This window comes from Helianthus annuus, chromosome 8 (assembly GCF_002127325.2).
Source record: "Helianthus annuus cultivar XRQ/B chromosome 8, HanXRQr2.0-SUNRISE, whole genome shotgun sequence".
Lineage (NCBI taxonomy): Eukaryota > Viridiplantae > Streptophyta > Magnoliopsida > Asterales > Asteraceae > Helianthus > Helianthus annuus.
The window spans coordinates 52033548-52105636 of NC_035440.2; the positions used below are offsets into that span (position 1 = coordinate 52033548).

The 72089-nt window shown below is 37.5% G+C and overlaps 1 protein-coding gene across 1 annotated transcript; it reads left to right on the top strand.

Annotated features, from left to right (window-relative positions):
- Positions 1 to 40513: 40513 nt before the first annotated feature.
- Positions 40514 to 42087, top strand: LOC110870035 (putative clathrin assembly protein At1g03050). The gene has a single exon (XM_022119233.2). The coding sequence runs from the start codon at positions 40561 to 40563 to the stop codon at positions 41869 to 41871; it is 1311 nt and encodes a 436-aa protein (XP_021974925.1). The 5' UTR covers positions 40514 to 40560; the 3' UTR covers positions 41872 to 42087.
- The last annotated feature ends 30002 nt before the right edge of the window (positions 42088 to 72089 follow it).

The window sequence follows — 72089 nt, forward strand, 5'->3', positions numbered from 1 at the left end:
TCCCTCATCTGCAAAATCAAAGTAAATATATCACTAGTATTGGGAATAGAAGAAGTTAGAGCAGAAGATGATGGTTTAGAGGAGATAGGAGTTGGTCTCTTCTCAGCATTTTTCTGAGATCCAGCTGGTGGTGGAGGCAAAGGTGGAATGCCATTAGATGAATTGACTGCCGACATCGCTATGGAAGTATTCTTCAATGATGAAGCCATGCAACACTTCCGGAATGATCACCAACAGAAAAACTTTCTTGTGAATGAAGCACCAATTGCCCCACGGTGGGCGCCAAACTGTTTTGGTCAAAAATCACACAAGGATAATGCAACCAAACTCTATGTAAACGGGGAATGATGCTTGGTTTGATGAATAAAGTAAAGGATCACTTTAATGTAAAATGTGCAAGTGACACAAGGATTTATACGAGGAAAAAGCCCTTGATCAATGAATGATCTCCGGCATAAAATACCTCGGGTGATGGCAACTACCGATCACCAAACTTCAATATAACAAACAATATTTTTACAACTTCGGATGGTAACGAGCTAAGTACAAGGATCACTATAGTATCGTGTGTCAAAGCGTGTGAGAAGTGTGTTGTGTGTCTTTTCCGAATGTTGAAGAGTGCTACTTATACAAGTGTGTGTGGTCGTATTTTAGGTAAATAACCTAACTATTAGCTCGTTACCCCTTTAGGAATAGAAGTAAATCTAGCCTAAATTATCGCCCTTAAATTGTGCTGAGTTTCCATATCGTCTACAACGTCCATCTTTGATTATGCATATGCCAAAGTTGCTGTGACGAGTTCCTTGTTTATGTTGCTAAGAGCGGATCCTACTCGAAATTCCTGCAAGATAACATTAAATCCAAAGAGAACAACCGTTAGTATGAGGATCCCTAGAATGGTCCGTGATCCTGATCCTGGAACTCTTCTGAGGATCACTATCTGCCAAAGAAACAAGGATCACTGGTTAGGATCACATGTAAGGATCATAAGTCATAAAAATCCAGCCCTAACAGTTACCATATATCCTAAGAATTTACCTGCTTTAACACCAAAGTGACATTTTGAGGGATTAAGCTTCATGTTATAATTATCAAGGATATCAAATGCTTCCTCCAAGTCCCTTAGGTGATCCTCAGCTTTTTTGGATTTCACCACCATATCGTCTATGTACACTTCCATAGTTTGTCCAATTTGATCTTTGAACATCATATTCACCAGCCTTTGATATGTTGCACCTGCATTTCTTAATCCAAATGGCATAGCAATATAACAATATAAACCGGTTGGGGTCATAAAAGCCGTATCCTCTTGGTCAGATGGTTCCATCTGAATTTGTTGGAATCCAGATGATGCATCCATAAAGGTTAACAGTTCATGACCCGCCGTTGCATCCACCATGGAGTCAATGTGGGGTAATGGGAAAGGATCCTTGGGACATGCCTTATTCAAATCAGTGAAATCGACACATACCCTCCACTTTCCATTTTTCTTTTGAACAACAACCACATTGGCCAGCCATTTCGGATACTTCACTTCTCTAATCATACCTGCTCGTAGTAATCTTTCTACCTCTTCCTGGATAATGGCGTTTCTTTCTGGTGCAAACTTCCTCCTTTTTTGATGGATTGGTTTAACTGACCTGTCAATGCCAAGTTTATGAGTGATAATATCCTTAGATATACCTGTCATATCCTCATGTTTCCATGCAAAGGTAGATTTTCTTCTTTTGAGGAAGGATACAATGTCTTCTTTCATTTGTCCAAGGATCCCTGATCCGATATAGATTTTGGATTCAGGATCATCAGGATCCAGGAGGATTTCATCCACATCCTGCTCTCTTGCCTCCAAGACACCCCTTGGAGGATACTTTAATTGCTATTGCTCCCTTGATCTCGAGGCTGGTTTCATTGATGAGGTGTAACAATCCTTAGCCTCCTGTTGATCACTATCGATCTTGATTATTCCCCAAGGGCTAGGGAGCTTCACACATTGATGGTAGGTGGATGGGACTGCCTTCATATCGTGTATCCAGGGCCTGCCAAGGATAACATTACAACAAGACAAACAGTCAATAACACAAAATTTCTGATAATTATGTAATCCTTCCACGTAAATTGGGAGTTTGATGTCCCCCAGGGTTTTCTTAGTTTCACCACTAAATCCCACAAGCACGGAGGATCTTGGTGTGATGTCTGATTCAGGAATACCCATTTTCTTCAGAACATCAAGTTGGATAATGTTTACCGAACTTCCTCCGTCTATAAGGATCCTACGGACAAAATGGTTAGAAATAAAGAGAGTAATAACTAAACTATCATGATGAGGATCCTGGATGTTAATTCTATCATCCTCATCAAAGGTTATGATTTTTCCTTCCGAGACACTTGATGTTCGAATAGGTCTTTCTCCGTTATCCATTTTAGCTTCCTTTGCATGCCTCTTAGCTGCTGAAAAGGATGTACCACAAATGTCTGATCCTCCGGAAATAAAGTTTATCACTTGTGCATCTGCTGGAGGGGCTGGAGCTTTTTTAGGGATCCTTTCAGGATCCTGAGTCCTTTGCTTTTTTCTTCCCAACAATTCTTTCAGATGCCCCTTGCTCAGCAGATATCCAATTTCCTTTCTTAATGCGATGCATTCCTCTGTCAAATGCCCAAAATCCTCATGGTATGCACACCACTTTGATTTATCTTTAGCTACTGCTGGTTTGTCATTTTTTCTGGGCCATCTGGCTTTTTCTCCTAGATTCTGCATTGCAAGGATTAGTTCATGGTTATCAACGGAAAAACAGTATTCAGAAATCGGAGGATAATCCTCATCATCCTCTTCTTGGTCAACAGCATGCACATTCTGGTTGTCAGCTCTGTTATAGGATTTGAATTTGTTGCTTTTGAAAGAGGATCCTTGTCTCTCTTGTTTTGAGGATCCTACTTGTCTCTCCTGGATCCTCTTGTCATCCTCTAGCCGGATGAACCTGAGTGCCCGAGTCCTTACTTCGTCTAGGTTCCTGCATGGTGTCATAACAAGATCATCATAGAACAATGAATCCTTAAGCAATCCCATCTTGAAGGCCTCAACAGCTGTGGCCACATCCAGGTTGGGAATGTCCAAGGATTCTTTACTAAATTTGGTTATATAATCCCTTAATGATTCATTATGACCCTGAGTTATCCTATATAAATCACTAGTCAATCGTTCAAATTTTCTGCTAAAAGAAAATTGATTATTGAATAAGTTAACTAAATTAGCAAACGAAGTAATAGAGTAAGGGGGGAGACTTAGCAGCCATTTAAGAGCTGATCCAGTAAGAGTGGATCCAAATCCCTTGCATAGGCATGCTTCCTTTAACCTTTCCGGAATTGGATTGATCTCCATCCTCTCCCTGTATTGTGCTATGTGTTCCTCAGGATCCGTTATACCATCATACAGCTTCATAGTAGGGATATGGAATCTTTTGGGTATCTCAGCATCACAAATTGGTGGTGCAAAACGAGATACCTTATGGCTTCCATCTGCAATCTCCGGGATAGGTTTGACTACCCCTGGAACACTTGATATCATATCCTTCAGTTTCTGTAGTTCTCTGGCCATAGCATGGTTGATACCATGGTTAGTGGTAAGAGAATTATTAAAAGTGTTACCTCCCATCGGGTTCAAGTTAGGAACATTGGATGTGAATCCATATTGCTGGGATTCTGGGATGATGGAGGGACCAGTGGAAGCAATGGTCTGCATTGGAATAAAATCTCCTTGATGGACATCTGGACTTCCTATTTGCAAATTCTTCAAGGATCCTGGTATCTGAAGGGATCCCTGAACATGGGATGATCCTGGAACGAAGGAGGATCCTTGAACCTGGGATGATCCTGGAACGAAGGAGGATCCTTGAACCTGGGATGATCCTGGAACGAAGGAGGATCCTGAGTTCATAAAGGATCCCATATGCTGAGTATAGGATCCTGCCGGTTGGAAATATGATCCTGATGCCTGAGTCACTATTGCTGGGCTGAAATGCACTCCTCTTGATCCACCCATATGTTGAATGTCTGGGACCTCTGATGGCTGAGAAGTAATTATCGGAGTATCAAAATTCAAAGATTTGGGCATCAGTGGGGAATGATCCTCTGTCGTTTTCTTTTGCCTTTTGAGATCTCCGATTTCTTTGAGGATCCTGTCATTAGTTTCATCCTGCTGCTGCATACGATCCCTCATCTGCAAAATCAAAGTAAATATATCACTAGTACTGGGAGCAGAAGAAGTTAGAGCAGAAGATGAAGGTTTAGAGAAGATAGGAGTTGGTCTCTTCTCAGCATTTTTCTGAGATCCAGCTGGTGGTGGAGGCAAAGGTGGAATACCATTAGATGAATTGACTGCCGACATCGCTGTGGAGGTATTCTTCAACGATGAAGCCATGCAACACTCCGGGATGATCACCAACAGAAAAACTTTCTTATGAATGAAGCACCAATTGCCCCACGGTGGGCGCCAAACTGTTTTGGTCAAAAATCACACAAGGATTATGCAACCAAACTCTTTGTAAACGGGGAATGATGCTTGGTTTGATGAACAAAGATAAGGATCACTTAAATGAAAATTGCACAAGTGACACAAGGATTTATACGAGGAAAAAGCCCTTGATCAATGAATGATCTCCGGCATAAAAAACCTCGGGTGATGGAAACTACCGATCACCAAACTTCAATATAACAAACAATGTTTACAACTTTGGATGGTAACGAGCTAGGTACAAGGATCACTATTGTATCGTATGCTAGAGCATGTGAGAAATGTGTTGTGTCTTCCAAATGCTGAAGAATGCCCTTTATATAAGTGTGTGTGGTCGTATTTTAGGCAAATCACCTAACTACTAGCTCGTTACCCCTTTAGGAATATAAATAAATTTTGCCTAACTAATTGCCCGTAATTTATGCTAAGTTTCCATATTCTCCATAACGTCCATTTTTGGTTATGCATGTGCAAAATTAGCGTGACAGATTCCTTGATAACGTTGCTAAGACCAGGTCCAACTCGTAATTCCTGCAAAACAACATTAAATTCAAAGAGAACAATCTTTAGTATGAGGATCCTTAGGATGATCCATGATCCTGATCCTGAAGCTCTTCTGAGGATCACTATCTGCCAAAGAAACAAGGATCACTCGTTAGGATATCATGTAAGGATCACAGGTCATTAAAATCCTGCCCTAACACCTATGATCTAGTATATGAACCTAGAAATGCCATAAAGTCTCAGGCTCTAGCTGACTTTGTGGCTGATTTCAGTAGTGATATTCAAAATGTAGTAGACTTAGAAATTCAACAACTAGGAGAAATCTCGGAATCCTGGACATTATATACTGATGGTGCATCTAATGTTAGAGGTGTAGGATTGGGTATACTACTAAAATCGCCACAGGGGGACATAATACCCCAGGCTATTTGATGTGAATTTTCTGCTACCAATAATGAAGCTGAGTATGAAGCTCTGATAGCAGGATTAGAATTGGCTAAAAACATGAATATTAGATGTTTACAAGTATATGTTGATTACTAACCATTTCAATGGATCTTATGCAGTAAAAGGTAGTAAGTTAGCTAAATATCTTGAAATTGTTAAAAAATTAGCAGGATATTTCGAAATTTTTACACTTGAACAGGTACCAAGGGAGGATAATGCTGAAGCAGATGCCTTAGCAAACCTGGGATCATCGATCAGGATACCAGACGGGACCCAAATACCAATATTACATATCTTGTATCCCGCAACGAATCCTCAGGATAAAGAAGTAGCAGGTATTCAGGATCCTGGAGCAGAGTATCATGAAAAGGATCCTAAATCCTGGATGACTCCAATCATGAGATATCTTAAGGAAGGACATATCCCTGGAGACGAAAATCCTAAGGCATTTAGGATGAAGGTATCACGATTCACTATTATAAACAATGTTTTATACAAGAAATCTCTTGCAGGACCGTATTTGAGGTGCTTGGAGGGTCCTGAAGCCAAAGAAGTACTTCAGGATATACATGAAGGGGATTGTGGTAACCACACTGGGGGCAGGTCATTGTTCTCCAAAGTGTCAAGGACAGGATATTATTGGCCAACGATGAGGAAAGATGCTGCAGAATATGCTCGAAGGTGTGATGCATGTCAAAGGCATAGTAACATACTACATCAACCAGCTGAACCACTATATCCTGTAGCGTCCCCTTGGCCGTTCATGAAATGGGGGATGGATATAGTAGGGAAGTTACCAAAAGCTCCGGGAGGAAAAGTCTTTATGCTAGCAATAACGGATTATTTCTCTAAGTGGGTTGAAGCTGAAGCATTTGTCCAAGTTAGAGACCAAGAAGTAGTATCCTTCATAAAAAGGAATATCCTGACCAGGTTTGGGGTACCAGCTGAAATCTAGTTTATAAGCAAGAGGACTACTGACTTTTGCAAGAGTTGGGGAATCAAAATGATCACGTCTACTCCGGTGCATCCTCAAGCGAATGGACAAGCAGAATCCTCAAACAAGATAATTGTCAATAACTTAAAGAAGAGACTTGGAGCCAAAAAAGGAAGATGGGCAGAAGAATTACCCTTTGTTTTGTGGGCTGATAGGACAACGGTAAAGAATGCGACAGGCCAGACCCTATTTTCCTTGGTGTTTGGAGCAGAAGCAATGATTCCAACGGAAATGACGATACCTACTGCAAGATCTATCCTCCAGGATCCTGTACGGAATCCTGAGGCCTTATGTCAAGATTTGGATACCATAGATGAAACAAGGGACGCAACAAAGCTAAGGATGGCAGCATATCAACAGAGGATTCCGGAGCATACAACAAGAATATAAGGACTAGGAGGTTTCAAGTCGGAGATTGGGTGTTAAGAAAAGCTTTTCAGAATACTACGAATCCTGTTGATGTAAAATTGGCTCCAAAGTGGGAAGGACCCTATGAGATTGAATCCGAATCAGGAAAAGGAGCATACCGACTCAAGAATATGGAGGGGGATATGCTACCAAAATCCTGGAATGCTATACATCTAAAGCTCTATTTCATGTGAGTTTGGAATTTAATTTCTAACTCAGGATGGTATGAATTCTATCTCTTTTAATATGTTTAATATTATTTACTCTTTTGAACTGATTACTGACTTAAGCATCGGAGGGGTGTTAGCCAAGCTAACACCCACCTTAGTTTAAGGATGTTTTGCAGGATATGCTTCAGGATATACCTCCAGGATATACACTCGGGATAATTTGGAAGATTAGAGGATTGGCCCCCTCTCTCACGTTTAAGGGATCCTGATCCCTTCACAGGTTTAAAGGTATTCACCTTTCTCACGAATTGGGTTTAAACACCCCGCCTGGAGCGCAAGTTATCCAGGGATAGTTCAAGGTGGCGGGACCAGTTCATGTAAAAGTGGCTGACAATTTCGTTACTGTTGGCTATACCCTGGATCCTTAAGGTATATGAGGATTGATCACCCTCTCTCGCGAAAGGGTATTTTCATACTCTCTAAGGTTTAAAGGTTTTCACCTTTCTAAGTCTTGGAGTTTATACACTCCCGCCTGCAGTTCTAAGGTATAAAGGTTTTCACCTTTCTAAGTCTTGGAGTTTATACACTCCCGCCTGTAGCGCACGAAAACAAGAGTGTTTTCACACTCTTCTAAGGTATAAAGGTTTTCACCTTTCTAAGTTTCGGGGTTTCCACACCCTCGCCTGTAGCGCACGAAACGTGGGTAAAATCCCTGGTAAAACTCAAAGACTTAAAGGTTTTCACCTTTTCAAGTCTTGAGGTTCTTATACTCCGGCTTAAATGCCTGGAAACTGGGTTTAGTCCCAATAAAATACAAATTTTTTGGATAATCCCAAAGTATATTTTCAAAAAACATAATCATTTACAAGTCTACATAAATTTTTGAAAAAAGATTGCTAAGTTTAAACAACTGGTTGAAGAATTACTAAAGGATCATATCCCGGTACAACATACTGGTCCTGCACAGACAGGGGACATCCGTGATGGAACATGACGTATGCTGATACTATATCCGACTGGGTACATTTATGCTGGAGCAAGAAGGAAACCTATGCCAACATTATATCCCACTGGGGACATTGCGAATGATTTAAAGGTTTAAGAATGGAGATTATTGCCTAGGTGTTTCTGGTATGGATTCTTACTTTTCCTAAGTGTGAAGGCCTTATCTGAGTAAGTTAAGTTTTTATGAAAATTTGTATTTAACTAAGTTTTTGTCAAACATTCTGAACAAAGGTGACAAAGCAATTAAGTATCATACCAGTATCCTGATCAGGATATTCAGAACAAATTTTTCAAAATAACATATAACACGGAGATGAGGTCGAAAAGGTTAGTTTATTATTGTTGGTCCAAAAAATTATATTCTTGGTTTCATCTCAAAAAGAGACCCATTCACCAAGAACACAATTAAGTTTTTAAAGCATATTTACATAAACAGTTGAAGGCTTCATCCTGAAAACACAGGATCCCTCCACCTTCAACTGTCAAACTATTCTACTTGCAGGAAATTAAAATTGTTCTAAGTGCAGGACGACCAGATGATTTAGACCTTACAAAATACAGGTATCACTAAAGATAAACTAACCAGGATACAGGTTCAGTATATGTGTACGAGATACAGGATATGGATACTTACCTTATTAGGGAAGGAGATCATGGGCTCGATGAATTCCATGAAGCCAAGGTCACCATAAGAGAAACCTTTGGCAGCAGCAGCAGAGGGCTTAGAGCTGATGGCAACATATGGCTCCTTTTTCACCAAGACAGGCTTAGAAAAGCTGTCAAGCTCATCTGGATCAAAAGTAGCATGGTCCTTGATGGAATCTGCGTAAAAGGGAGTAATTCTAATTTCATTACATGATAGTATTCTGAAGTAACCAAACCTATGCAGGAATATTTAAAACAGATATCCTTACCAGACATGTTGGAATGACTAAAAAAAATATATCCGTTGGAATCATGATATCCAACAGTTATATTTTTGGGGACAATTGTTATGGGTGAAATTCTGAGCCCATATCCTGATTTTGTATCTTGATTTTTTATTAGTTGTATATGATCAGGATACCAGATCAGGATACCGGATCAGGATACCGTATCAGGATACCGGGCCAGGATATTGGTAATATCCTAAGGCAGTATCCTGACTATTACTAACGATTGGCTTGTAAAATGTTGGTTGCAAGGTACCAACGTTAAAAGACTTGATCTACCTGAAGATTCGCTCAAGGTGGTTGAAAAATGGACGTTGATGGTGGAAGAATGGGTCTTGTAACGGTCAGAAAGGCATATTCCGCGAGAATATCGGATGTTGGTCAATGTTATTGACATTGTAACGGTTATATGAGCTGAAGACCCGGTTTTGTAGTCAATAAGCACGTGGAAAACAAGTAGAAAGAGTCCCCCAACGTTCAGAATGGAATATTCCCAGCATCCCGGAATAATAGGAGAATTAGTTTGTTTTTTGTAACTATATAAAGGGGCGATCGGATCATAGGTAGACACAACTTTTCACACACTTTCACTCACACTCTTTGCTCTCTAGCTACTAGCAACCACTACACACAAACACTTGTACTCAAATCTCATTGTAACACTTAGTGATCCGATCAATATCCTGCACTGTATCCTGACGTTTGAAGTAATAGAAGAACAAGGCAGCTGCGATTGTCAGCTCCCGAGGTTTTATGCCGGCGATCTAGATTGATCAAGGGCTTTCCTCGTACATCACGTGTCAACCTTTACTTTTTTGCTCATTGTTTGATCACAGATACGGCTCTATATCCTGAGCCGTATCCTGAAACTGCTTTTACAAAAAACTCAATTAACATATTTTTGAACACATTCTCTTAGCACACTACCTCACTTAACTAATTTGATCACTTAATTGCTTCGGTAATTTTTGACCAAAACAACTAGTATAGCTGGTTATCTCGTTTGACCAATTAATTGTCGGGTCAAAGTAGTTGGACAAATAGTCAAACTGGACAGAAGTTGCAAATATGATTAAAACTAATAAACCAAAGGTTCTAAATATTATTTTAACATTCTAATGACCTGGTAATTAGTAATTAAACATGTTTTATCAGTCCTAGCCGGCAATTAATAGTCTAAGGTCAGTTTATAACCGAAAGTCGCAAAAGCTTAACTTTTGCTTTGACTTTCAGTTCTGACCCGTTCAAGCTTAATTCTTCTATGTTTTAAGCTTCCATTAGGACCACATTACTTAGTAGTATAACCCTCTGGAGTTATATTGCATGGTGCCTAGTGGTTTGAATTATATGCACTTGATCGTGATTATGCTTAATAATGCCTTAAACGCCCTTTTTACATAAAATTGAGATTCTTAGCAATGTGAATGAGCTAATACCTTTGCTACTGATATTGAGACATGTCCCAAAAATTTGACATCAATTTGAGGTCTAGAATAGGAGATATGCGCAATAGCGTAATTAATGAGCTTTTCATTAATTAAAAGGCGTAATTAGCATGAAGCCTATCTAAACCCGATTTTTGACACCAAATTTTATACCTACTGATGTAAAATAATATATTGGGATTTTTGAAGGTTTTTATTTATTTTTAGGCTGAGCATAACATAGGATTATAGCATGATTTCGGTAATTGTCGGTTTTACCCTTTTGTACAAAAAAATGAGTTTTACATAACAATTTAGTACCAAACTTTTTACTACTGATTTTATATAATAAATAGAATATTTTGAACCTTATAAACTGATCAGAAACTCAGATTTCCTATTTCAACCCGAATACCCCTTTAAACCGACTTTTAAGCGTTTTTAGCACCTAGTATGGGCCAAAACTATATTTGGCATATAAAACACATTACCTATTGATGTTTTAAGCTAATTTATATAATTAAACAGTAAGCCAAAGTTTTTAAACTCAGAAGCCTGTTTTGTTCTTTAAAAGCTTATGTGAAATTACCAAAATGCCCTTACGGTGCATATTTGGTTATAAAAGATAATTTTTCTCACATATAAAATACCCTACTGACATAACTTATAAAAATACATGTTTTTACTAATTAAATCAGACCTGGAACTCAGTTTAATAATTAAACTCTTTTATGAGCATTAAAATTACCAAAATGCCCTTACGGGACTTATTTTGGTTTAAATTACTTTTTGGGCATATATGTTAATATATTATTGATATATTAACATATTTTAAGCATAATAATGATTAAGACCTGTATATAATTTATTTGGTTACCCGTTACGCGTTTATGCGTTCAGATCGGTTTACGTGACTAGTTTACGCAAAATAGCCGAAACGGGCTTAACCTTATCATTTAATTCTCATTTTCCAGAATGTGTTTAGTTTACCCATATTATACAAGTATCCAAGCTTGTCGGGTCTAAATCACATTCTATCCCGGTCTCCGCTTAATCTAGCGTTTAGAACTGTAAGGTTTCCTTCTAGCTAGCCGGTCTCAGTCCTTGACTTAATTAAAGACCCATTAGCATCCTAATAGGCTAATTAAATCTTCTATACAGATTAAATAGCTTCCGGTAAAAAGTGCCTTCAAAAGCCTTAGGAATTTTACTGCTATCACCAGGTAAATACTTTTAACTTATTTTCCCTATACGGGCTTGGGATACGGTATATTAATACCGCTTGGTCGGGTATGGGATTATTTAGTCGGATTGTGATTTAATAAATCCGCATAACCCGTTTTAATCCGTATTGTTTGATAACAAAAACATTTGGGGGTTAACGATCGTGTCCTGGATATCCTCGGCTCATTTAAGTTATTAATGGCCACGACCTATGCACGGGGTGTAGGCATGCACCTGGCATATGCAAATGCTAAATATTAAATAACCCACAAGTTGGGGATAACTCCTTTGTGGGTTTTTAAGTGGTTAGTCAGTTAATCATGTCCGGCTTCCAAACCGGCCCCACATGTATGACAAACATGTAAAACTGTATACAAGATTTTATTAAAAATTATCCCAAGTTATAAATGATTTTGTGCCATGTGCACCTAAATCAATTTTCATAAATGTTTTCAAAAAGAGTCAGTTAAATTGTATTTACCAGTGTAAACTGACGTATTTTCCTAAAGATTGATTGACAGGTACTTCTCGAAATAGGCTGGAGCTATAAGGTGTCATAGAGGATCTTGCAAATCCATAAGATACCTGAAGTCTGTAGTTTTTGTTTCTTTGTACATTATGATCCGCCTGTGGATCTTATTACATTCCCGTCTGTATTATTCATGTACTCGAACACTCAGACATTATGGTTTGTAATAGTTTATTTACCCAGCCTTCCGCCGTGCTATATTATTGTGTGTGTTGACAATGATGATATCAACTACGTCACGATACTCCCCGCCGGGCCCACTGATACGTGGTTGAAAACCGGTGCCGGTTATTGTTTAACTTAACGTTTTTACGTAAGTTTTAGTTTCGAATAGCCTACTTTTAATCAAGAATGTGTTTTGCAGGTTTGATGGAGTTTAAGGAGCTTTTCGGGAGCTTTACGGGTCACCGGGTCGAAAACCGGAGCACCGGGATGCGTTACGGATCAACCGGAAGTGCAAGGAGCGGAAAATGGAAAGTTGGATTTTTAGGGGCCGTCGGCGACGGGGTCCAGGCCGTCGGCGACGCCCTCCAGATAACCCCGTATGCTGAATTCACCCGTAACCAGTCAATTAGCCCGTCGGCTAAACAAGGTTTTTTGGGAGCCCGTCGGCGACGGGGTCAGGCCCGTCGGCGACGGGTGTTGGTTTCGTGAAACGTGAATTTTGGCCATTTGGGGGTTTATTTCGAATTCTATTGGTTCTAGCTCATTCAATTCGGGGGTTACACATGTTTTTGAGTTTGAAAGATATTCTTGGAGCCATATCTCATCTATCTTTCATCACCACTTCATCTCAATTCCATATTCCACCCTCTCAACAACCCGAATTCTCATCCGAATCCAAACCCTAGTTCATCACCATCACAATCATCCTTCCGCTTTCAATCCATTCATCACCACCAACCATTCCAAACCCTAATCATTCAACCATCCATCTTCAAGCTCCAAGATGACCCAATTCAAGTCTCGTGCATCCGTTGATCGTGCCATTTACACCATGAGCGGCTAATTCCTCGGAGGTTTCACCCCGGTGTAGGTTAATTGTAAGTCTAGGGTTTGAACAATGATTTAGTTTGGTTTTGTGACAACTTGATTTGTATTTGAATTGATTGACAATTGTCTTGCATTTGAACTATATTTGTGAATTGTCGAGTGAGTTATGAAATTTGACTTTGCGAAATAAGTTTGTGCAATTATGCCTTGTCATTCAAAAGGTTTTACTTGTCCGAAGTAACGAAGTGCATTGTAGTCCGTGTATGCGTTGATAACAATTGGCACCTAAGCTTTGATGATAGAAATCCGTTAATAACATATTCAAGTGAATTAAATCTAAAACTTGTAAGAACCCTAGGATTGCAATAACCGAACCGGGTGTGAACCTTGTTTTCTCTATCTTGTAAAAACCTTATTTACATTATTGCAATTGCTTGTTTTTAGTAGTTATAATTTATATCTTCCAATCAAACAAAAACACAAAAACATATCTTAGCAAGCTTCATAAAAGTGACATTTTCTACATTTCATTCAAAGTCCATTCGCAAACCACATACTCTTCGTGGTTCGACCCCTTGCTACCACTAGCTATTTGTTAAGGGTAATTAGGGTATATAAATATTATCTTTGACCGGAGTGCGACTCTCCGATCAAATTTTGGCGCCGCTGCCGGGGAGTGCGTGCGCTTTGTGTTTGGATATTGATTGAATTTCCGTGATTAACTGTTTAATTTGTTTAGCTTTCTTTTTGTACTTGTCTTTTTCCTTGTTACGCGGGGTGTGTTATTTGTGCAGGTTACAAGTAGTGCATGCGTACACGAAATTCCGGGAGGACTTCACCGCTAGTCTACGAACCGGAAATTGAAAGACTCGCAAGAAGAAACTTAGCAAGCCGGTTAGAAGCAACTCTTGCTTCTAATCAAACCAACCAAACACCACCATTCACACCAACCATTGAAACCGATTCAATGGCAAACCACAATTCCAACCAAGACTTTAACCCGAACCAAAACCTCCACCCAAATCAATTCCAATCCCGAGGAGCCTTTTATCCCGCTCAAGAGCAACCGGGTGGTAACACCAATGCAAGACCACCCACTCCACCTTTCCGAAACCAAAACACCAACAACACCCAACGAACACCTCAACAACAACCTCTTCACCGACAAGCATCGTTACCTATTAACCTTGATGATCGGAATGTCAACTCCGATCGAAGAGGTAACCGTGATCACGGCAATCCCGTAAATGAAGACCCGTTTTTCAACATCGACGATTTAAGGAATGCAATTCCCGATGACGAACCGTATAGTGTTCCCGGTTATCAATCGCCGGAACACGTGAGCATTCATACGGAAAATTCGGACGATTGGGGTTATTATGATGATCGAGCCAATGATGATGAAGATTGGGGTTACTTGAATAGGGGAAACGTATACAATGCTCGAAGGTACGACGATGAGGAGTTTGGGTCTCAAAACGCCAACTATGTTGGGGAAGAGGAATATGGCTACGGGGGTGGAAGAAACAATGGTTATGGGAACAACCGTCAACCATAAAACAACAACCAACGGAACCGGAATGAAGGGTTTTACAACAACAACAATAACAACAACAATGTAAACCCTAACCGGATTCCTCGTTTTGTGGGAGGTGGTAACCCGAGAGATAATCGAAGAGAGGAGCGACGGGATGAAAGACGGGATAATCGAAGACCGGTCGATCAAGAAGTTAATGGGCCACAACGTCGTCAACAACCTCCACGGGGAGTAAATGACCGTTTCCGACCGATAGTGACCGAGAACAACTCTCCAATAGTATGTGAAAGGAGGATGTTTGATTGTAAGCCGCATTACATCAACATCCTTCCTCATTTCAACGGGAGGTCCAATGACGAGCCGTACACTCATTTGGCGGAGTTCTCGTCTATTTGTGATACTATTGGAGGACATAATTTCGCACTAGAGGAAGTGAAGCTTCGGCTATTTCAATTTTCATTGAAAGATAAAGCAAAACAGTGGTTCTTTACACTTCCGGCCAATAGTATTCGAACTTGGGAGCAAATGCAACAAGCATTTTTGGATGAATACTACTCCATGGCCAAGACCGACGATGCTAGAGATGAAATTCGGTCATTCCGTCAACTTTCAAGTGAACCTCTACATGAAGCATTCACCCGATTCAAAGAACTCATGAGGCAATGCCCACATCACCAAATAGAAAAATGGGAATTGGTGAAATGTTTCGTACGGGGTTTGGATGATGCGACTTGGAATCGGCTCGAGACGACAAGCAATGGTACACTCTTGAGCAATCATGAGGATAACGATTGGGAATTTTTGGAGAGGATGAGCAAACGGTCCAAACAAAAAGAATCGGCCGATAGAGCAAAAAGGCATCCGGTTTCCCGGTCACTTCCCGATCTCGATTCCAAGGATCGGATTTCCACCTTAGAGCGGGAAATAGCTCAATTGAAGAAAAAGAAGGAGGTGAATGCGGTTCAATTTGAAGTGTGTGAAGATTGTGGTGATATTGGGCATAGCATCAAGCAATGCCCAACGGGATCGAGTGACTACACCGAAGAGGTAAATCAAGTGTATGGGGATCGGAAGCAATACGACATGAATTCCAACACTTACCATCCGGGTTTGAGAAATCACCCTAATTTCCGGTATGGTAACGCCTCAAATCAAATGAATCCGAATTTCCAATCGGGTAATCAAGGTAGTCAAGGTGGGTCCTCATACAACAATCGTCAAGGTGGTAACCAAGGGGGTTATCAAAGGAATTACAATCAAGGGGGTAACCAAGGGTATCAAAACCGTGAAGGTAATTATCAACGAGGTTACAACCAAGGCGGAAATGGGAGTAGTGCTTCAAACTCTCAAGGTGATGACTCGATAAATTCAAAATTTGATGCTATTATGAATGCTATCAATCATTCAAATCAAGAGATGAAGAAAGAGTTTGAGGTACGAGATAAATCCCATAAGGCGTTGGAGAAGCAAGTGGGGCAACTTGCTCAAGAGATGGCTCAAATGCGCGGAAGTGGAGGAGGACTTCCAAGCGACACCACGATGAACCCTAAGCATCAAGGGTCGAGCTCGAAAAACACACGTGAGGTACCAATAAACAAAATTTCTTTACGTAGTGGTCGAGTGATAGATAGCGGTGTTGAGCCACCACCACCCAAGTTTGTTGAAGGGGTGGTGGAAGGTGCGAGTGATGATGAAGAGAATAACGGTCGAACAGGTCAAAATAAAAATGAATTAAAAATTAACAAAGATACACCTGTTACGACCGTTCCCATCCCAAAGGCTAAGGACAAGGGTGTGGAGGGTAATACCGCCCCTTTTCCCGAAGCTCTTTTGGGACCATCTAAGAAAGTGGTAAACAAAAGAGGCCCACATCAAGAAGAGATGTGGGAAATTTTTAAACAAGTTAAAATTAACTTACCACTCTTAGATGCTATCAAACAAATTCCTTCATATGCTAAATATTTGAAAGATTTATGTACCCAAAAGAGAACTCACAAATTTCCTAAAAAACTTGATTTAACCGAAAATGTGAGTTCGATTCTTTCGGGTGCACTTCCACCAAAACTTCAAGATCCGGGGGCGCCCATTATTTCAATACAAGTGGGTGAATTCAAAATGACGCGGGCACTTTTGGATCTTGGGGCGAGTGTGAGTATCTTGCCGGGTAGTTTGTATGACCAATATGATTTTGGTCCACTTCAAGTGTCTAACACCACCGTGGTGTTAGCCGACTTGACCCCTAAACTACCCCGTGGGATAGTCACGGATGTAATAGTCAAGGTCGAGGACTTTTACTATCCGGTGGACTTTCTTGTATTAGATTATGTTTCTTTGGACCGAACCAAGCAACCAACGGTGATTCTTGGTCGACCATTTTTGGCAACATCGAATGCCCAAATAAATTGTAAATCGGGCACGGTCGACATGACTTTTGGTAACCGTCGGTTGCGGTTAAATGTCTTTTCAGGATTAACGGATCCTCTAGTTGGCGATGAATGTTATATGGCGGAAATCGTTGACGAGTGTATACCTCTATGTGACACTAGTGTCGAAGAGGAAAACACAATAGAGGAGTGTTTCATGTTTGACAGGTTACAAGGAGAAACGAATCGGAGCATGGATGAAGAGATGAAAGAGTTGGAGGTTATGGCGGCAAAAGAAGGAAGGCCCACTTGGACACATCAAGTGGAAAGTCTTCCGGAAAGCATAGACACGAAGCTGAAGCCGTCATTGGAAGAACCTCCGATATTAGAGTTGAAGGTGCTACCCAAGCATCTTAAATATGCTTATGTGGGTGAAGGTAGCACGCTCCCGGTAATTATTGCATCCAATTTAACCGGGGAGCAAGAAGAAAAGTTGATGAAGATATTGGTCACCCATAGAGCCGCTATCGGGTGGACCATTGCGGATTTGAAGGGAATTAGTCCCTCGGTGGTGATGCACAAGATCATCACGGAAGATGGTATGAATCCTTCTCGCGACACACAAAGGAGACTAAATCCGAATATGCGAGAAGTGGTGAAGAAGGAAGTATTGAAGTGGCTAGATGCGGGTATTATATACCCCATCTCGGATAGCCAATGGGTGAGCCCGACACAAACAGTTCCAAAAAAGGCGGGTATTCAAGTCGTCACAAACGACGCAGGTGAAGAGGTCGCCACTCGGCCGGTAACCGGGTGGCGTATTTGTATTGACTATAGGAAGTTGAATGCCGCAACTTCTAAAGACCATTTCCCTTTGCCGTTTATTGACCAAATAGTTGAGAAATTGGCCGGACAAAAATTTTATTGTTTTCTGGATGGTTATTCCGGATACAATCAAATTGCTATACATCCGGAAGACCAAGCAAAGACTACCTTTACTTGTCCATATGGTACTTTCGCATTTAGGCGGATACCATTTGGACTTTGTAATGCCCCCGCCACCTTCCAAAGGTGTATGATGAGTATCTTTTCAGATATGGTGGGGGAGTCTTTGGAAATCTTCATGGATGATTTCTCAATATTTGGGTCATCGTTTGATACATGCCTTGACCAACTCGAAAAAGTTTTGAAAAGATGTGTTGAGAAAAATCTTGTTTTGAGTTGGGAAAAGAGCCATTTCATGGTTCAAGAAGGGATTGTGTTGGGGCATGTAGTGTCGAGTCGTGGGATAGAGGTTGATCGTGCAAAGGTGCAAGTTATTTCTACCTTACCTTATCCCACGAATGTTAAGGGTATTAGGTCGTTTTTGGGTCACGCGGGGTTTTATAGAAGATTTATAAAAGGGTTTAGTGATATAACCAAACCCCTATGTAAGTTATTGCTAAAAGACCAACCGTTTGAATTTAACCAAGATTGTCAAAATGCCTTTAATGTGTTGAAACAAAAGTTGGTTGAGGCCCCAATCTTGCAATCACCGAATTGGTCGTTACCATTCGAAATTATGTGTGATGCAAGTGATTATGCGGTGGGGGCCGTGTTGGGTCAAAGGGTAGACAAGAAACCGGTGGCAATTTACTACGCAAGTAAGACTCTCTCGGATGCACAATTGAATTACACAACCACCGAGAAAGAGCTACTTGCGGTGGTATATGTGTTGGATAAGTTCCGTGCTTATATATGGGGTACTAAGGTCATTGTTTATTCTGACCATTCTGCAGTTAGGTATCTCATGGACAAGAAGGATGCGAAGCCGAGGCTAATCCGATGGGTTCTCTTGCTACAAGAGTTTGACCTAGAGATTCGAGATAAGAAAGGGAGCGAGAATGTGGTCGCGGACCATTTATCTCGATTGAGTGTAGAGGATTCTTCCCGTGAAGAAATTAATGAGACTTTTCCAGATGAGCAAATCTTAAAAGTTGGAATATTACCATGGTATGCTAATATTGTCAACTATTTGGTTACAGGTGACTTGCCGGCTCATTGGGATAGAAGGAAGAGGTTGCACTTCCTGTCTCAAATCAAGTATTACACGTTGGAAGAACCGGACTTATTCAAGATTTGTCCGGATCAAGTCGTTCGAAGATGCATACCCGACGAGGAGATTCCTAGCGTCTTGATGCACTTGCATTCATTTGCTTGTGGGGGTCATTTTAGTGGTCACAAAACTGGACACAAAGTGCTCAATAGCGGCCCTTATTGGCCGACTATTTTTAAGGATGCTTTTAATTTCGCTAAAAATTGTGTTGAGTGTCAAAAGTTAGGGAGTATATCAAAAAGGGATGAAATGCCCATGCAACCGATCCTTATTGTAGATATTTTTGATGTATGGGGGATCGATTTCATGGGCCCATTCCCTAATTCGCATGACAACTTATACATTTTGGTGGCGGTCGATTATGTATCCAAATGGGTCGAAGCGATTGCCACTAAAACGAATGACCACACTGTTGTTTGCAATTTTGTTCAAACAAATATAATTTCTAGATTTGGGGTCCCCCGAGTGATCATTAGTGATGGGGGATCTCATTTCAAGAATTTTAATTTTGGCAAACTCTTGAAACGGTATGGTGTTGACCATCGAATTGCTACTCCCTACCACCCACAAACAAGCGGTCAAGTTGAGGTTTCCAATAGGCAAATAAAAGAAATTTTGAAAAAGACCGTTCGACCCGACCGAAAGGATTGGTCAACGAAGTTCAATGATGCTTTATGGGCTTATAGAACGGCTCATAAAACACCTATTGGAACCACTCCTTATCGCTTAGTTTATGGGCGAAATTGTCACTTGCCGGTTGAGCTTGTGCATCGTGCTTGGTGGGCTATAAAAGAGGTTAACATGAAATATGACGATGCAGGAAAGGAGCGAAAGTTAAAGCTTTGCGAGTTGGAGGAGCTTCGGGAGGAAGCGTACGAGTGTGCCTCAAAGTACAAGGATGACATGAAGAGGGCACATGACGCGAAGTTGAAGCCAAAGGAGTTCGAAGTGGGTCAAAAGGTTTGGCTCTACAATTCGAGGCTTAAATACTTCCCCGGAAAGCTCAAGAGTAAGTGGATGGGCCCGTATGTGATTACACGGGTCGGGAAACTTAGAGATGTTACAATCAAGGACCCGAAGGACGGGTCGAAGCAAACGGTTAACGGGCACCGCCTTAAACTATTCCTTGATGGTAACGAAGAGAAAAAGGACGCAAATGTGGAGTTGGTATGTTTCTTGGTAAGCGTGCCAACATATGAGGTGAAGTAAAAGGACCGGTAACACGTTTTGTAAAGTTATGTATGTTTTGGTTCATACTAACCTTTCTTGATTGTGTGAAGTTCGGGCACTCCAAACGGGTCATGAAGATATAAGGTATGTTTTGGACTTGATTTGGTGCATTGAGGACAATACACGATTTTTTTTGGTGGTAGGGCCGTTAACGGTTATTTGTTTAAAATTTTAACTTATAAAAAATCACAAAAACATTTTTAATAATTTTTAGGAATTTCTTATGTACATAGTTCTTTTGGTAAATTCACAATTTTCCTCATATTCTACAAAAAAAAAAAAAAAAAATGACAACCCGTCGGCGACGGGGTCATGACCGTCGGCGACGGGGTCATGACCGTCGGCGACGGCTTCTGAAAATGACCCGTAGGCAACATTTCACCCGTCGGCAGATGATTAAACCGTCGCACACAAACCAAAAATCCACAACCCGTCGGCGACGGGGTCTTGGCCGTCGGCGACGGGTCCCCCATTCGTGTCCGACGCGGGTTCATTCCAACTCGTTTAAAAACGATTTTAAACCCACTTTCACCTCACCAAACCTCTTCCAAACCCACTTTAAACCACGAAATCGAACCTCAATCTTATTACTTCATTCTCCACCACAAAAACCTCTGCTTCTCTCTCCTAACATCACCCTATTCCCTTCATCTTCTTCATCTCACCTCAAGAACCCTAAACCTTCAAGCTTCCATAACTTCCTCAATTCTCCACCAAATCCACTGATTTTTGGGTCCATCTTGGATAATTTTTCAAGACGAACAAAACCCCCAACACGGTTTTCATCAATTCTTGCTATTGTGCGAGATTTCTGGGCGTGTTCTTTAGGGTTTTTGAAAGGGTGTTCATCAAAATTGCTTGTTTGCCATCTTTTCTTAGTTCTTCTTGTCTAACAACATCAAAGGTATGGATTCTTCTCAAATTTATGCTTGATTATCATATATTAGTGTTTTTCTTCCGAAATTTTAAGCTATTTGGTTTAAGAGTAGGTTGTTTAGACAATGTATGTTGTGCTAGCATGATTTTGAACAAGATTAGTTGTTTTGAATGGAATTTGAGTATGTCATAACCGTAGTGAAGTGATTACACTGTTATGAACATGATTGAACATGAAGATGATGTTGACCTTTGTTAAAATTATAAGATATTGTAAGATTGACAAAAGATTAATAAGTTATGATAAAGTGAGCGACTTTGGAAGTTTAAAGAGGCGACTTTGCGTATACTTGTTAATTAAATTGTCAACATCATACTTCATGTTCAAAGTTTGGGAGTTAATGAAGGTTGAATCTATATTGATGTTTTGCTTGTTTTTGATTGTAGTCATGGCAGGAAGCAAGAGACAAAAGACTACGGGTCAAGCTTCATCATCCGGGATTGGGTCTTCTTCCGGTTTAATACCGAAGAAGTGGGAGCAACCGAGCACTGTTGCAGAAAATGATGCAAGATTATACCGACAAGATTGGGAATGGGCAAAGTTCAGGGATAGTCAAAATGCCAGAATTTGGGATGACGAGAAGAACAAACAGTTGTCGAGCTACCAAGATAGAAAGTTGGAAGCTAAGTTGTGGAAATGGAAGATGACAAATGGGGTGAACACGTCGGTTCCAACAAGAGTGATATGTGAACGGACCGTGAATGCAGAAGAATTCCGGAAAATCGGGATTGTACAAATGTTTGAGAGGTTGGGATGGGAGAGCGTTTTGGATTGGTGCGAAGACAATACTCACCGAATTTACTTGTCGGAAGTATGTGAGTGGTTGTCCACGTTGAAGCTTGTAAACAAGAATGAATCCCCTTCGCAATGGAAGTTAGTGGGGAAGACATCTCGAGGAAACATGACGATGTCTTTCGAAACTATGAATCGTATTGCTGGGTTTGACTCTTTGGGGGTACAAGCCTATGATTACCCATCCATTGAGAATTTTTTGGATAATCATTTGAACATCAACGATATGGATCAATTGATAGATGTTATTTTGCCAACCCACCCAGGGGGTGACATGAAACGGAAGCATATGTCGCTCGAGGGAAAGATCCTTCAAGGGATCTCGGTTGAGAACATTTTAGCAAGATTTGGTGATCGTGGGGGTGTGAGAGTAAGTGATTGCAGGGTGGTGCATGCCTTATTGTATGGGACCCCGACACTGTCGTGGAGGCACATAGTCATGATGAACACATGGGCTACCAGGGAGTCGTCTCAGAGGCGGTTTATTCCGTATGCACGCCTCATTAGTGCCATGCTTGTGCAGCAGAATTGCTTGCCCTCGGAAGCACTATGGGTCTCTAAGCCAGTGGAGGAATTTACTTGGGGTTACATGAAGAAAAATTGGAGGATAGAGGTCAAGTTTTCGGGAAATAGGTATGTGGTGACCGATGATTTGGGGAACAAGTTTGAGGTTCGTACTTCCGGGGCACCACCCGTGCAGGAAGAAGATGTGGAGATGGAGGAAGAAGAGGAGGAAGCTGAACCCTCCGATGCACAAAGACCAAGGCAACGTTACATGCGGCCACATAGGGAGATCAACGCTGAGGTGGCAGGTTTTGTGACCCGACGACGGGTGCCCTCCTACAAAAACTTTGACAGGGGGCAACAGGAGATATATGATAATGTCTCCGCGTGTATAGGAGAAGGTCGGGAATACAATCAAAGGAGAGAAGCTTGGCAAGGGTCTTACGGAGCTTCAATGCAAGAATACTGGGACGCTCAAGGAGCCCAACGTGAAAGAATGAATAAGTTCATGGAAGAGCAAGAACTGTTCCAAGCCATGCAAAGATCACACATGGAACAGTTAGCAAAGCAACAGGAGGATGAAGCAGCCCGAAGGCGGGCATGGGAAGAAGCGGAAACGGCGCGTCGACAACAAGAAGAAGAATTGAACCGCCGCCGTTGGAGTGCCATGTATGTCTCTCAAGAGATGGCGCTTAATAACGCCAAAGTGTTGCATGATCAGGAGCGACACCATAGAGACTACCAAGCCGGCCTCCCCTACGCCGAGCATTCGGGGTGGACAAATTACTCCGATCTTCCCTATCCTCAAGGCCCATCCGACCTGACTCCGCATTGGCCCGAAGCGGTAGGGTCTAGCTTCGTTCCAATCCCGTACCAACCACCACCCCAAGGGGAGCAAAGCCCCTTAGATAACTATAGGGAGATGTTCGAGGCCCTCACTGGTTATCCATACCAACCCAACCCGCCCATGGATCCAAATTAGCGATATCAGCGGTAGAGGTATGGTATGTTTTATGTTGTTGTTGTTGTATATTATTTTCCGTTATTTCTTTTTGTTTTTATTTATTTTATTTTTTTTAGTTAAATGAACTTTGTGGGTGTGTTCCCTATATAACCCTCACGAGACCGACTCGTCCTCCCGAGCTATCGGGAGGTTTAAAGGGCTTGCGTGCATATGCTAAATGCCGTCGTGATTCCTACGAAAGTGAGTTAGGTTTATTGTTGTTGTAAAATATTTTCCACATAAAGTCAAAGGTACAATAATGTATGGCTTGGTAATAATTTCATAAAAGTGGTAGAACTAGGTAACTAACAAATTTTGATGGTTGTGAGAAGCATGCTTCTACACAAGGGTTAAGATTTGTAGGTACACTATGTTCGTGAGACGACCGCTTGGTTGAAAAGATGAATAGCACACAAGGAACTAGCGAAAAACCAGGTGCATACGTTTCTTTTTACCTTTGATTTTTAGTTAGCAAATAAGTGGACTGTATTTTGTATTTTATTTTCCGGGGGGTAATTTTGGGGAGGTTAGCCGTGTCACATCCCTTGTGCTCTAAAAACTCTAGTTCTTACACATTGAGGACAATATGTACTTCAAGTGTGGGGATGGGGGAGTAGTAAAAATTTTCGATTTTGACCCGTTCATTTAAATACTACACATTGAGGACAATGTTTACCTCAAGTGTGGGGATGGGGGAAAATTTCAAAAATTTTTCAAAAATGTCTTGTTTTCAAAGCAATCTCAAAAGCACAAGTAACCAAGTCGAGAGGGATGTCACAAACCATTTGGTCTTTTGTCATGGTCAAGTTCAAATTAATAAGCATATCGGGTATTTAGCGGGTGGTTATTTGAGAATAATTCGCCTAAGGAACTAGCAATGTATGCATATCACATATCATACCCTTATACGTGAGGATTGAGCCCTTTATACATCATAGATTCACATTCACATGTTTCTTTGTTGAGTGGGCCATTAGTCGCGTATTGTAGAACTTGCAACTTTTGATACATTTGAGACTATAGACCAAATACAAGCACGAGAATGATTAAGGCATTAGGTAAACCTTTTCCTTTTAAACCATTTATCTATCCTTACCCAAACCAGTACCTTAGTTACCCATTTTGTGTCACACCCCAACCGATGGCGGAAACATCGAGATGAGACGTACAAACTGTTCAAAGACATCATAACACTAGTTGTGACAATAATTAAAGTTTATTTCATTGATATTCATAAGTTTCATACAATACATGGAAATGAAAAAGTACATAACATAGATTGTAAATTTAAATAGTTGATGGGTTTCTAAGCCATCCTAGCCTTTTCTTGTTTTCTTGAATCCTCAGCCTGCAGTATGCATTTAAAATACAATCAACAAATAATTGCTGGCGAGTATACAGGTTTGAATATAGCATAATAGAGTTAAATAGTTTATCAAATCTATTCCATGTGAACAACTGATATTAATTAATTGTTATACTCGTAACGATGAAATCCACATGTCCAAACCATAGTTTAACGCAATTAACATAGCCTAACCCTCGAAAGGGTGGTGATAGAGTTAAAAGAACCTAGCAATACCCGTATATACGGGAGGGGCGTTACAACCTACAGCGCTGCCATTGTTAGGGGAGGCTTGCAAAGTTAATGAACATATAGCCATAGATGTTAACATCAGCACAACATAGATAATCAATGATCAAGTAGTTTCACAATAGTATGGATAGATTGTGCAATGAAAGTGTTTATCATTGTGTTTTTGATAAGGAAATGCATACTACACCCAAACGTGTAAAAAGAAAATGGGTCAAGTATACTCACCTTAGGTTGCGTTGCGTATATTGGAAAAAGATAATAGAATCAGGGATTTTCCAAGAAGATCGTGCACAAGAGAACTACCCTATTAATTTGAGGATTTGATTAATTATTTGGGAATTTATAGAATAATTTAGATAATAAGACATAAATAATACAAAATTCCTAAAGTGTTGGAACAATAAAATAAATAGGAATTTAAATAGATAAATAATTATTTTAACAATCTAAAATAATTACCACAACATTAGTTAATAATCTTATAAACAAATAACTTATTTATAAAGTTTCTAGTTTATAAAACAAATAAATAAATCTGAAAATAAAATAAATAAAATTTCTAGATTTTTATTAAATAAACAATAATTCTGATTTAAAGAATATAAATCCTGAAATTAATAAATATGATCAAATAATAATTAAATAGTAATTCAGAATTAATTTATAATTTAAACAACATTTAAAATAAATATTCTGAATTAATAAAAACAATATATCTGATTTTTATGATAATAATTCTGAAATACATAAATAATTCTGATTTATAGATTCTGAAAATAAATAAATAACCTGCTTTTAAAGTATAATTCTGAAATAAAATTCTGATAAAAAATATACAAAAATATGATTTCTAAATATTATTAAATAATAATTCTGATTTGTAAATTCTGAAATAAATAAATAGATAAAATCTGATTTTATTAAATTTCAGAAATAAATTCCGAAATAAATAAATAAATAAAATCTGATTTTATTAAATTGAAATATTTAAATAAAATTCCGAAATAATAAATATGTTTTAATAAATAGATAATAATTATAAATCTGATTATTTTAATAAATAAATCTGTTTTATTAAATTTCTGATTTTAAATAAATATTTCAGATTTAAAATAATTAAATATGTTTAGTAATAATTATATTAGTATATTTGTTTTCTAAATAGATATATTTGATTTTTTTTATAAAAATTTTCAGTATTATATATTAATATTTATAATATATAAACCTGATTTTATGTATTTATATCTTATAATACTGAATTATATAATAATAATAATAATAATAATAATAATAATAATAATAATAATAATAATAATAATAATATTAACAGTTGTATAATAGTATCGATACGTAAATCGGAAACGAACATATAGGTCGGAATGCGTTACCGGACAAGGATGGCGATGGTCGGCGGTCTTTTGCAGGTTTCCGGCGACGGCGGGTGGTGGTCTTCCGGCGGCGTGAACGACAACGAACCGAGTTCGGTTCGTGGTTTACTTCGGTTTCGGTTATGGTCGAAAATGAAAAGGAAAGATCAAGAAGGTTAGGTTGCCTATATAGGGGATGGAGATGCCAGTTACGAACAATGGAAGGTCGCAAAAGTCCGGTCGAAAATCAATAGCCGGAGAAGATGAAAGGTTTGGCGGTTTCTTTAGATTTAAATTACGCAATTAATGACTGATTAAATGCAAAACAGATCCAAGATAAACACATGTTCTGGTGTAGACCAGTTGGTTTGTGCGCTGTTTGAGTTGTTGTTGGTCGCGGGTTCGAAACCCGGTTCGCTCACATCCTTGGGATTTAATCCCTTTTTTTTGGTATAAGTTAGTTTTAACTAACTGGGTTAGCCACTAACTGAGTTTTCCAACTCAGTTAGTGCTGCCCTTTAGTAAAAGCTAACCAGGTTAGGTTATTTAACGAAAATGCTTAAAACATCAATAAAAATTCAGAAATAATTATTTATTTAATTTAAATTGTTATTTTATTCATTTAAAATAATAATAAAATAATATAATAATCAAATTTAACCCAAACTTCAATATTTTTACCGAATCAGCGTATAAATTCTCAATTTTGTACGGTTTAGGGTAATCTCTTGGCAACGATGAATTAAAGAGTCGAAATTAAGATGGAATTCCTCTGTTTTTACGTGTTTAACATAGTTTCAACGTGTTTAACATAGTTTCAACGTGTTTAACATAGTTTCAACGTGTTTAACATAGTTTCAACGTGTTTAACATAGTTTCATAGTTTCAATGATTCATAGTATTCAAACACAAAATATGGATAAAATCATGCAATTTCATTATGATTTCAAGTCTCGAGTACAATTTTGGAATTTGAATCAAGTACAACAAAGGTACAACTTACAAAGGTAGAAAGTACAAGTAGACTTTCCAAAAATGGAAAGTTTGAAAATACGAAATGTTATAGTCTCCCCTACTTTAGGAGATTTCGTCCTCGAAATCTAAGAGGAAGACTGTTGAAAAGATGGCATCCAAGGATTCCACAGAGGGAATAGATGAAACTTGATTGTGAATGGGAGTCATATCAAAGACATGGAATAATAGAGAATAGTGGGAGTATGGAAGTGAACGTTTGACTCTAAGTGGATGCAAGTATAAGAATGGCATAAGTATTGGATATACAAAAGTTGCGTAGTAAGAATGGAGTTTCGTCTTGGATAATCGGACATAATGCGTTTGTAAGTTGTTTAAAGTTTGCATTAGGTCCAAAAAGGTGTGCAAAACACTGAATTTCTCATGGCACGTTTCACGAAAGTTTGGTAACGTGGTGAAAACACTTATATATAGGATGTACCAGCGGTGTATCCACCATGTTTTGACCATGTTACGTCCGTTTCGTTATTCGTGTCATGTTACGTTCCATGTCTTACCATACACAGTAGTACACTCTATGGTTCTCATGCGCTTATTACTATAATCCCGTGTGCACCCGCGATTATACCAATCGTCGCATGATCCGCATAGCTTGTACTAATTTGCGTATGAATCAAGGTATACATAAATTTGAAAATAAGATTGTGTGCGTATAAAAATGTAACATGTAAGCATGTTCGCGTTCCAAATAGTATAAGACTAACGTAAACGAATCCTTCGGGTTTCGCCCGTGTACATGTGCGAATGTATAAATTTTGAGTAAAAAGCATGAGCATAGTATAAGTTTAAATTTGAACACGCACGTGAGCATAAACATAAAACGCATGCCAGGAGTGTGAGCAAAAGTATAAGCATAACGTGTATTAAAATGAGCATAAATGTGAGCACAATTTGAGCACAAACGAATGACGTGAGTATGGACAAAATTCATATTTATACTCGTATTCACACTCGTACTTGTGTTCATACTCTCATAAATATGAGTATAAACATAAGATGCATGAGTATGGTTGTAAATGTGAAAATTAAGTGTAAAACATGAATGTTTAAGTACGAATGGAATGTATGAGTATATATATATATATATATATATATATATATATATATATATATATATATATATATATGAGTGTAAACGTGATCGTATAAGTACAAGTACAAGTATGTTGTTGCGACTATGAGTATAAATATGAGTACAAGTGTAAGCATACGAACGTATTGTGGGGAGTACGTGTGTAAATATGAGTCAAAGTATAGACACGAAACGTGTCGTGGTAGTTATGAGTATATAAATACGAGGATCATAACAGACGTGAGAATGTGTCTGAATATAAATACAAGTATAAACATAGCGGTATAAGCGTATACGCAAATTGCATACGTATGAATGTGTATATGATTATAAGTAAAACGAAGGTGTATGAATATGAATTTAAGTATCACGTAAATGTATAATTGTGAGTGTGTGTATAAACGTAAAACGTATGAGTTTTGAATCGTGAGTATAACATAAATGCGTAAGTGTGAACATAAGTGAAAGCATAAAATGTATAAGTATGGACGTAGGGATTAATGATTTTGTTTATAATATAAAATTAAAATACATGAGTTTATGCGCATAAAAGGTTTAAAGTTTTGAATATGAAAGGAAAAAGAGAACGAGTGACACGCGTGAGATTGTTGTGAGATATTGACTAAAACGTGTAAAATGATATACATATATAGTTGTCTGTGCAAAACGTGAAGTTAAATTAGATTGAGTTGTCAGGAATGTAGAATCTAGTTTGTGAATTGTAAAGAGAATATAAAGGAAAACATCTTTTGATTATGCGAAAGGATACTTTGTAAAAGAATGGAAGTGCTATAATGGTTTTAAAAAAAAAAATTTCATAGCTGAAAATTTGTCGTCCTTATAAAGTTTCCTTGCCCACGTGTTTTGAATTTAATTAACGTATCAAGCGAGGTTTTGAAAAGTTCTTCGAATTAAAAAGTTTGCATCGTTTTAAGAAGTTTTTTTTTTTTTGTATTACTAACTTCGAAGTTTACAGATTCTAGTGAAAAGGTTTAACCTTAGGAAAAGGAATTTTGGTATATGAACCTGGTGATCGTGAAAGGTGTCCTTAATAAAATGTTTTTGTTGATCTTGAAAAGAGTTTTGATAACTGATCGGATAATATTTGTAATATTCTGTATGAAAAGTTGGTTTGATTCTCAATTGGAAATTTAGAATTCTTTAGTATAGTGATGCGAGATGAGTGCGTTTTAGTAATTACGTGGAATACGAAATTTTGTGGGCAATAGATTTATTAAACTGATTAGGGTGACAGTAGTATTTTGTGAAATTTTTGAAATCGAGGAATACGCGTTTTTGGTAACATTGAAAATTTTTGTGTATGCGAGCGATGTGAAAATAGATTATAGAATAGGAGATACGTCTAAATAACTGAAGCATTTTGAAATACATGATAAATGATTTAGGTATAAACATGATCGTGTTTACGCAATATAATCTATTAAAGAAAGTATTGGTAACGATCACCTAGGTAAGGGAATCACCCCAAATCCGTTGGTGAGGTCGTTGTAAGATGAGAAAAGAAGCGAAGTTAATCGTCAAGGTAAGGAAATCACTCCTATCTCGATGATATGTCTTCACTCGTTGTTACGAAAGTGTAATTAAAATTAAGTGAAATTATGCATGCTAATGATGTATAATCGTATGATGTATGCGCAAAAGTGAAATCCTAAAAATGGTTCAAAATTGACAAGGAAGAGTTTCATCATAAAAGATCGAAGATAATAAAGTGTACATCTGATAAAAAGGAACTTGGATTTTCTGGGAGAGTGAGAGTACTGACGAGATGATGACATCTAGAAATTCAAAACAAGAAATGGATGAGACTTTTAATCATAATGTTTTTGTTTAGGAAAATTGACTTCATGTATGCATCACATAGCACATAGTTTCTCACATGGATCACCAAATAGTTTCACATAGTTTAACATAGTATTACACATAGAATGATGTTTCACATAGAATAATGAAAGCAATATAAATTTAGTTTGTTCACGAAAGAGAGTAGTTATTAATTGTTTTGGATTGCGATAATAACGTGCTTCGTGTTCCCAAATTTGAATTGAAGATAACGCTCAAATATAAATCACATGATAATTGAGATAGCATAAAAAGAGATTTTATCAATAAATATGGAGTGTCACGGAACGTAACATAGACTATTCCAAAGTGAATCGAAGTCCTTTTCGAATTAAGGAAACGTGCTTTGGCCTAATAGACAAACATTCTCATCGAGGAGCGACTAACGATGTTTGTCCTTCCAGTTACTACACGTCCTTAATCGATTGGGTAAATCGAAACTTTGGCGAGATCGAAAATCAAGGAATGGGACTAGTTAACAAGATGCGAGTTTCACCTCTAACTTGATAACATCGTACCCTAATGTGGTTGGTACTCATCCAAGGATGAGGGTCCACTAGAATATGAAAAGGAAAACTCCCAACAAGGTTTGGATATCACTCCTAACTTGAGGGTAGATTTCGTGCAAAAATCAAAGTATAGCTGAGTGAAAATCATCACCAAGTGTGGGAATCACCCCTATCTTGATGAATCATTTCGATTGTGTTATAAGAGTGTCTTCAAAGCTTCCAAGTGTGTATTGTGTTAGCCTTAGGAAAGGCTTGTATATTAGAAGTCCAAAAGAATAGAGAGAAGCAAAGAAGAAAGCAAGGATAATGTCTTTAACAGCAAGTAAATGAGAAAGCTCTTAAACTATAGACTAGGTAAAGCAAGGCAATCCTAATTCCCTATAGTTATGGCTCTGATACCAATCTGTCACACCCCAACCGATGGCGGAAACATCGAGATGAGACGTACAAACTGTTCAAAGACATCATAACACTAGTTGTGACAATAATTAAAGTTTATTTCATTGATATTCATAAGTTTCATACAATACATGGAAATGAAAAAGTACATAACATAGATTGTAAATTTAAATAGTTGATGGGTTTCTAAGCCATCCTAGCCTTTTCTTGTTTTCTTGAATCCTCAGCCTGCAGTATACATTTAAAATACAATCAACAAATAATTGCTGGCGAGTATACAGGTTTGAATATAGCATAATAGAGTTAAATAGTTTATCAAATCTATTCCATGTGAACAACTGATATTAATTAATTGTTATACTCGTAACGATGAAATCCACATGTCCAAACCATAGTTTAACGCAATTAACATAGCCTAACCCTCGAAAGGGTGGTGATAGAGTTAAAAGAACCTAGCAATACCCGTATATACGGGAGGGGCGTTACAACCTACAGCGCTGCCATTGTTAGGGGAGGCTTGCAAAGTTAATGAACATATAGCCATAGATGTTAACATCAGCACAACATAGATAATCAATGATCAAGTAGTTTCACAATAGTATGGATAGATTGTGCAATGAAAGTGTTTATCATTGTGTTTTTGATAAGGAAATGCATACTACACCCAAACGTGTAAAAAGAAAATGGGTCAAGTATACTCACCTTAGGTTGCGTTGCGTATATTGGAAAAAGATAATAGAATCAGGGATTTTCCAAGAAGATCGTGCACAAGAGAACTACCCTATTAATTTGAGGATTTGATTAATTATTTGGGAATTTATAGAATAATTTAGATAATAAGACATAAATAATACAAAATTCCTAAAGTGTTGGAACAATAAAATAAATAGGAATTTAAATAGATAAATAATTATTTTAACAATCTAAAATAATTACCACAACATTAGTTAATAATCTTATAAACAAATAACTTATTTATAAAGTTTCTAGTTTATAAAACAAATAAATAAATCTGAAAATAAAATAAATAAAATTTCTAGATTTTTATTAAATAAACAATAATTCTGATTTAAAGAATATAAATCCTGAAATTAATAAATATGATCAAATAATAATTAAATAGTAATTCAGAATTAATTTATAATTTAAACAACATTTAAAATAAATATTCTGAATTAATAAAAACAATATATCTGATTTTTATGATAATAATTCTGAAATACATAAATAATTCTGATTTATAGATTCTGAAAATAAATAAATAACCTGCTTTTAAAGTATAATTCTGAAATAAAATTCTGATAAAAAATATACAAAAATATGATTTCTAAATATTATTAAATAATAATTCTGATTTGTAAATTCTGAAATAAATAAATAGATAAAATCTGATTTTATTAAATTTCAGAAATAAATTCCGAAATAAATAAATAAATAAAATCTGATTTTATTAAATTGAAATATTTAAATAAAATTCCGAAATAATAAATATGTTTTAATAAATAGATAATAATTATAAATCTGATTATTTTAATAAATAAATCTGTTTTATTAAATTTCTGATTTTAAATAAATATTTCAGATTTAAAATAATTAAATATGTTTAGTAATAATTATATTAGTATATTTGTTTTCTAAATAGATATATTTGATTTTTTTTATAAAAATTTTCAGTATTATATATTAATATTTATAATATATAAACCTGATTTTATGTATTTATATCTTATAATACTGAATTATATAATAATAATAATAATAATAATAATAATAATAATAATAATAATATTAACAGTTGTATAATAGTATCGATACGTAAATCGGAAACGAACATATAGGTCGGAATGCGTTACCGGACAAGGATGGCGATGGTCGGCGGTCTTTTGCAGGTTTCCGGCGACGGCGGGTGGTGGTCTTCCGGCGGCGTGAACGACAACGAACCGAGTTCGGTTCGTGGTTTACTTCGGTTTCGGTTATGGTCGAAAATGAAAAGGAAAGATCAAGAAGGTTAGGTTGCCTATATAGGGGATGGAGATGCCAGTTACGAACAATGGAAGGTCGCAAAAGTCCGGTCGAAAATCAATAGCCGGAGAAGATGAAAGGTTTGGCGGTTTCTTTAGATTTAAATTACGCAATTAATGACTGATTAAATGCAAAACAGATCCAAGATAAACACATGTTCTGGTGTAGACCAGTTGGTTTGTGCGCTGTTTGAGTTGTTGTTGGTCGCGGGTTCGAAACCCGGTTCGCTCACATCCTTGGGATTTAATCCCTTTTTTTTGGTATAAGTTAGTTTTAACTAACTGGGTTAGCCACTAACTGAGTTTTCCAACTCAGTTAGTGCTGCCCTTTAGTAAAAGCTAACCAGGTTAGGTTATTTAACGAAAATGCTTAAAACATCAATAAAAATTCAGAAATAATTATTTATTTAATTTAAATTGTTATTTTATTCATTTAAAATAATAATAAAATAATATAATAATCAAATTTAACCCAAACTTCAATATTTTTACCGAATCAGCGTATAAATTCCCAATTTTGTACGGTTTAGGGTAATCTCTTGGCAACGATGAATTAAAGAGTCGAAATTAAGATGGAATTCCTCTGTTTTTACGTGTTTAACATAGTTTCAACGTGTTTAACATAGTTTCAACGTGTTTAACATAGTTTCAACGTGCTTAACATAGTTTCAACGTGTTTAACATAGTTTCATAGTTTCAATGATTCATAGTATTCAAACACAAAATATGGATAAAATCATGCAATTTCATTATGATTTCAAGTCTCGAGTACAATTTTGGAATTTGAATCAAGTACAACAAAGGTACAACTTACAAAGGTAGAAAGTACAAGTAGACTTTCCAAAAATGGAAAGTTTGAAAATACGAAATGTTACATTTTGAGCCTATACCTTTCGTTTGATCACCCACTTAGCCCATAACCATAAGCCTTTTCGTTTTTAACCCGTGTGATGAAAAATTCGATTATAGGAATTTAAGTTTGTATAGTTGTGATTCATTTGTAAAAAAAAAATAAAAAATAAAAAAAAAAATAAAAATTCAGAAAATGTTGCGAAAAAGAATGAAAAAAAAACGATGAGAAAAACACAAAAAGATGTGCTAGTAGTTTGTTGAATAAAAGGCGAAAGTTTTTGCCCATTGTGGATGTTTATAGTTTGCTTTTGTTTAGGATAGTCTTTTGTAATAAAATTCGAATTTTTCATCACCATAGCCACTTAAAAATATCCTACTCCTACCCTTCGCCTAGCCCCGTTACAACCCCTCAAAGACCTTTTGACTTGTGCTTAGTATTTATGTTCGATAGTGGAGAATGATTGAGTTGCAAGCCTATGCGGGTACGTGTTCTATTTGGTTTTGAGCGATTAATTGTTGAAAAGCTAATACATTACACATGTTAGCAAACATTAAGCCGAGTGGAGAGCACATTGTGAGGGATATGCATGATTTGTTAGTTTTACGGGCGGGTTAATCTTGGGTAACCATTTGTGTATCTAAAGCACGTCACCGCTGAATACATTGAATATTGTAAAGAGTTTGAACTTTTGTATGACATTAGACCTTAACCTTTGTCTCGGGAATGGGATGTATATTCATTGTTTGACCCACGTGAAAGTGAAAAACAGATTTGCTTGAGGGCAAGCAAAAGACAAGTGTGGGGATGTGATACGTGGTTGAAAACCGGTGCCTGTTATTGTTTAACTTAACGTTTTTACGTAAGTTTTAGTTTCGAATAGCCTACTTTTAATCAAGAATGTGTTTTGCAGGTTTGATGGAGTTTAAGGAGCTTTTCGGGAGCTTTACGGGTCACCGGGTCGAAAACCGGAGCACCGGGATGCGTTACGGATCAACCGGAAGTGCAAGGAGCGGAAAATGGAAAGTTGGATTTTTAGGGGCCGTCGGCGACGGGGTCCAGGCCGTCGGCGACGCCCTCCAGATAACCCCGTATGCTGAATTCACCCGTAACCAGTCAATTAGCCCGTCGGCTAAACAAGGTTTTTTGGGAGCCCGTCGGCGACGGGGTCAGGCCCGTCGGCGACGGGTGTTGGTTTCGTGAAACGTGAATTTTGGCCATTTGGGGGTTTATTTCGAATTCTATTGGTTCTAGCTCATTCAATTCGGGGGTTACACATGTTTTTGAGTTTGAAAGATATTCTTGGAGCCATATCTCATCTATCTTTCATCACCACTTCATCTCAATTCCATATTCCACCCTCTCAACAACCCGAATTCTCATCCGAATCCAAACCCTAGTTCATCACCATCACAATCATCCTTCCGCTTTCAATCCATTCATCACCACCAACCATTCCAAACCCTAATCATTCAACCATCCATCTTCAAGCTCCAAGATGACCCAATTCAAGTCTCGTGCATCCGTTGATCGTGCCATTTACACCATGAGCGGCTAATTCCTCGGAGGTTTCACCCCGGTGTAGGTTAATTGTAAGTCTAGGGTTTGAACAATGATTTAGTTTGGTTTTGTGACAACTTGATTTGTATTTGAATTGATTGACAATTGTCTTGCATTTGAACTATATTTGTGAATTGTCGAGTGAGTTATGAAATTTGACTTTGCGAAATAAGTTTGTGCAATTATGCCTTGTCATTCAAAAGGTTTTACTTGTCCAAAGTAACGAAGTGCATTGTAGTCCGTGTATGCGTTGATAACAATTGGCACCTAAGCTTTGATGATAGAAATCCGTTAATAACATATTCAAGTGAATTAAATCTAAAACTTGTAAGAACCCTAGGATTGCAATAACCGAACCGGGTGTGAACCTTGTTTTCTCTATCTTGTCAAAACCTTATTTACATTATTGCAATTGCTTGTTTTTAGTAGTTATAATTTATATCTTCCAATCAAACAAAAACACAAAAACATATCTTAGCAAGCTTCATAAAAGTGACATTTTCTACATTTCATTCAAAGTCCATTCGCAAACCACATACTCTTCGTGGTTCGACCGCTTGCTACCACTAGCTATTTGTTAAGGGTAATTAGGGTATATAAATATTATCTTTGACCGGAGTGCGACTCTCCGATCACCCACCGGTAATATGTGGAAATATCGGGGTGTGACAGCCAGGGTGTCGAACCATGAAGAGTTTATGGTTCATGTCAAGATTCAGTTGATTATTAATTTGGAACAAATTATGAAGCTTTCTATTTAACTCCTTTTGTTTGTTTGTTTGGTTTTTAAAAGGAATCATATTGAACCAACAATTTACTATTAACTAAGAAAAGGATGTGTAATTAAGATTACGGAAACTTATACACTTGATTGAAAACAATACTTTGGAACAAGGTTCACACCCTGTTCGAAATTACAAGACCTAGGGTTCCTACACATTTTAAAATTGATTTAATCACACTTGGTTATTAACGGATTTAGCATTACGATGCTTAGGTGCTGATAGCAATCAACGTTACAACGAACGGACAAAAATGCACTTCGTTACCAAGAACATGTAAACCCTAATCTATGCCAAAGTTAAATTTCCTAACTCATTCAACAATTTGTAATTTCAAAACAAATGCAATACAATTAACATAAAGTTCAAATATCCAATGCAATAAGTCAGAAAACAAATCATAAACAAATGTTAATAACCCTAGAAATCTTACAAAATTTACACCTGAGTGAAACCCTAGAGGAGTAGTCACTCATGGTGTGTGAGACTTGAACACCGGATGATGAATGCGAAGAATGAGCTATGAATCTTGAAATCTTGATCTTTGAACGGCGATTGATGGTTTATAATATTCCTCCAAGAAAATTGGAAAAATAATATATTCAACAGTGTTAGATGATGATAATATGATTATGAAGTGATTAGATTATGATTGGTGATGATGATGATTTCGAATGCCTCTCTCGATGTGTAACTCCTCCCATCTTCACGTGCTTCCCACTCAAAAACACCCAAGACCTGGTCAGACCCCAAACATTGACTGAATACATGTTTCATTGATATGTATAGCATTGGCGACGCGACTCAGTCCGTAGCTGACGCTGACGTGTTTCTCGACACAGACTCCTACTATACACAAACTCCAGACACCACGTTCAGGCGTCGGCGATGCGGGTACTCCCCGTAGTCGATGCCGGTCACTTCCAAAATGCTCCATCGCTTCGTTTCTTGCATCCTCTGCTGCCTAATCTCAATCCGATGTCCCGTAGAGCTCCTGTAATGCTCCTTAAACTTTGCTAGACCTACAAAACACAAACCATGCCAAAGTAGACCTTATAAAAACACAACTTTAAAAAGAATAGACACCGAACTTTTAACCACGTATCAGGTCTTGTAAATGAAGTCGTTTTAAACAACATGGTTTCCAGTGACTGCATGGGGGTCTTCCATCTCTTTGTGAGGCTCTAATCTGCTGCACCTCATTTTGTACGTCATTTTGAAGATGGATGCTTTCGAGGTACTACTTCCTTAGGGTTTGAAAAATGTTGCATGGCTCCATGTTTTGAGCTGCCAGCTGCTTCATCAGCTTATATTCGTTGGGTGAAAATCTTCGTACAAACATGTGGCCTGGTAAATTCTCAGCGGGTTCGTGGTTATGTTTAGGGTTTCCTAGTACTATCCCCCAGATGACATGCGTCACGGCCCACTCCGCAATCGGTGAAAATGGGCAACTGAGTTTTTGGTTGTTGGCTTTGCTAACCGTTGCTTTTTGTACAGTTCTCACCACCACTGTTGCATTCAAGCCATACCCTCCTGGTCCTACCACCAACATTCTTCGATCGACGAGTCATAATAACGTAATCATTCCCGTTTGCCCTTTTTGTACATATTTCTTCAGTTCTTTTAGAGACATGAAAAGCTAAAACACCTATACGGTTAAGTTCCATTTTATATTATATATATACTAATTTTAATATGTAACATCTAACTAAATGAATGTGATATCTGCTAAGTTTGATACAGATTGCCCGGGTTAGGGGTTGATCATCATCATCATCATCATCATCACCATCATTATCGTCATCGTCATCATCATACGGTGGTGTGTTTAGAGGCTCACTACTATATCCTCCGCCGTCCGGATGACCTCCTTTCACATACAATGAATGTGATGCTTGGTTACTTCGGTAAGGAATGCTCGGGTTAGGTGGTTATTCATCATAATAGGGTGGTGTGAATGGAGGCTCACCATCGTATCCTCCGTATCTATCCAGATTGTCTTGTTGCACGTAAGAAGATTCAAACTCGTATCCGTAATCCAGATACCCTTGTTTTGCCAAATAACATGGTTCATCAACAGGGGGAGGCTCACCATCGTATCCTCCGTATCCATTCGGATTGTCTAGTTGCACATACTAATAATCACACCCGTATTCATAATCTGGATACCCTTGTTGCGTCGGATAATATGGTTCATCAACAAGGGGAGGCTCACCACTGTATCCTTCATATCCATCCGCATTGTCTTGTTGCACGTATGAAGATTCACATTCGTATCTGTAATCCGGATACCATTGTTGCGCCGGATAATATGGTTCCTCAACAGGGGAGGCGGAGCCTCGTTCAAGTCTTGAAACAATTTGTTTTCATTAGCAAGAACGCCAAACACAACTTCCTCCTCATTAGAATCTGGAACGGCCGAATCCTCCTAAAACAACGATATGATAAATATTTACTAATCTCAAAAACAACAATGAAGGAAGTTAAGCTAGTAAACGATACAAGATAGGTTTCAGGCACCCCATGAGTCATTTGAATACTGCCCAAAGAAATAGTTGCTGTCCCAAAACGATGACATTTTGGCTTCACACTCGTCCGACGATTGATATACCAGGAAAGAAAGCAAGTAAAAGACTAAATATCGGCGTAGGGTCATGAAGAAGCGTCTGTGTGTGCCTATTTGTATGATTCAAATTTACAATAATACGCCCCGTTTAGCCCTGTACTAGGCGTATAGCTTTAATCACGTGCCCAAAGAACATCATATCAAAGTTAAATCAGGTAGTTGTGAGCCTCTTATAGCTCTGTACGTGGCGTACATAAGAATCATATAAGCTCCTCGTACATGCCATTACGTACCGTATATTTGATTGATTTGACACTGTACGAGCTTGACCATCTGGTCGGTGAAACAAACCCTATACGCATCGTACAGAGTTGTATGAGATATATATATAAAGATAGGGTTTAATGTGCAAATAGGCTGATGGGTATCCAAATATGTAGACCCTTTTATATATGATATAGTTTCTACAGAGCTGTCTTCGAGAACTCTCAAAATAATTTAGCCCTCGGGTGAAATAAAAAATTGGGCCCAAAATTGTTGTAAGAGGAAATAAATTAAAAAAAATAAGACCTTGGTGGTTGAACCAAGACTTGAACTTGAGACCTTGACATTATCTTGAGATAGTTTTTTTCCACTCCACAACCGAAACTTTTATGTTTAATAAATGAATGCATATTTTAAATACATCATTTAGTAAAGCATATAAAAACCTTTCGGGCCCTTTGAAAATTTGGGCCTCGAATGACGGCCGGCCCAAGAGTCGGCCCCTGAGTTTCTAAACACTTTCTTATTTATGTTTTGATCATACTAACACTTTCTAGACATGAATGTTTTTGTTAAATTTATTTAAAATATGATGTAGAATCACATCAAGTTCAAAGATAGATTGAAATATTTTATTGAATTCGAGGTTGAGTTTTTTGACATTCTTCGTGAAAGTAACCCATCTAGCTGCCGATCCAAAGTTAACTTTTCCCCTAAAACAAAAATGACTAAAACATATTACAACACAATCACTGTCTCCAACTTTTTGTTTAATTTAAATACCCATGGCCTGCACCATTATTTAACTCATCAAGTTTCGAACTCACAATGGCCTGCACACTACATTACATCGTACATGACACATTTGGACACATTATCTCCAACTGTCATAGTAAACATCGTTCAGCCTGTAAGATCTTCATTGTAAACAACGGTCTGATGCCAGCAACCTTAACCTTAACAACCTATATACATTCGACCACATTCCATGTTTTTGGCGTTCATCAACCATAACAAAGTACCCAAACATAAACCCACTTTTGTGTTTCAACTTTCATTAGTGACCAAACACAAAACACCATGCATAAGCGGTTTCAGCGAGCGTACACATCGATTAAGGAAAACACATTCGTAGGCTGTGCGAAAATCGCGACAGTTGGGGGTTTTTGCGACATAGATTTGATTATCGTAAAAGCGACTTCTCCAGACGACATACCTCTCCGCGATCGGTATGTCCTCCAACTATTAAAAATATTTTCGGTTTCGCCACCATCTTACCGCACTTTTGCGACGAGTTTTTCACGACGATTTAGCAAGACAAAATGCTGGAGAGTTGCTTTAAAATGTTTAATTCTTCTCCACCGTTTGCTTCGAGCATTGCCTTATAATAGCCCGTTTCGAACCGAGCTTCTATGGACCCGTTCCAACGGTTACTTGTCGCTAGATCCGTGCCCCTTTCGCGACACTTCCTCGTCTAATTCCCATGATTACACACATTTCATTTCATCTTATGCTAATCTCCTCAATGAAGCATTAGACTGTCTCACAGTCGATTGCGTAGACGCATATATCGATCCTGAGGAATCAACCGACGATGAAAACGATGAAGAACACGAAACCCTAATCCCAACATATCCCGACAAAATGAAACTCGTCTCCGAAAAATTAGAGATCTTACCACAACTTCAAACCCTAATCGACCGCGTAATCGACTGCAAGCCAAAAGGGGCAGCTGCAAGAAGCTTTCTTATACAATGTGCACTCAAATACATCATTCGTGACAGCTTCTTTTGCTACAACAACTACCGTTGCGAAATAGTTTCAGTATTAGATCATCTAATTCAACTCCCCTACAGAAGCTGCATGACTGCTTTTGGTGTATACAAGAAAGCCGCAGTTCAAGCCGATCATCTATCCGAATTCTACGACTGGTGTAAATCAGTCGGGCTTTGCGGATCCTACGAATACCCATTTGTTGATCGGATCCCAGAGATCCAAATACAAGCTCTAGAGAGTTTTCTTGACGGTATGTGGCAGTTAACAGAATCTTCATCTTCATCTCCAATGGCATCCACTGTTGAATCTTCATCAAGTTCATTGGAAGATGAGAAGCCACTTATTAGGTTTAATAATTGGGTACAGTTTGATGATGAAGAAAAGAATGAAGAACATGCATTGATAACATTTGCGACGAATGATAATAATAATGTTATGACTTGGGAAGTGTTGTTGGAAGCTTCGGTGATTCTTGCACCTCTTTTGGTTTCTGATAATTATTTCTACTTTCAGGCTGATAGTGATGGGGGATCATCTAGTGATTTGAATGAGGAAAATGGTGATGATTTGAGGATTCAAGTGTATAATCCTTATGTGGTCAACCCATTTCACTAATCGGATAATACATATAATGGTTTTGCTGTATCAAATGCTACGATACTTTTATAGGGTTTTCTCGAGAAGTATTCAATTTGTTTGTTATATAAAGATTGTGAGATTTCTATGAGGATGTATGAACCTAAAAACTTTTGATCAACATATATGGAAAATATACATGAAAACGTATGATATTATAGTTGAATAAATAAACACTCTTTTAATATGGGTTTTATTTTGGCATTTTTTTTACACATATTGAAAGTTAAATTGAAACTAAAAAGTTTTAATTTATTAGACGTGTTTTAGCCATTTGGGTTGTGGCCCAGTAGTAAGTAGTCTTTGGCTATTTTGGTGAGACCCATGTTCGATCCTGGTGAGGGTGTGATTTGAGAAGAATTAATTTTGCTTTTACAAAAAAATATTAGGCGTGTTTTGCGATCATGATCTAATGGTGTAGTAGTACTGGTAGAGCTGTTTTATGGAAGTCGAGGTCAACTAACACAAAATTTTTCGCTTTTTATTTGGAATGTATAATAACGAAAGGTCAAACAACCCAGTTATTTTGTTACGATCGACCATATTGTTTTTATGAAAAAATAAATGATCCCATTGCCCATAGGTTATTTTCTTTTTTGAAAAAAAATATATATACTTACAAAAAGCTATATATGTTGTAAAACAACGGCCTAATAGCAACATCTAATATGTAAAGGATACTATAGAGAATATAGAGACAATGAGAAGTATAGAAAAATGAGAGCATTCTCCTTCATTGAGTGTACATATATCATATATATAGATCAATACAACAACAACCCTAAATCCAATTAACATTAGGTCAGGCTTGACCTATGGGCCTGAATGTCTGCATTCATAACACTCTCCCTCAGACATTTAGAAATACACATACATTGTTAACATTATACTGCTAGATAATGTTTACACGATTCTTCAGGACCGATGTTAACTGATACTGCAGGACCAGTTATGTTGCCTCATTAAAACCCAGTGGGACAAAACTTAGTCAAGGAAAAAGAGTACATACACTGTGTATATTATGGGTACATTACTCCCCCTCAATTTTACTTATATATCTTGATGATATTGAATCCAATCTTCTGTGACAATTGCTTGACTTGTATTTGGCGTAGTCTTCTTTGATTTGAGTGTTGTTGTCTACATTGTCTTCATACAGTATGGCTTGAGCTTCTCTTGATCAACTCTAATCTACATACTTCTTAAATATGCTGAAATCTTCAACCTTCATAACTTGTATCTGGATTGAGATCGAACTCTATGCGAGTCTAATATATAATCAATCATAACCCAGGACGCCGTATTGTTCTTGTGGAACTATCCCGTGTCTCGAGTTTGTAAATATGTCAAATAATTATTTAATGCGCTTTATAATTCTCTCTCTTTAAAAACCATGCCAAGAAAACCCAATGGGACAAAACCGTAGCTAAGGGAAAAGAGTGCACTACGCATTATACATAATTAACAACATGATTTATGATGATGTTAAATTAGTACTTCGGGACCTATAAGATAAACTGATACTACTGGATCAGTTATGTTGTCTCGTTAAAAACCTTACCAAGAAAACCCAATGGGAAAAACTTAGTGAAGGGAAAAAGAGTGCAACCTTTGAGATTAGAACTGTAATCTTACCAATACATCTATCAAGAACGTAATATCAGATGTCGTCTTGTTTGCAAGATACGTCAATGCTCTGATCGCAATAAAGTATGGTACTTCTTGACTAAGTAGTTCAACATCTCTTTCTTGGGGTTGATAAGAAAAATTTTTTTTCTATGTCAAGCGATCAGACAATCGTTCATGTACTCAATGATTGAGCTTTTTCTATATAACATCTTCTAGATGTAGTCAGATTGATGAGCAAAAATAATACATATATACTCGAACTACAGGTCGAGAATAACTACACTTTGTAAAGGTCATTCAAATTTTCCTCTTTAGTTTAAGAGTTCCCTCTCGATGATGTTTACATTATCACTGTAAGAGTGAAATCTTGTTAAATAGATGTAGCTCATTTTATCAAAATTATACCTCTCTTTTTAGAGTATAGTCGACTGTACCACATACGAGTAGTTTCCTTTAAGATTCATATATATAACACCTATGGGGTTATTGTTTCATAATGCTTTGAGCATTTTTAATCCTTCAGGGGGTTTTCATACAGATGTCATTTGCAATTGTCTCATACATGTATGCGGTGATGACATCGATAAGTTGTTTTATCTGAAGTCATTCTTAGATTGCGAGGCTGCTTAAACATCTAAAGATTATCGCATCCACTACAGGGGTATACGTTTCCTCGTAATCAACTGCTGGGATTTGGGAAAAATCTTTATGTTAAAATGCGTGCCTTACATCGCAAAAACTCGTTATTTATGTTTCCTTTTATTTAAAGACACCCATCTATAACCTACTGGTTCGACGTCTATGGGTGTTCGAACTGCTGGTTCGAAAAAGTTTACTTTGTCGAGCAAATTTAGTTCAACATTAAGTCATGTAGCCATTTTGGCTATTTGTGTGCGTACACTCTTGCACACTTTCTATATACGTAATCTTTTTTTTTTATTTTTTTTTCATCGATTACATCTATTGCTATAGCATAATCAAATATATCATTTTACACGTGTTTCATTACGGTTTCATATTGTACTTATTTTGTACATAATTCATCGTGATCTCATATTTGTTTGGTACTAGAGTTTCTTTTAGAACTCCAGTAGCATCTTTTGGGGTTTTGACAACAACCTTCTTTAAGGTTTAGTATGCAACCACTTCTGGGGTTTTGTATGCAACCACTTATGGTGTTTTATGTGCCACCTCTTTTGGGTTACACCAACTGCGTTACTCTGCTCTTTTTGTGTTTGTGGGTTTTATCTTTTTTTTGGAACCGATTTATCTCTCACAATTTATTAATATGATAATCATTTTGTAAGTACTTCCATTCGAGCAGATAACTTTAAGCTGGTATATGTGACTTTGTCACCTTATTTGTGTTAGTGAATGCATCTTGTATTTCATTTGTTATTATTTGCAAATACACGCTTTTTCTTTTGGACTTCAGATTTGCATTGACCACTTCAGGGGTCGATATATAATAGAGTAAATTGCCATTTTAGTCCCTGAGTTTTTTCCAAATTTGCCATTTTATTCCAAATAGTTTTTTTTGCCTCTGGGTCCCTGACTTTTCCCTTTTGTTGCCATTTTGATCACATACACTAACTCCATCCAAAAACTCCATCTTTAACCAGGGGTATTTTGGGGATTTTCATTTTAAATGTTTTCAATTGCCATTTTGATCCAATTCCAAAAAATCAAAAAAATTCTAAAAAATCAAAAAAATTCCAAAAAATTCTAAAAAAATAATAAAAATTCTAAAAAATCATAAAAATTCTAAAAAATTCTAAAAAAAGTACAAAAAATCCGTTTCGGCGCGAACCGTTTCGAACCCGAACCGTTTCGAGCTGAACCGTTTTGACGCGAACCGTTTCGACCCGAACCGTTTCGACCCGAGCCGTTTCGAGCTGAGCCGTTTCGAGCTGAACCGTTTCGAGCTGAACCGTTTCGACGCGAACTGTTTCGAGCTGAACCGTTTCGAGCTGAAACGTTTCGAGCCGGACCGTTTCGAGCTGAACCGTTTCGAATCGAACCGTTTCTAGCTGAACCGTTTCGACCCGTACCGTTTCGAACCAAACCGTTTCGAGCTGAACCGTTTCGACGCGAACTGTTTCGACCCGTACCGTTTGCGTCGAAACGGTTCAGCTCGAAACGGTTCGGCTCGAAATGGTTCGGCTCGAAACGGTTCGCTCGAAACGGTACGGGTCGAAACGGTTCGGCTCGAAACGGTTCGGTTCGAAACGGTACGTGTCGAAACGGTTCAGCTCGAAACGGTACGGGTCGAAACGGTTCAGGTCGAAACGGTTCGGTTCGAAACAGTTCGGGTCGAAACGGTTCGCGTCGAAACGGTTCAGCTCGAAACGGTTCGGGTCGAAACAGTTCAGCTAGAAACGGTTAGGTTCGAAACGGTTCAGCTCGAAACGGTTCGGCTCAAAACGGTTCAGTTCGAAACGGTTCGCGTCGAAACAGATCAGCTCGAAACGGTACGGGTCGAATCGGTTTAGCTCGAAACGGTTCGGGTCGAAACGGTACGGGTCGAAACGGTTCGCGTCGAAAAGACTTAGCTCGAAACGGTTCGGGTCGAAACGGTACGGGTTGAAACGGTTCGGCTCGAAACTGTTCTGCTCGAAACGGTTCGGTTCGAAACGGTTCAGCTAGAAACGGTTCGGTTCGAAACGGTTCAGCTCGAAACGGTTCGGCTCGAAACGGTTCACGTCGAAACAGTTCAGCTCGAAACGGTACGAGTCGAAACGGTTCAGCACGAAACGGTTCGGGTCGAAACGGTACGGGTCGAAACGGTTCGCGTCGAAATGGCTCAGCTCGAAACGGTACGGGTCAAAACGGTTCAACTCGAACCGGTTCGGGTTCTTAACAGTTCGCGCCGAAATGGATTTTTTGTATTTTTTTAGAATTATTTAGAATTTTTATGATTTTTTGGAATTTTTTTGATTTTTTGAAATTTTTTTGATTTTTTGGAATTGGATCAAAATGGCAATTGAAAACATTTAAAATGAAAATCCCCAAAATACCCCTGCTTAAAGATGGAGTTTTTGGATGGAGTTAGTGTATGTGATCAAAATGGCAACAAAATGGTAAAGTCAGGGATCCAGAGGCAAAAAAAACTATTTGGACTAAAATGGTAAATTTGGACAAAACTCAGGGACTAAAATGGCAGTTTACTCTATATAATATGATGCATTTTTTTTATGTTACAAGTCTTTCATTTTCTTGTCTCCCTCTAAGATTGGGAATACGATGTACATATCCCATTTTATATGTTATGGTGGTGCTATTGGTACATAGGCTGCACAACAAAATATATAAAAAAATGGAAGCTTGGTTCTCTTCAGGAGACCAGTTGTAATGGGGAGTATTTGTGATAAGCAGTTGGTTTTGAATTGATATAATCAATCGATGAATTCTGTCTCGACTACGTATGCCTCTCACTATATTTCACATTGTGCCCAACAATGGTCCCTACAATTGAGTTGTTTAAGAACAATGTTAAACCATGTCAAAAAAAAAAAAAAAAAAAAAAACAACGTTCCATAGTGTTGGGCATATGCTACATACGGGTAGCTAAAAACTCACATGTAACCATGTATGAATGCCACAATCCACACAACTGTACATTTCAATGGTCCCATATAAGAGGGATTGTTTGTAGGAGTTTATTGTTTGGAAGAGCATAAAAACTTATTTGCCATAAAAAAAAAAAAAAAAAAAAAACTAACTAGACATATGATAAGGCATTTTGGGAGCAATGTTTTTAGATTACTTAGAGGTGCTAAGGTGCCGGTTAGCATGTTTGATTGTTTAGCATATCATGATGCTATCTTGATGACCTATTTGGTCATGCCATGTGGTGAACGTATAAATAATCTAGTAACTTTTGGTTACTCACCATATTTGATTTAATGAAATATTGTGGAAAATTAGTATCATTTCTAGTAACTTCTAATATAGTCTTCTGACCATATTTGCTATACTCTCATACAACATTCATGGTGGCATCATTACAATTTTCTTAGTTATGTATATGATCATAAACTTTGAATTGATATCATCATCACATTCATATTAGGGAATGGATTAGAACCACAGAACTTTTATGCTTGTTGTTTCAAACTTTATATATATTCTTTAACAATTAATGATATTTGACGATGGAAATTGTTTTGCTCAATGGAATATGATATATATTTTTCTCATCACATTCTCTTCAAGGAATGGAATAGAGTCAGACAACTTTCATGGTGACTGTTTCAAACCTTATACATCAAGAGCGCATTTGAGGTTTGACAAGTGGAAATTGTTTTATTCCACATGTATAACTAATCTTTTCACCACATAACATCAATTATATGACCGAATCATTAAGATTTATCAGTCCAAAATCTTACAAGCACCAATAAATTTACAATAAGCTTTAGTGAGTTTGAAACTTCGAATGTCATATTATAAATAAATCTTGATCACTATTCAATCATTTTTATAACGTGTGATTATATACACAACTTTAATTTATCAGCTTCATTGAAGACTGTTTATATACATAAACAATGGCATATTAATGTACAAAGTCAAATTGTACAATATATAATTAATATAAGATGTCTTCTCATCAAATACAATATAATAAAATACATATAATTAATTTGCCTTACTGTCATGATTGAATATTAAAATATATCAAGAACACTATTAAAAAGGTTTATGGTAATATGTAAAGGTGATGATTATACAATGCATCACTTTATATTATGTCGCTATAAGAAATGACTTATGGCACAACCTTATGAAATAATATTTTTTTCATCACTTGTAAGAAATATATAATTTTTTTTATTTAACATATCATCTAAATAAATTAAAGCATATAAAAGACGCAATAAATTGCAATAGTGATAATCCTATTATTATAAGTTATGCTCTAATTTATCGACATCGTGTGCGTTAGCTTTCAAATTAGTGGTGTTCTATAAAGGACAAAGTTGATATATGATGAAAGCCACAATAAAATCATATATCTAGATTAATAGTAAGATAACATTTATAAAGAAAGATGAGTAAATCAATATATGATTTTTTTACTACTAAAATATAGCTATAATTTGTCATCAAACAAATTAAAAATTATATGATAACATGTCATGTAATGTCATATAAAACATCAAATTTCTTATTCTTATATATCAAATAAGAACACTATAAACATCACACTTATCGTATTGTATTTCTAGTTAAATTGTTACGAACAATCACATTAAAATTTATATGTCAAATACAAGTATTACACATCAGAAGTGAATGTACATGAACATATTGAATACTAAACAGACTTTTTCATGGTATAACTGTCAACGATTGTATACTAGAAAATCATCTCCATCAAACGTTATTATGAAATATGAACAATGCATACATAAACATATTATATAAACAGTATAAACTATAAAGCCAACAAGTAAGAGATATAATATGTCTATAATTTCGTACTGCAATTTTAAAATCATCATCTCTTAAATTAAATTGTAAATCACCTAATTTTCTATAAAAAATAGTATTATTGTGACTATCCATGTTCCTAACTCCATATCATTTAGTTTTATGAATATTGTGACTATTCATGTTCATAACTCCATATCATTTAAGATTGTAATTAAATGGATATTAAAGATCATTTGGAGTAATAAGAATTAATCAAATTTGTAACGTAAAAATGAATTAAAATTAACAAGGAATGAATTAAACTGCATGATGGGAAAAATGATATTTAATGATTTTAATTTTTAAACATTAACCAACATCATATATATTAATAACAATAAAAGGCTATTTAATTACTAATCATAAAATATAATAAAAACAATTTATTAGAACAACAATGAAAGACTATTTAATTACTATTTACTCATTTCGTAAATTGAGAAAAAAATAGGTAAATATACATCAACATGAATTAATGATGAGGAAATCAGAATTAGTTTTATAATTAATAATATTCAATCCACACTCATAAGTTATATATTAGAACTTTAATTGAATTTATGCTATATTAATTAAAACTAAATAATATATATAACTTTAAAATATATATAAATAATATAATCAACAAGTAAATGCAAGATCATGGCTATCATAATACAACTTTTCTTTTTCAAGATTTATCTATTAAACATGCATAAAAAGAATTTATCAAACTATATATCAATTTCTAAACCAATGAATAATCTTGCAATATAACTAGCAAATAGATAAGATTAGACTTAATAAATTAAATACCAAATATTTTCTCATCGGGTTTCTGTAACAAGTGTCCATGTATATATTAAACTTATATTTCCTATTTTTTTTCAATACCGTGATGATCATTTATTCTAGAAAAGGTAATTGAAAATGAAAATGAAAATTATGAGTACGATTTGAACATCCCCTGTTCAACCGACTTTCAAAAATCTCATTCTGGTTAACGATTATTCTTATCATGGTAAAATCAAGTTGAAAAGATAAGGCATATTCAACAAGAAACAATATAGGTATAAGAGTAGTACCTTATGTAGATAAACATGTATGGTGGAAAAAAAAAACTTACCTTGAAATAACTAAAGGAAATAGTATCTCCGTCACTTTTCAATCACCATGTCTACGAAATCCAATCTTCGTTGGAAACACCTCGGGCCACCAAAACTTTTATCAACAAAACATCATCAACGACATGGGTCAACCGAGACTTTAATCAACGATTAAACCAATGATGATTCGAGCACTTTCGTGCTGATAACGTGTTTAAACAACGGCCTAATAGCAACATCTAATATGTAAATGATACTATGGAGAATATAGAGACAATGAGAAGTCCAGAAAAATGAGAGCATTCTCCTTCATTGAGTGTACATATATCAAATATATAGATCAATACAACAACCCTAAAGCCCATTAACATTAGGTCAGGCTTGGCCTATGGGCCTGAATGTCTGCATTCATAACAATATAAACGTTTTATGAAATAGAAAAATAGTTTAATAAATAAATCCTAATCTCAAATATATCCCATTTTAACCCATTAGGGGGTAGGGGTGGTGATCACTCATCACTCACAACATGCGATGAAGTTCCGCCATGTCATCAACCATTATTCAATCACTCACAACCTTTTTTTAGTGAAAATGTCCATCACTCACCACCACACCCAACAACTTCCCCACAACCAACAATTTCCCTCATCACTCGATACCCCATCACGCGTCAAAAATACCACACGTTTTAAAAATGGGAGCGTGAAAAATGGAGGTGGCGGCGGTGTTTTGAAAATTTCCACGCGTGATAAAAGCCCATCACGGGGTTGTGTTCTTCCACCCCGGGTCCCCTTATAAGCCCATATTGTTTATTTATGAAGTCATTGCCTAATTATTAGAGCATCTACAACAATAAATCAAGTCACATCATTTTAAATCACCGTCATTCTAAACCCCCAACTTTTTCCTTCAATAATAAATCATTCAGAACCTTCACCCCATTATACCATTATCCACCTCATTACATACTTTCTCATTTTATCTAAACTATATATTTTGTATAGTCTATTTATCTTTTATTTAATTTATATATATAATTTTTTTATTACTAAATTATTTAAAAAAAATATGAAAAAATAAAATTCCTAAAAAGATAATTTTTTTTAAAAAGCACACTTACAACAATTCAAAAAACATACACACTTCAACAATATTAAAAAAGAAAAAAATAAATCAGTTAAACAAACTACGTAAAAAAAACTACTAATCTTCATCTTCCTCTCACACTACCTGTCTATGTGCCCAAAGGTGCTCGGTCAAATTGTGTCGAAGAGTGTGATGAGCTTCCCTATCACATAATTGTTTAATCTGTTGCAAGCGTTCAAGAAAGTTGTCCGTCGGACCGTGTCTCGGTGGTGGCGGCAGATCATCATCCTCATCATTATCCCAGTCTGATACGACATATCCTTCATCTTTAACGATCATGTTGTGTAGTATTATGCACGCGTACATTACATTGGATATAACTCTTGTTGTCCAAATCCTTGTTGGACCTTGTATAAGGTGTAAACGAGCCTGGAGGACACCAAACGCCCTTTCCACATCCTTTCTTGCTAACTCGTGTCTTTTTTTTTAAACTTCAATATTTTTCCTTGTGGATTCGTGAAGCTTTAAACAAGAGTGTTCCATTCAGGGTAAATTCCATCTGCTAGATAATAGCCTTGGTTGTATTCCATGTTGTTGGCTATAAGATTGCAAGGCGGCGCAAATTTGAATGGCTTAAGACGTTGATGTCATTGTTCGAGTTGACAACTCGAAAAAATGTGTGCCAATTCCAAAGGTCACATGATACAACAACCTCGAGCATTATGGTGGAAAAACCGTGATCACCACGAGTAAATTGCCCCTGCCATGCAACAGGGCAATTTTTCCACCTCCAGTGCATACAGTCTATGCTACCAAGTATTCCCGGTAAGCCGTGTCGACTTTGATGAGCCTCTAACAACCATTGGATGCCGGTTGAGTTAGGCTTTCTCAAGTACTCTTTAGAATATATTTTTTATAATATAGATGCAAAAATACCTTAAATAATCCATGACCGTAGTTTCACCGATCCGTGTGTACTCATCGGTTACGTCAGCGCCCATGTCGTATGTGTCACACCCCGTATTTCGCGGTGGGCCCGGACTTGAGGTACGTGACGAGATTGGTACGGATACACAGATAACACATCGGATGTCTTGGGAATTAAAATACTATTACAAATTATAATGTCCGAATGTTCAAAAATAATGTACAGACGGAAAGTGTATAAAGATCCACAGGCGGATCGAAAAAAAACAAAATGACTATGTAAGCAGACTACTAGGCTTCAATGCATGGAGTTGCAAATTCCACTTAAGCATTCACAGGGAAACTTCCAGCCTATTTACGTATCCTTGCAGCCTGCGCTTAGTCTTTTGAAGATACGTTAGTTTTCACGGGTAAATACAAATAACCGACACATTTTGAAAATATTTCAAAATCATTTTCATGTACACAATGGTACATATATTTTCATAAATAACTTGGGATAAACTATTTCTCATGTTATCAGTTTTACATGCTTGTCAATACATATGGGGCCAAGAAACTATGCCGAGATCATGATTAACCGACACACCACTTTAATACCCTTATTGGACAAACCTATATTGGGTTATAAAAATATTTTAATATAGCATTAGCATCTGTCAGGTGTATGCCTACACCCCGTGCTTTGGTCGTGGCCATCTGCAATTAAATGAGCCGAGGATATCCAGGACAGGTCGCATTAACCCCCAATGTTTAAGTTATCAAGCAATACGAAGTAAAACGGATTATTTCGATTCCAACACATAGGTCATTGATCCCATACCCGACCATGCGGTAATAATTTACCGTATCCCAAGCCTGTATAGGGAAAATAGGTTAAGAGTATTTACATGGGTTAAAAGTCTTACAATCAAAGACAAAATGTAAGCACAACCGATATAACAATTAACTTAGCAAGGTTGCAATCTACTAGATGCCCCATTCTGGAATGAAAGGTATAATAACCAATTAGAATGTTAACATGTCCTATTCAATTCATAGACTTGGACCGGTTAACTTATAAATAATGAAAACAGTACGATACGCTAGATTAAGCGGTGACCAGATAGAATGTAGTTAAAACCCTCACAAGTACTAAGACTTGTATAATATGGGCAAACATAATTACATTCTGGAATATAAAAGAAATTGAAAGAGTTTGACCCAGTTCGGTTAACTTACGTAAACTAAGTTACATAAGCTAATCGTACACGCATAGGCGGTATCGGGTGATCGGATAAGCCATAAACAAGTTCATTATGCAAAAACATGTTAATTATGTTACCACATTAGTAGGTTATCCATTTCATAAGTTCATCATTGTTTAAAACCAAGTTATGCATCAAAAGGGCATTTTCGGCAATTTAAGGCATAATGTTGAACTTGTGTAAAAATCCGACAACTGATTATCATCAAGTAGTATAACCACAGAGGGTTATGCTACACATAAATATGATGATAATGTAACTCTAATTCAGTAGCTAAGATGGCTAATTTGAGTCAGAATCGAAAGTCAAAGCAGAAGTCAAAATGCTTGACTTTCGGTTGCGAACCGTGGTATAAACTGGAAATGATGGGCTAAACATGCTTAGACATGTTCTAATATTATTTACCAAATGATATAGTGTCAAAAACATGAGTTTAAACGTTTACAAGTTAATTTTATAAATTTTTCTGAAAACTGTGTTTTTGACTTTTTTATTAAACATAACTTTGACCCATCATTTGACCAATTTAACGTGATTTCCAAGAGGTGCCTATTTAAGGGATTAACACCTACCTTATTACGATCATGTAGCCATGTTCGATTCGAAATGGCTGGACCATAATGGTCTTAACCGAAAGTCAAAGCAAAAGTCAATTTGCTTGACTTTCGGCTAAATACTAGCCTATAAAATGAAATGAGCAGAGTAGGAACACTTACTTGTGATCCTAGAAGAAAGATGAACTCAGAAGGAGACCTCCTTAACTCAGGAAGCAGCTCCAAGAGTGTTAGAGGAAGAAAGTTAAGAATAAGCAAAGAAAAGTGCAAGATTAGCTTGCTATTTATAGTGGGAAGGGATGCATATGATCACGACAAGTGTCTAGGGGTTTTCTAAGACCATAGCAGGGTTAATGAGGTATCAAGAGCTGCTAGATGGTGGCAAAATGCGAGAAAGGTGGCAGCTTAGCAGAATGCCTTGGCTCCCAAACAAAATCTGCCCAGATACAGTCCTTACGGACTGTATGAGCTTTAGGCTTCAGCGCCCTTGGTTTTTGTACTCCTTACGGTCCATAAGGTTCTATCCCTTACGGTCCGTAACCATTATCCAGATACAATAAAATTACATGCTTACGTTCGTAAGCAATATAAGCTTACGGTCCGTAAGAGTCACTCAGAGGCCATTAAAATGATATGTTGACATAAATGGTCCCTCCACAACATTCTTCCATGAACTTTACATATTTAGTCCCTCTCGCCAAACACATGTCATTATGTAATTCGACACAAATTTCTAAGGTGTTACATCCTCACCCCCCTAAATTAAATCTCGACCTCAAGATTTTATTTAAAAAGATGGAGGTACTTTTGTCGAATAATGGACTCAACCTCCCATGTATATTCGGGGCCACGACGGGTATCCCATTTAACCTTCACAATACGAATCATTTTCCTTCGGAGCCTTTTAACCTGTCGATCCTCGACCGAAATCGGTTTCTCAACAAACCTCAGGTTTTCATCAATTTGCACATCATGATGTGACATTGCTAGCGACTCATCGGCTAGACATTTCTTTAAATTACAAATGTGGAACACATCATGAATTCCACTGAGCTCCTCATATAGCTTAAGATTATAAGCCACTGATCCGACACATTCGATTATTTCGAATGTTCCAATATATCTCGGGCTCAACTTGCCCTTCTTTGCAAATCGCATCACAACTTTCCAGGGTGATACTTTCAATAAAATCTTGTCCCCTATTTGGAACTTAGGAGGTTTACCTCTTATCAGCGTAGCTCTTCTGCCTATCACGGGTAGCTTTGAGCCTGTCATGTATTTGCACAATCTTATAGGAGAATTCAATTAGGGGTAGATGGTCATCCCAACTGCCACCCAAATCAACCACACATGCTCTTAGCATGTCTTCCAAATTCTAGATAGTACGCTCACTCTGCCCATCAGTCTGAGGATGGTAAGCCGTACTGAAATTCAGTCTCGTGCCTAATGATTGTTAGAAACTTTTCCAAAAGTGAGATGTATATCTAGTATCTCTATCAGATACAATAGATACTGGCATGCCATGCAGGGATACAATCTCGTCCACATATAATTTAGCCAATTTGTCGGAACTGTAAGTCTCCTTGATTGGCAGAAAATGAGCTGACTTAGTCATTCTATCAACAATAACCCAAATGGTGTCATTGCCACGTCTGGTCTTTGGTAACTTGGTAATCAAGTCCATAGTTACCATTTCCCATTTCCATGTTGGAATCTCAAGTTGTTGTCGAAGTCCTGATGGTTTCTGATGTTCGGCTTTAACTTGCGAACACGTCAGACACTTAGCTACATAGGTGGCTATGGATTTCTTCATACCTATCCACCAATACTTCTTTCTCAAATCCTGGTACATTTTATCACCTCCAGGATAAACAGAATATCTAGAATTATGAGCTTCCTGAAGGATCAGATCTCTGAGTCCTCCAAAGATAGGAACCCAAATACGATCATTAAGTCTCAAGATTCCATCTTTCCCAGGTGCTAAATGATCAACAGTTCCACCTAACCCTTCACTAGGAGCATTCTAACAAGGCTTGCTTTTGAGCATCAAACAGTACTCATTCAAACTAGACATGAGCTCAATAGTTTTGGCGTTAATCCTTATAGGATTAACCCTTTCATTGCGACTCAAGGCGTCAGTAACGTCATTTGCCTTGACGGGATGATAACGGATTTCACAATCATAACCATTCAATGTCTCCATCCAACGGCATTGCCGCATATTCAAATCTTTCTGGTTAAACAGATGCTGAAGACTTTTATGATCAGTGTATATAATACCTTTGTGCCATATAAATAGTGTCTCCACAATTTTAGTGCAAATACAACGACACCCAATTCCAAATCATGGGTGGTGTAATTCCTTTCATGCAACTTTAGTTATCGTGATGCATATGCAATCACTTTGTCTCGTTGCATAAGCACACAACCCATGCTCGTATGCGAGGCATCACAATATACAACGAAGTCTTCAATACCCTCAGGTAGGGTTAAGACTGCAGCATTGCTCAATTTATCTTTTAGAATCTCAAAGGATTTCTTCTGCTTAGTACCCCAGTCAAACTTGACATTTTTGCGGGTCAGCATAGTCAAAGGAGTGGCAATACGAGAAAAGTTCTCAATGAACCTTCGATAATAACCAGCCAGTCCTAAGATACTACGAATCTCAGATGAAGTCTTCGGTGCTTCCCAATTCATAATGGCTTCAATCTTGGCGGGATCCACTTGGATACCACACTCACTAATCACATATCCAAGAAACTGGACCTCTTTAAGGCAAAACTTGCACTTAGAGAACTTTGCATAAAGCTTCTCTTGCTTTAGCAATTCAAGGATGCATCGAAGATGTTTCTCATGATTAGTCTAATTACGAGAACAGATAAGTATGTCATCAATAAAGACAATGACAAACTTATCTAAATACGGCTTGCAGACTCTATTCATGAGATTCATGAATGCTGCAGGTGCATTAGTGAGCCCAAAAGGCATCACTAGAAACTCATAGTGGCCATATCTGGTCCTGAAAGTCGTCTTTGTAACATCCTCGTTCCTGACTTTCAGTTGATGATATCTTGATCTCAAATCAATCTTGGAGAAATAACTAGCTCCTTGCAACTGGTCGAACAGATCGTCGATCCTGGGAAATGGATAACGATTCTTAATCGTTATCTTGTTCAGCTCACGGTAGTCAATGCACATCCGCATTAAACCATCTTTCTTTTTGACGAATAAGATAGGAGCTCCCCAAGGTGAAGAACTAGGCTAAATGAAGCCTTTCTCCAATAGCTCATCCAGTTGATTCTTCGGTTCCTTCATCTCTGTGGGTGCTAATCGATATGGAGCTCTAGCTACATGAGTAGCTCATGGTAAGATGTCAATCCTGAACTCTACCCGCCTCTCCACGGGTAGATCGGGCAATTCTTCAGGGAACATATTTGGATACTCAGAGATAATTGGAATATCTTCAATCCTTGGCTTCGGCTCGTCAATCGTCACTTGTACCATGTAGATGACACAACCTTTCTTCAAACACTTGGATACCTTAAGTAAAGATACTTTCTCAGGCAAACCATAGTGTAGATCTCCATGAATGGTTAACATTTCGCCAGATGGGGAATTAACTTCGATAAGTGTCTTGTCACAGGAAATACAGACTTGGTTATGGGCTAATCAATCCATGCCTTAAACTATATCGAACCCCGCCAAATTCATTGGCAAAAGAGAAATAGGGATAGAGTGATTCTTAATGGATATAGCGCATCCATCAAGAACCGTAGAAGTGGTTTATATACTATTGTCTGCCATTTCTACCTCATAAGTACTATCAAAAGCTCTAAGGGGTAGGTTTATGTAACACCTCGTAAAATCACGTCCAATGATGTATTGACACGTGTAATAAACCCTAATAAAGTCCAATATTGAATTTCAGGGACTAATTTTTTGAAAAATCGAAAACTTTGATTATGAAAGGACTGGAAGTGTTAGCATACCTAAAATAAGTTTCTAAATAACCTCTCACGATGATTATGTTCACAAATGAGCCACTTGTCGATCGAGTGTAGCCGTTTGCATAATTAATTAAAAGTTTGCGCGATGAAGGGTTAAAAGCGTCAACATGTTAATTCTTACCTCTGAGTGACCTTTTAACAAACCGGGAGCTTCATGATATTTGATTATACTCTCGGGAATGCCAAATAATGGGCGTCTAAATTTTTTATGCCTATAAGTAAAGTTACGTGTAACTTTGCAAGTTAGAGGGACTAAAAGTGTCAAATATGTTTAATTATACCTCTGAATGACCTTTTAGCGAACCCGAAGCATCGTGATGTTTAATAATACTTTCAAGGCTCCCTAATATGGATTAGATGAGGCTTCAATGCTAGTAAATGATGAGATGCACAAGTTTACGCAATAGAGGGGCCTAAAGCGTCAACTTTTGAATCTACGCCTTTCGGTGACCATCTAAGCAAACGAGAGCATAGTAATATTTAAGTATATGCTTGGGAATGATCAATATGAGCCATGGGAGGCTTGGATATCATTAAACGGCATTTCGCGCTACTTTGCGCAATTAAGGGACTAATTGCGTCAAACTACAAAAGTATGTCAACTCGTAGGATATCGGACCTTCCGGAATATGTCCATAAGTTAAACATACCCTGTTTATTCTTTATATATCTTAGATATAGGCTTAGAGGTGTTTGGTGCGCAAAAATAAACTTTTATGTCATGCAGGGACTAAAAGTGTCAAAAAGTGCACAAGTTTGCATTTTCGCGCATATCTTGCATTCTGAATATCCCCGGACACCCCAAAAATCTATGTAAGCACTAAAATATTTTATTTTAGTGTTTGGCTTGATAAAATTCCATTCGTCGCGTAAATGGGATCGTTTTTAGCGTCCGTCCGTGTTTCATCGTAATTAGCCGAACAACGGGACCGTACGACCGTACGACATCCGGCATATTTTTGAGCATGTTTCATGTTCCCTATGCTTAGGCATCATTATAGAGCCTTAAAATGGTTTAACGGGCCTTGGATGCGTCGGAAATGGCATTTGGAAGTGCAAGGGCCAAAACTGTCAACTAATGAAAGTTCCCATGTGCAGACCAGGTCCTTACGGACCGTATGGCTGGATCCTTACGGTCTGTAAGCCTTGCCCAGTAACCACAAACTGAAAACCAGCCTTAGTTTTGCTTCTATGTCTCACATATTCGAATCTATGGGCTTGTTGATGGTATTGGACACCTGTTGGGGCACTTGGCATGATCTTAAAAGCCCCCTAAACACTTGTTGATCATCCATACACCCTCCAAACACTATATATAGAGGTGGGTTTTTGCTCAAAAACTTGCTCATTCATTTCCTTTCTTGCTCTCTTCTCAATTCTGGAGGATCCTGATTATTAAGGAACCTCTCTTGAGTTCTTTTCAGTCCATTGGACCTATGTAAGTGTCCTTTCGTGACTTGTTGGTTTTATTTAGCGTTTATAGCCGAAAAGTCAAGCGTTTGCGATAAATGCTTTGACTTTTAAACGGTTAAGCCATTGTTCGCAACGAACATGGCTATGTGACCGTAATTACGTAGGTGTTTAACCCCAAAAAGGACACCTTCTAATTACCACATTTACTTAGTTTAATTGTCGGGTCAAATAAAAGTCAAACGGGTTAGTTTTAAATAAAATACATAGCTATTAATATAAATGTCATAAAATCAGTTTTCTCAGTTTAATAACTTGGTAAATATTAGTTGAACATGCCTAAGCATGATTCAACCCGACAATTCTAAGTATAGGCTCGGTTCGGAACCAAAAGTCGCAAAAGTTGACTTTTGCTTTGACTTTCAGTTCTGACCCGATTTAGCTTAGTTTAGTTATGCCTTAGGATTCCATTAGGACCATATTATAAGTTAGTATAACCCTCCAAGGTTATACAACTTGGTTCCATAGAAATCCTTGTTCATGCATGTTTCCGTTAAATGCCTAAATGTTGACCGTTATGCCTTTTGACCCTAAAACGAGAAATTTGAAAATGTGAGAGGACAATAATCTTTATTACTGATTTATAAACTTGTCCCTAAAATTTGATATCAGTTTGAGGTCTAGAATAGGAGTTATGCTCATTAGCGTAATTAGAAAGTTTTTATGAATTAAACGGCGTAATTAGCATATATCTAAACCCAATTTTTAATTTCAAACTTTTTACCCACTGATATAATATATTATTTTGCGATTTTTGGAGATTTTTAATTATTTTTAGGCTGAGCATAACATAGGGTTCTAAGCTTGATTCGGTAGTTGTCGGTTTTGCCCTTTGGGCTATAAAATGAGTTTTACAAATCCTTTTGATGTCAAACCTTTTTCTACTGATCTAATATGATAAATAAATTATTTTGAGCCTTCTGGAATAATAAAAATATCAGCTTTCCTTAGAAAACCCGGAATTTGCTCCAAATCGCCTTTTTAAACGTTTTTAACGCATAGTATGTATTAAAACTATTTTAAACTCATAAGGTTTAATGCCTACTGATATATTCAGTAAATTTTTATATTTTAACAGTAAGGAAAAGTTTTAAACTCAGGTTTTCAGTTTTGACCCTTTTAGCCTATGTGAAATTACCAAAATGCCCCTACGGTGCATAGTATGGTTATAATTAATAAATTTCACATATATATGATACCCTACTATTATAACTTATTAAATTAAGTATATTTACTGATTAAATTAGACCTGTAACTCAGATTATTATTTAAACTCTTTTATAACCTTTAAAATGACAGAAATACCCCTACGGGGCATAAATTGGTCTTAAACTCGTTTTGGGCATAATGGAAGGTATCCTACTGATATCACAACATATTTAAGGCATATTAACTTAGGAAACCTGTTCATGACTCTTGTGGTTACCCGTTACGCCCTTTTCGCATTCGGATCGGCTTGTGTAACTAGTTTGCATAAATTAGACGAAACGGGACAAACCTTATCATTTTTATCTCAAAATCCAGAATGTGTTTAGTTTACCCTTATTACACAAGTATACAAGCTTGTCGGGTCTAAACCACATTCTAATCCGGTCTTCGCATAATCATGCGTATTGAACCGTATCCTCCTTTAAAAACTAACCGGTCTAAGCTTAGGCTTAATTAAAGACCCGTTAGGAATCTAATAGGTTCTTAAAACCTTCGTTCCAGATTTAGGAGCCCAGTAAAAGCTATCTGTACTTTCTTGGTGGTATATGGCTGGGATTGAATTTATATTTAGCTCAGGTAAATACTTTTAACTTATTTTCCCTTATACGGGCTGGGGTACGGTATATAAAATACCGCTTGGTCGGGCATTTGACCTTAATCGATTAGTGGTTAAGTATTATCAAGATGACTCGTTTAAAAATTTGTTTTGTTTGTTTTACGCCTTTGGGAGTTTAATGACCATGTCCCGGATATCCTTGGCATTATTCATGAAATGGGCATGACCTTGACACACGGGTGTAGGCGTACACCCGACAGTGTGTACATATTTATTAAGGTATACCCGCTGGTTTCCCACCACGGGACTATACTATGTGGTGTGTCTATTAATCTTAAACCCGGCATGAACCGGGCAACTAAACACATAATAAACATGTAATTCTTTTACAAGTTTAAACTTGATTAATTATCCAAAGTTATAAAAAGTTTTGTGCCATGTGCATTCAAATCAATTTTCTAAAACATTTTCAAAATGAGTTAGTTAAATTGTATTTACCAGTGAAAACTGGAGTATTTTCCAAAAAGGCTAAGTGCAGGTGCTAATCGGAATAGGCTGGCTACTCCTAGCATCAATAAAGAGTCTCGCAAGCTTAGATGCCTAAAGTCTGTTGAACAATGTTTCATTTTATTTTCGATCCACCTGTGGATCCCTTACTTTCCGTTTGTAATACTTTGATATTACTTTATATCGGATTGTAATATATTTATCTTTTGCTTCCGCTGTGCATTTAAATTGTGTTGTTTGACTATGATGATATCAACTACGTCACGATACTCCCCACCGGGCCCACCGGTGATATGTGGAAATATCGGGGTGTGACAGGTTGGTATCAGAGCCAACATTGAGTGAATTAAACACCAGCCTTTGTGTTTAATCTCAATGACACAGTAGCACATTCCTTGACCTTCTAAGTCTAGACTTAACATAGGAATACTTTCATCTCTATTCGGAGAATTATCGTCTTCAATTCTATATATTATTATATGTCGCCAAGCAGAGAGGACGTGATGGAAATTCTCCCCATCCGAAGCCTAGGAATGCTGAGCTTTGTACTGCGACTAGGATTAACGTGCAACCAAGGAGAAAGCATTCAGAAATAAAATGAAGAAGAAACTCCTTTTGTTGAAGTTCGTTTCCTTAGTAAGTCCTTATAAGGGCATACTTATCTTTCAGTCCCTTCATGGACAACATCATTTCTTTCAAGTCCCGCTTAGGGCAATTCTGTACCTCTTTTTAAAATCATTGGAATGCTTTATCAAAATTTCATTTATTCAATATATATGAATATAATATATGAAATAAATTTAAATAACATTCCTTTTATAAGATCTACCATTATAATAAAATGGCAAAAATCTAGACAGAGCCGAGATGGTAGTTCCTCAACTAGATTTAGATCCTTGTTAACATCTCAATTTAGGATTGTTCTGCGTTAAATATTAAAAATAATTTTAAAAGTAAAACCTAGCCTAGATGTCATTTCAGACAAGGCCAAGATGGTAGAACCCATTCAAAAGATCCCAATTCTTGTTAACATCTGAAAGAATGTTAACCTTTATGACAAAACTGTGAAGCAATAAAATCACATAGGTCATCATTTAATTGGGTTATTAAAATTCCCTTAATTATATAACCATCCCTTAAGGATGAAGTGCCTACGGGCTAAAGAATTATGTCCTTGGGACTAAAGACAGTAGTAGTTTATAACTCCCTGTCTAGAAAAGGCCGCAAACCTTGATTAAAGCCTTAATACCTCGATTCTGTAAAATCTTGGTTTATAAATTAAATCTGTCCCCGTGACTTGGCCTTTTGTGCCATAGTTATATTTCAATTAAATTTAGGATAATTATAAATCCTGAATAAAATAAATATCCTTCCTTTCCTGTCAGTATTTATATTAAAAAGAGTCTCAAAGGGTATAACCTAGCTTGAATGTCATTAAAGACCTGGCTACGATGGTAAGACCTGTTTAAAGAGATTCAGATCCTTGTTAACATCTGAAAGCATGTTAACACTCCTGACAATGGGTGATGCGATAAAATCACACTTGTCAACCTTATATTAGGAATTTTGCAAACCCCTTAATTAGCATAAATGATCGATAGGAATCATGGCTAATAAACGTCGAACATGATGAATACATCAAAACATTCATTTGGAATATATGCCTTCAAGCAAAGATGTATACATGAAAAAGATAGTTTTATTTCATAACTTCTTGTCAAACAAAGAACTGTGAAATTTTCCGATCCAAAGGAATCATTGATTATGTTTTAAAAAAAAAGTTCCCTAGTGACAAGGCCTCAGTGCCATCAAAAAGTCCTTTGGAACAAGCCCTTGTGCTATATAAAATGTCGGTACGACATTGACAGTTGTGACTGATGTCCCCTGTCTAGTAAATATGAAGGATTATATTCCATTTAAACACCAAAGATGGTTTATTTAAAAACCTAGGCAAAACATAATCAAATAAATTTAATACTATCTATTGGCCTATATGGTTTATTTACACCATGGCTATTTAATCATCAAATTCGACAATACCCTATATAATTAAGCAAATTATTACCACTTGGTTAGTAGCCTTCAAAGCTTCACCATGGCTGACTCCTCTGAAGCTCACAATCATCCAGTTGATCAGAATGATGATGCAAGACTGAACTTGACAGGCATCAAGTTACAGGATATGATAGATACAGCCGTAAACAAAGCTGTGGACTGAATATTAAAGGATCATAAGCGAAAGTGCGATAATACCCCAAATAAAGGTTGCAAAAAAGGTAAGACCGGTTCAAGATATAACCAGTCCAAGCCAAAGGAGGTAAAACCTACGGGAAGAAGCACTTCAGAAAATGTTTCTATGAACAGACCAGGGGATGTGTCATCTGTAAAGAGATGGATCACAAGACCCATGAATGAAAGGACTTGAAGGACAACCAGCAGTCAGGTGAAAAGACCAGATGCGACCTGTTATGGTTACAACAAGAAGGGGCATATCAGGACTAATTGCCCGAATAAAACCAAGAAGCCTGGAGAGGCTAAGAAGACCAAAGCTGGAAGCTCCCAGATGAATGCTCAAGAGGCTATTCGGGATGACAATGTCACAACAGGATTGGCCAATGGTACCTCAGAGACTGCTTCAGCAATGTTAGATGGATGTTTTATATCCATTAGGAACCATTCTTTTCCACTGCCCTTATTTCCGTTGAAATAAAGGGACTCGATTTAGTGATAGGAATGGATTGGTCGTCTTGTAACCAAGCCCATATTGTGGGTAATAAGAAGCAAGTAGTTATCAAGACTCCTTATGGTGAGCCTTTGACAATTCAAGGAGACACATGGTATGGATTGCCTATGTACCTGCTGAATTGGGTATTTAATACCAAAGCTATGAGTATGGAAACTCAGAAGAGACAAACGAAAGTCGCGATGCTAGAAATGCGACAAACGTTAATGGTGCATCAAATATGAACCTCAATGTTAAGGGAGTTAATCGCCAAAACTGTGAATAACGCAGCTGTTAGAAAGGCTATAAGAAAATTCATGAAAAGGTTCGAGAAGCCAAGTGCTGTTTGCTCTAAAACACATGTCGCTGCTCATGAGAAGAGCTTTATTCATACCTCAAATGCGAAGAATAAACCCAGCAAAAGCATATATGGCAAGGAGCCCATTATTTTTGGGGTGTACTTAATAGTACTTCATCTCTTGGAAGTCAAGAGACATCAATAGTAAAAAGGGGCCATCAATTACAGGAAATTGTTGGATGAAGTAGAATCCATTAGGTATATCAGCAGTTATGCTGGAAAGGACATGGTATGGTATGCGTCATAGCCATTCGATGGCAACACCCTTAATTAGTGAGGACATTAATGAAGTCCACAAGAAAGATCCTCTTAAACATTATGGGATGGACCAAGTGTTAAGGACCTTATTAGAAAGGCCTATTATTCGCATCGAAATGGAAAAAGATGGAATAAGAAATTTCTGACTCTCGCCATAAAAGTTATGGGATGTCAACAGTAGGTTACAAATGTTGATTCATTGGCTGAGATAGTACCCTATTCCAATTACCCAAACCTAAGCTTAATGCAATCATTATTGGTGGTTAGTAACGGCAATAAGAGGGCACATTAAGGTTTCAAAGCCTGCTCATTATAAATCCATTATGGATCTACCTCAGCTACTCGCGTTTTATAGATTAAGAAATAACCAGTCAAAGCTAAGACTGCCCTAAAGTTTGTCAAAGATTATGCAGCTAAATTTAAAGGGATTAAGAATGGAGGCGTTGAACCCTCCTGATGAATGATTAGAGGCAGTTCGCATTAATAATGAAACCAGATAAACCCCTTATTGTGATTTTATTGCTAAGAATTACGTTGGGTTTCAGATGTTGCTAAGTCTCTCATAAGACCATAAGCTTAGCAAACTTTTAGAAATTCTCCCATAAGAACCCCGATATTAAGTGTAAGGTAAAACTTACAGGCGAAATTGATGTGTGTAAAATGCAACATATAAATCACATCAATTAAGGCATAAAACTAACCCTTTTTAAGTACTAATGTTGGAAAAAGAGTGTTTTTGTCTTCCTTTTGTATTTTCAGGATGAAATGAGCTCAAAATCACAAAAGAAGCAAAAAGACAACTAATTCTACCATAAAATACAAGAAAAGGAACAAAAGTGGACTGCCCGGACCCTCAACGGCACCTCCCAAGGCAAAGGAGAAGAAATAGAGTCTGAACACGCCCCGTGTCCAGCGAACACGGGGGCGTGCCCAGGAAGCAGCAGAAAAGACAAACCAGTAGAAGCTTCCATTGCCCACCACGGGGCCGTGTCCAGCGAGCACGGGGGCGTGGTGAAAGTACAGCAGGCGCATTAATTGTAATTGCGAATTACAATTAATGAGGAGAGAGACTGTCAGACGGGCACGGGGCCGTGTCCAGCGGACACGGGGCCGTGTCCAGCCTTCTGTTCAGCCTATAAATAGAGGAGCTTGGCTTCATTCTCTCTCATCCCTTGGCACACCACCTCTCTCACACCTCATCCACCACCCACCACCACCATAACACCATCATCCACCACCATCATCCATTGTCCATCGTAGAGTGTGTGAGTCGTCTCGGGATCCAAGATTGATCGTAAGAGTTCTTGACAATCAAGGCCATGTTTGCCTAAGTCTCTTACATCACTTGGTGAAGACAAGTGTTTAGTATAATACTTTTTATTTTTAATCTTTTGTACTTTTTATTTGGTTTTGTATTAATGACTTTAATAACTAGTTACTTATGTTGAAGGTGATCTTTCCTTATCGTTTGTCCGTGGTGTCTTGGCATTATTTTACTGTCTATATAAAATAAAAGATTTTCACCATTCATATCTCCACGGTCTATATGGAGGTATGTTGGCTACCTGGTCGGGGGTTAAGGGAACGGTTTGGTAAGGGTCTTGCCCTTGTTCAGCGTTTAGAGGTCCTGCTTGGGAACTGGGTCAAATTTAGTAGGATCTCCTTCAATGCCCATAGGTATTGGATGGCGGGGATCCAAACTCTTTGACCCCCTCATAAGTTAACTACTATTAATACTATAACCCGGCTATTTAGGACTGTATCCCTGCTGACTCAGACTACTTAGTCGAGGGTAACGTCTCCGCCAAAAGCGGGGCCTACCATAATTTGCATTAATAACTTAATTCATTATCTTTCAATAATCCGACCCTTTAGGATTGTATCCTTGCTGACTCAAACTACTGGGTTGAGGGTAACGTCGCCTTCAAAAGAGGGGCCTACTACAATAACTAAGATAATCTCTTAAACAAGTGCAAAAGTGCGAAAATAATCAAAGGTTATACTAATACACGTGTCGGATCCAAGTGATTCATCTTGTCTATCTGTTTTTATTTTATTTTTATTTTCAGCATTTAGTTAGTTTTTATTTTTCTTAGTTTAAAACATTCTTCTCACTTTTTGATTTGATTAGACGTTGAGGATAAACCGGTATTAAAAGCTCTTGTGTCCTTGGACGACCTCGGTATCTTACCAACACTATACTACGTCCACGATGGGTGCACTTGCCCATATGTGTGTTTAGTGTTAGTGAATATCGTGTTTTATAAATTTAAAACTTGGCTAAAAGTGTAAAAAGGGCTTAAATATACATCTAAAAATATAACACACTTCACGCACATCAAGTTTTTGGCGCCGCTGCCGGGGACACAAGGATTTTAAGAAAGCTTAAAATCGACGGCCTAATCAGTTTTTCAAAACCTTTTTAAAACGCGCGCATTTTTCTGCATTTTAGTTTAGTTTTGCATTTACAGTAGCCTGAACACGGGGCCGTGCTCGCTGAACACGCCCCCGTGCTGCATATTTTTTTAGTTAGATACCCAGATACAGAGTCTGAACACGGGGCCGTGCTCACTGAACACGCCCCCGTGCTCAACATGACCAGTAACTTTAATTAAAACGCCCAGATACAGACCCTGAACACGGGGCCGTGTTCACTCAACACGGGGCCGTGTCCAGCTTCTGTTTCCGTCTTATTTTTGTTTTCTGGTCCCGAGACTCAGTTGTGGTCTGTTGAGATTCTTATGGATCAATACTCAAGAGGTTACAACTACACTTATGATGAGGATGATTATAGGGGTAATTATTGCACTAATTGTCGTAACGCACGCTCGGTTCAATATAATAACTCATATCAACCATCCAATTCATACAACCATTATGAGGAGCCCAGGTACGAGCCATCAACTTCATACACATCCTATGAAGACCAAAGTTATGAACCTCCTCCCTCATACTCATATTTTGATGAACCAAGGTATGAGCCTTCATACTCATACTTTGAAGACTCAAGATATGAGCCACCACCTTCATACTCTTATTATGAGGAACCATGGCGTGAACAACCCACCTCATATGAGTACTATGAAGAACAAAGTTTCGACCCTTATCCATCATATACTTACAATGAAGAACAATGGTGTGAACCATCTACTTCATATGAGTACTATGAGGAACCAAGGATCGAACAACCGGATTCAAGCTTTGAGGATCCAAATTCTTTCAATCTCACCGAAGTGACCAATAGGATATTAGAACACATTAAAACTATTGAACGTTGCATAAAAGAATCTCGCGCAAGGGAAGAGGAATCCCGCGCAAGAGAAGAGCTAAAAAATGATAATAACGTAGAGATAGTTGAAAGTGTAAAAATGGAAGAACAAGAAAGTGAAAAACCGACACATGAGTTAAACAACGAAAATGGTGAGTCCGATAATGTTAAAATTCAAGAAGAGTCTAATTTTGAAGAAATTAACCTCTTGTCACCTACTTTCGAAAATCATTGTTTAATAACCCCTCATGCCAAGTTTTTAAAAGAGTTAAACACTAGTGCTAAAATCAAAGACTTAGTAAGTGTTAAGTTAACTAATGATCAAACCTCGCTAATAAAAGAAGACCCTTTTGAAATTAACATTACACCGGTTCCATGTTTCTTTCAAAATTCCTTTATTAGTAATATCACCATTGATAAAGATCTTTGTGTTAACATAATGCCTAACTACATTTTTGAAAAATTAAGTGTTAGTGATTTTACTCCACTTCAAATACCCATTTTTCTATCCAATCGGAAAGTAATAAAATCAATCGGTGTAGTTGAAGATGTTTTGGTTCAAACAAATCAAATGGTAATCCTAACCGACTTCGTCATCCTAGATGACGCCCCCTTAGTCTTGGGAAAGCCTTTTGTGCAAACTCATAGAGCTTTGAAAAACCGGAAATTTAACAATCTACCTCTCCAATTAGGGGCATTCAAAAGGAGCATAGATCTTGAGCGTTCAATGAAATATCCTTTTGGCAACAATGACCCCCTAATTGAAGATGAAGCTGAACCACCCGATACAACCAACGAAGAGGACCACTTTGTCGAGGAAGAGATAGCCATAGAACAAACTTTTAAGGTTCTTGATCTAGATGAGCCACAAAATAAGGTGTCTTCTAAAGACCCACCCATTGAGCTCAAAGAACTTCCTAAGGGTTTGGAATATGCTTTTCTAGGCAAAGAAGGTAGTTTACCCGTAATTATTTCATCTAAATTAAGTAATATAGAGAAAGAGAAATTAGTTAACCTGCCTAAAAAACACAAAAAAGCGATCGCTTGGAAGCTTGTAGATATTAAAGGAATAAGCCATGTGCACGCACAAAATTTTAATGAATGATGACTACAAGACGGTAATTCAACCACAACGAAGAGTGAACCCCAATGTTCAAGAAGTGGTTAAGAATGAAGTCATCAAACTACTCGACGCCGGACTAATCTACCCTATCTCCGATAGCCCGTGGGTAAGTCCCGTTCAAGTAGTCCCAAAGAAAGGAGGTATGACGGTAATAACTAACGAGAAAAATGAATTAATACCAACGAGAACCGTCACAGGATGGAGAGTCTGTATAGATTATAGGCGATTAAATGAAGCGACTAGGAAAGACCACTTTCCTTTGCCCTTCATTGATCAAATGTTAGAAAGATTATCCGGTCATAAATTTTATTGTTTCTTAGATGGTTTTTCATGTTACTTTCAAATACCGATAGCACCAGAAGACCAAGAGAAAACAACTTTCACATGTCCCTACGGAACTTTTGCATATCGACGCATGCCATTCGGTCTATGTAATGCGCCTGCAACATTCCAACGTTGTATGGTCGCCATTTTCCATGATATGATCGAAAAGACAATGGAAGTCTTCATGGATGACTTTTCCATCTTTGGAGACTCATATGACCAATGCCTCGATAATCTTGAACGGATGCTATCCCGATGTGAGGAAACTAACCTCGCCCTTAACTGGGAAAAATGCCATTTCATGGTAACAGAGGGAATAGTACTCGGTCACAAAATCTCAAGCGAAGGAATGGAAGTTGATCGAGCAAAAATAGAGACTATTTCTCGATTACCTCCTCCATCCTCCGTGCGAGCAATCAGAAGTTTCCTAGGACATGCCGGATTTTATAGAAGGTTTATCAAAGACTTTTCAAAAATTTCAAGGCCTCTAACAAAATTACTTGAAAAAGATGCACCCTTCATCTTTGACAAGGAATGCAATCAAGCATTTCTAACCCTCAAGGAAATGCTAGTCAATGCACCTATCATGATAGCGCCAGATTGGAAATTTCCTTTCGAAATCATGTGCGATGCAAGTGACTTCGCTGTTGGAGCAGTCTTGGGACAAAGAAAAGAAAAACATTTCCACCCAATTTATTATGCTAGTAAAACTCTTAATGATGCGCAAGAAAATTATACAACTACAGAAAAAGAATTACTAGCAGTGGTATTTGCTTTTGATAAATTTCGTTCTTATCTTGTTCTTTCTAAAACAGTAGTCTATACAGACCATGCAGCCATCAGGTACCTCTTCAAGAAGCAAGACGCAAAACCCCGTTTGATAAGATGGATTCTACTCCTCCAAGAATTCGACATTGAAATCAAGGACAAAAGAGGAGCAGAAAACACTGCTGCAGATCATCTCTCACGCTTAGAAGACCCAGCTTTGGAGACAACCAGAGACGAGCAAATCAACGAGAAATTTCCCACGGAATCCTTGGAAATGATGGAGAGTAGACAAGAACCATGGTATGCCGACTACGCTAATTTCTTAGCTAGCGGTATAGTCACCAAAGGATGGCCACATCATCAAAGAAAAAAAATTCTTTGCTGATGTAAAGCATTACTTTTGGGAAGACCCCTATCTTTTCAAAATGTGTGCCGACCAGCTCATCCGAAGGTGTGTCTATGGTAATGAAGCACGAAGAATTCTCCATCATTGTCATGAAGGTCCATACGGAGGACATCATGGTGCCGCAAGTACCGCACGAAAGGTATTTGATTCAGGATTTTACTGGCCGACCATTTACAAGGATGCACAAAACCTTGTAAAGACATGTGATGCCTGCCAAAGATCAGGTAATATTTCTTCCAAAAACGAAATGCCTCAAAATGGCATTCTCGTCTGTGAAATCTTTGATGTGTGGGGACTCGATTTCATGGGACCTTTCCCACCTTCGAAGGGAAACAAATATATACTTGTGGCAGTCGATTACTTTTCTAAATGGGCAGAGGCCGAGGCTCTTCCAACAAATGATGGAAGAGTAGTGGTAAAATTTCTGAAAAAGCTGTTCTCTCGTTTCGGGACACCAAAGGCTTTGATAAGTGATAGAGGTACCCATTTTTGCAATCATCAACTCGAAAAAATATTAACAAGGTATGGGGTCTATCACCGGGTCTCAACAGCATATCATCCTCAAACAAATGGGCAAGCCGAAGTGACTAATCGAGGTTTAAAACGAATACTTGAAAAAACCGTAGGAATAAATAAAAAAGAATGGGCCGACAAATTAGACGACGCTTTATGGGCTTTTCGAACTGCTTATAAAACCACTATAGGCACAACCCCATATAAACTCGTCTATGGAAAAAGTTGTCACTTGCCAGTAGAAATAGCTCACAAAGCCTACTGGGCAATAAAAAAACGTAAACTTAGATTTGGAAAATGCCGGTAAAAATCGATTTTGTCAAATAAACGAATTAGACGAGCTTAGGAATTGTGCATATTCTAACTCCGAAATTTATAAAGAAAGAATGAAAAATTTGCATGATAAATATATTAAATCTAATGAATTTCGGGTTGGAGACCAAGTTCTATTGTTTAATTCACGACTTCGATTATTTCCTGGTAAGTTAAAATCTAGGTGGTCAGGACCTATTTCCGTCACCCATGTTTTTCCACACGGTGCAGTAGAAATTAAAACTCGAAATGGGACACCATTTAAAGTCAATGGCCAACGGCTGAAACTCTACCGAGGATCCATTGAGGATGAGGAAGAGGAGATCTCACTTCAAACGGTTAACGAATAAACTCATACCCGACATGTTACAGGTAAGTGTACGTTTA

Bases quoted from the DNA above. Each gene is read 5' to 3' on its own strand.
- LOC110870035 (XM_022119233.2), top strand. From the start codon at position 40,561: ATGCATAAGCGGTTTCAGCGAGCGTACACATCGATTAAGGAAAACACA.